General features: G+C 35.6%; 3 protein-coding genes and 1 pseudogene across 4 annotated transcripts; all 4 read left to right on the forward strand.

The window, feature by feature from the left end:
- Window positions 1-2,484: 2,484 nt before the first annotated feature.
- LOC130719061 (putative F-box protein PP2-B12) lies at window positions 2,485-3,722 on the forward strand. Its single transcript, XM_057569709.1, has 3 exons — window positions 2,485-2,762; window positions 2,861-2,979; window positions 3,320-3,722. Exons 1-3 carry the CDS (start codon window positions 2,514-2,516, stop codon window positions 3,720-3,722), a joined length of 771 nt encoding a protein of 256 aa, XP_057425692.1. The 5' UTR covers window positions 2,485-2,513.
- A 9,167-nt stretch (window positions 3,723-12,889) lies between these two features.
- Window positions 12,890-22,088, forward strand: LOC130716891 (pleiotropic drug resistance protein 1-like). 2 transcript variants are annotated; one of them, XM_057566924.1, is made up of 24 exons: window positions 12,891-13,403; window positions 13,981-14,101; window positions 14,198-14,286; window positions 14,382-14,466; window positions 14,561-14,720; window positions 14,794-14,870; window positions 15,005-15,058; window positions 15,156-15,246; window positions 15,354-15,655; window positions 15,745-16,026; window positions 16,132-16,448; window positions 16,543-16,703; window positions 16,783-16,886; window positions 16,969-17,125; window positions 17,208-17,312; window positions 17,399-17,553; window positions 17,821-18,153; window positions 18,333-18,623; window positions 18,999-19,082; window positions 19,165-19,298; window positions 20,025-20,252; window positions 20,355-20,526; window positions 21,379-21,633; window positions 21,713-22,088. In XM_057566924.1, exons 1-24 carry the CDS (start codon window positions 13,078-13,080, stop codon window positions 21,968-21,970), a joined length of 4,341 nt encoding a protein of 1,446 aa, XP_057422907.1. In that variant the 5' UTR covers window positions 12,891-13,077; the 3' UTR covers window positions 21,971-22,088. The 2 variants fall into 2 exon arrangements, with proteins under 2 accessions (XP_057422906.1, XP_057422907.1); XM_057566923.1 differs by having other exon boundaries at window positions 12,890-13,403; window positions 13,981-14,286.
- A 9,266-nt stretch (window positions 22,089-31,354) lies between these two features.
- On the forward strand, window positions 31,355-37,345 carry LOC130721407 (pleiotropic drug resistance protein 1-like). The gene is made up of 21 exons (XM_057572208.1): window positions 31,355-31,474; window positions 31,586-31,674; window positions 31,763-31,847; window positions 31,948-32,107; window positions 32,241-32,317; window positions 32,410-32,463; window positions 32,557-32,647; window positions 32,751-33,052; window positions 33,143-33,424; window positions 33,560-33,876; window positions 33,966-34,126; window positions 34,207-34,310; window positions 34,401-34,557; window positions 34,640-34,744; window positions 34,831-34,988; window positions 35,257-35,589; window positions 35,741-36,031; window positions 36,358-36,441; window positions 36,522-36,655; window positions 36,822-37,049; window positions 37,168-37,345. The coding sequence occupies exons 3-21, from the start codon at window positions 31,764-31,766 to the stop codon at window positions 37,343-37,345; spliced, it is 3,300 nt and encodes a 1,099-aa protein (XP_057428191.1). The 5' UTR covers window positions 31,355-31,474; window positions 31,586-31,674; window position 31,763.
- Window positions 37,346-68,770: 31,425 nt separating this feature from the next.
- On the forward strand, window positions 68,771-71,066 carry LOC130719062 (uncharacterized; annotated as a pseudogene).
- The last annotated feature ends 1,023 nt before the right edge of the window (window positions 71,067-72,089 follow it).

Below are 72,089 nucleotides of genomic sequence, written 5' to 3' on the forward strand. Positions count from 1 at the left end.
GTAAAAATGTTCGCAATCTGATGACGGGTAGGAACATGAAGGACGCGAGCCTAGCCACACACAACCTTTTTCCCGAATATCCATCTTAATATGTTTGGTACGTTGATGGTGCACTGGATTACCAGAGAGGTAGATGGCACTAACATTGTCACAATTGACCAATGTTGCTTGAGATAGAGGAAAGTGAAGCTCCAGAAGTAAATTGCAGATCCAACATGACTCAGGAGAAAATATTAGCAACACCCCAGTATTCAGCTTCAACACTAGAGCAAGAGAGGGTGGGTTGCCACTTGGAGGACCATGAAATGAGATTGTCGCTAAGGAAAACACAGTTGTAAGATCAAGTTTTTATCTAGTAGTACAACTCTATGTTTTGATGATTACAAGTTAACTATTAAGTATGTACAATTATGGTACTCTAACGTTGTTTTTCTGAGTGTTCAAATGACATGCCAAGACTCTGGACCTATCTCACAAGAATCAGAAGCACAATGCTCAAAGAGTAACCTCTGCAACAATTTCACACGTACTATGTTCAATCTGAACAGTAGATCAAGCTTCAGAAGATCTGAAGATTACAAAGCTCTGATATGGATTCCGCTTACTAGAAGCTCTGAAGGATCAGACGTTCTGAAGGATCAGACGCTCTGAAGGATCAGACGCTCTGAAGGATCAGACGCTCTGAAGCATCAGAAGCTGAGTAGTGAAGACTCTGAAGTCCAAGAGTAAGCTGGCTCTGAAGACCAAGTACTTCTCCTCTGAGTCCAGAAGCAGAAGGTACAAAAGACAGAGGATCCAAGCTTCCCTCTGACTCTGATCATCAAGCTTCACAAGTTCCAAGATGAAGCATCCCTCTGATCAGAAGTCAACAAGGTTGAAGGTCATGTCGCTATCCAAAGTACAAAAGCAATTGTACCATTCCTGACGACCTTACCTAACTGATTCAGCCATAGCAGAACTTGGAAATTCCAGATCTGCCCTCCAACGGTAGCATCTCCATGCAACGTTCAAACCCTAATCCTTGGAGTATATAAAGAAGGCTGAAGATTGAAAGATGCCGCCTAAGAAACTTACTCACGCGCAAGAAATATTTCAAAATCTTCTTAGCAATCTTTCTTCAAATAGAACTAAGTGTGTTTACTATCAGCTTTTGTAGAAGCACTTAATTGTAAACCCAATACTTTCAAACAGTTGTTTGTTTTACCTTTAGGAGATCAAGGTTGGTCGGATCCTAGAGAAGACTAAGAGAGTGAATCTTAGTGTTAGCTAAGTCAGTGTATTGTTAGTCACTTTGCAGGTAGCAAGTGCAGTTGTAACAAAACACTGATTAGTGGATTGCCTTCATTCTAAGAAGGAAGAAATCACCTTAACGGGTGGACTGGATTAGCTTGAGGGATTTATCAAGTGAACCAGGATAAAATCATTTGTGTGCTTTCCTTATCTCTTATCTCTGCACTCTTATCTTTGGTGTTCGAAGAGATTTATTTAAATCTCAAGTGGGTTGAGTTTTTAGTTGTAAAACGCTATTCAAACCCCCATTTCTATCATTTTTCATACCTTCAACAGTAACTAGAAGTAGAGCGTCTGGTGTCAAGACATCCCCTAATAATCGGGAAAAAAATAGAAAGCGTGCGTGCAAAAGCATATTGGCAATTTTACCTAATGAGATTCTTAGAAGTGATTCGTGAAGCCTTAATTGCAGCTCCGATCAAGCTACTACCAGTGATGCAAATTCCCCTTCACAAGAAAAGACAAAGGTGAGAAAAACGGGAATAGCGAAATCGGAAATGGAGAGAGCGTGAACCAGAGGAGAGCGTGAGTACCAGACAACGACGAGGATAGAGACGCCGAAAGCGACGGCGATTCTGATGGCAGAGAAGGTGTATGGGGAGATCTTGATGAGTGCGGTGCTCCATGCGTACGAGTGCGACGCCATTGTTACAGCACCAGACATGATGATGATGAGGTGTTCGTGTTGAGAACAAACCATCCGGATCAGATCTCTCTTTCTGAATGTTGTTTTGTTAGAGAGAGAGAGAGAGAGAGAGAGAGTTAGGGGAGAGACAAAAACGACGTGCCATTTAGCATTGAAGGCTCCAGTTTTTTGTTTTTGTCAACTATGCGATATTTCATTCCAAATATGAAAGTGGGCTCAGAGGCCCAAAGTTTGCAATGTGGGTCCAAACAAAAAAGACACAAATCATATGAATTTTAGATTTGGTGGATATGTTTGGCTTTTCATTTTATTTTTCTAATTTTAATTATAAATTATCTTTTTTTTTAATTTCATATAATAAATTGTGAAAATAATTTGTGTTGTGAGTACATCACGTGTCATTAGTGTGAGTTTGTGGTGTTAAGATCACATATTCAGGAGATCAAGTACGTACACGTGTAGTATAAGCTTAAGAGTTAAGCAATTGATTTTATATATAAAAGATTGATTGGGACACACAATCAGGGCGATGCACAACAATTACTTCAAAGAAGGTTAAGAGAGAAAAGAGTAAGATATGGAATTGCCGGAAGGATGCATCGCTGATATTCTGTGCCACACTACTCCGTTGGATGTTGCCAGGATCTCAGTCATTTCTAAGATCTTCTGCTCTGCCGCTGATTCTGATACCATTTGGGATCATTTTCTCCCTTCTGATTATCGTTCCATCATTTCCATGTCTCCTTCCTTGACCAACGCTCCTTCAAAAAAAGCTCTCTATCTCGCTCTCTCTGATCACCCTATCATCATTGACCAGGGTAAAAAGGTAAATAATCTCATCAATCTAGTATGATCATTTCTTAGATTAGGGCTTTTATGAGTATTAATTAAGCTTTGGTTGTTTTCTAATTTTCTGAAATGCAGAGCTTTCAATTGGACAGGAAGAGTGGGAAGAAATGTTACATGCTTGCTGCCAGAGCTCTCTACATTTCTAGCGGTGACGATGAACGTTACTGCCACTGGGTCACCCTCCCTGAGTCTAGGTCAGCTCTTCAGTATTGAATTTTCTTCTAGTTTTTTGTGGAGTTCATTTTATTTTATTTTATTTTATTAATTAATGATAAGACTTATCAAACAAAAGTCACAATGTTAATTAATCTCACCTTTAATGCATCAATAATATATTTATAAGAATTAAGTAAAAGATCGGTGAATTTTATTTCCAATTCATTTATTTTAAACATAAAGCCTACTTATGATAAGATTATTTAAATTTTTGAGTAAGGTATATTGTCATTTAATTACGAGTTATGTTGTGAATGTTTATATTTTTGTACCACATCATTCTTATGTACAAATGTTGTCAACCTATATATTGAACAGATTTGAAGAAGTTGCCAAGCTTAAAGTTGCGTCCAGGTCTGTTATTTGTGGGAAGATAAATACTGTTGATTTGTCCTCAAACACTCAATATGCATCTTTTCTTGTTTTTAAGTTGATCAATGCTCATGGATTTCACTGCAAACCTATGTTTTTATTGATTAACATTTCTGGAGGCCATATATGTTATAAGGCGGTTTGTTTGGACTTGAGGTCAAAAGCTATGGATAGTACATTCATATTTCGAAATGTCAGAAGTGATGGCTTGTTGGAGATTGAGATAGGGGAGTTCTTCAATTCAGGTCAAGAAGATGGTGAAGTAGAGATGTGTGTTATGATGATAGAGGGGAATGGCAGTTTCTATCTTGAAGGAATAGAAGTTAGGCCTAAAATTCTCATCCCATGAAAAATAGTAGATAGCCCTAGAAAATATGTTAAGGGTATTGCAACTTTTTTTGGTAGAAAATATGGTCTCCAAATAAATTTCTTTTTCATTTCTTAGTTTTTGACCAAATAAACTTATTATGTGTCTGTTTGTTCTTTATTCCCTTTGCTTGTGTATTCATTCAATCCTAATTTGAAAACACTTCAAAAATGCATATGCATTCATTCCTATTATACTTTATTGTTCTTTATATCTTGATTTCTTTTATTCTTTTCTCGTAATTTTTTTTTATAAGAAAATGTTAGTTGTTAGAAATGTTAGTAAATTAATCCCTCATCTGAGTTCGAACCCGGGACCCTTCACCCTTCATCCCATCCAACCCTTATGTCTCTAACTCTTACCACTTGAGCTATCTTTTGGGGACTCCTTTCTCTTACTTATCATTTAGAGTGTTTACACCCTCATGGATAGCTAGAACTAATACATGAAAATTGTGAGTGATATAGAAAGAGTGAATAAAAAAATTTGACCAAACAATATGCATAGCATGAGTAATAATAGTACTTGAAATATGTTGCCTTAGAGCACAAATTGATGTCATTTATTTGAGTCCAAATCCTCTGTCTCAATTCTCTATCTCAAACCCTGTCCCACCAGTGAGAAATTGACAACTCAATTAAAAAATCCAACTCATCACTCTTTTCACTTACGACATTAAGGAGACGTTTGGTCAACTTCATCTTTTTTTTTTTTTATCAATTTTCCCTTAATCATCTCCCACGCTTTCTCTATCCATGCATCACCCCCATCCGTTTCGACGACAACATCGCCACCCTCTTCCCTGGCCACTCCCTCACAGTCACCGCCAATCCACCTTGAGTTCGAGAGGGCGCTCTATCATGGCATCTCTCATCGAGATGCAATTCTTGGGGCTCTAGAATCGTCCTCCGCTAACGCTGTTCGCGCCGACGGACGAGGTGGTGGCGAGCCTCGTCCATACTGTTTGGTTCAAAGGAGGGGAGGGGAGGGGAGAGATTTTAATGAAGGGGAGGGGAGGGGAGGGGAAGGGAGGGGAGAGATTTTAATACTTATTACGTTTGGTTCATAGGAGGGGAGGGGAGGGAAAATAACTTATTTTTATTTGGTTAACTAGGGGAGTGGAGTGATTTTATAATTAAAATTACTTTTATACCCTTTTATATATTTACTTGAATTAAACAACACAATATAACATCCTTCTTCATCAACAATTATTCTGCATAATTCTAAACCTTCACCACAACAAAATATTCTGCATAATTTTTCAGGATCTGCACTTCCAACAAAATATTCAAGTCGGAGCAAAAGCAAAATACAAATAAGAAAGAAAACTGGAAAAATCCCTGAAACAGTGCCTCAAAAATTAATACACAAGTTATAAAGACTAGAGAACACTTCCAGGGAAAAGAGCAAAATAGTCAAGACCACTAGTAACATTCAAGACCCTTCTCCAGTAGCACTATAAGCAAAATCCTTCATGCCACCCACCCACAACAGAAGCCTCGAAACAAGCAAGGATTGAATTAGCTGGCAAAAGCAAACCAACTCCAACTTTACTGCAATTCTATTATCCAGCAACAACACCCCATTCAACATTAGAAAAGAAATTACCATCACACAATGACCACGCTTAACCAGCTCTAAAATAGCCTCCAAATTTGCAGAACCATTGATGCTAATTAATACTAAATGGTTTCAATATTAGTCACACATGCTTCCCTAAGTTAGGTAACATGTATACAAAACAGGCAAAACCTGGAAAAGTAAAGCTTTTATAATTTTCTTCAACATTGGGTAATAAAATTAGAACTCTAGCCAACAACATAATTACAAATACTAATCAAGCTCAAGTCTCAAACACCATAAACTATGTCATAAAAAGCTACATATTGTATGCCAAAATACCACAAAGAACTAATTAAACTCAAGTCTCAAAAACTTCATAAACAATGCCATAAAGAGCTAAACATGCTCAAGTGCATAGAATTAAAAGTGCAGAGAATTAAAAATGCTAAACATGCTCAAGGGCATCAAATTGTAGGTGGATTTGAGGAGCCAAACACCGTATACATGATCACATCCTTGCGTGCTTCAACCGTCCTTACTGTGTTAGCTGCATAACATTTTGATGCATTCTGCAATTCCACTAAGACACAGTTTCTTTCTTTCTACTTCCCAAATCTTATGGTGCCTAATTAGTATGTATTATTTGGGGTAAGAACATTTGGGGCAATTGGAAATGGAATTGCAGATGATACAGTGTCGTACAAACAATGACAACATGAATAAACATCACCATGATGAACCAAACAATATATACATGTTGAACCAAACAATATAACATTGATAGCATGAATAAACATAACAGAAAGAGGGCTACTAACTCATACCTGATTGATTCAATTGGTGACAAAGAAAGGGCTGCAGTTGGGGTGCGAATGCAGGGGCCGGCGCAGCCGAGAAGAGGCGGCGGCGGAGTGGGGGGCACCGGCGGAGAGAGACCAGAGAAGGGGCCAGAGGTGGTTGGTATGAAGAAGCTGACCTATACGTGAAATGAAGAAGGGGATATACACATGAAACCCTATAGGATAAATTGGAATTTTTTAATTTGTGCAGGGTTATTTTTGTCTGAAATTTATTTCCCCTCCAAATTCCCCCACTTTTGGGGGGAACAAAAAGTTGAGGTTGGAGGGAATTTGCTCCCCCCCATTTCCCTCCCCTCCCCTCCTAAAATTTGAACCAAACAAAATCAGATTTTTAAAATCCCTCCCCTCCCCTCCCCTCCCCTCCATTATCCTCCAACCAAACATTCTGGTCAAGATCCTCATCAACTGTGATTATTGGCGTAACCAAACGATGCAGAGAACAACAAATAATTGAGATCAGTATTGTCGTTGGTTACCTCCTCGGTGCTCCACCTAGCTTCGTTTTTCATCTACATCAATTTGTACATCTTGTTGCCATCGCACTTAGTTGGGGATTCAAGAAAGGGAGAGTATAAAAACCAAGATTTGGTGGAATTTCGGAAAATTAGGTTTTGAAAAATAACAATAACCGATGATATAAAATCAAATAAATTTCCAAATTCAACAGCAACATGGAACCAAGAAATCAACAATTCTCAAATTCATCGACAATTAACACGATAACTATGTAATGGGCAATGGAGGAAGCACAATGTTCTCGTAGTGGAGCTGTTGCAGTGTTGCTACAATTGGAGTCACCGTCAAAGAAAATACAAAGCTAACCAGTAAAAGCAGGTAAGTGAGTGACGGAATGGGGTAACAGAGTTAAAGTAAAGAAAATGCTTGCGTGTACAATTTAATTGAGGTGTCTAATTATAGTGGGTGGGACGTGAATAGAGACAGAAAGAGGAGACAGAAGATTTTCACTCCATTTATTTATACAAGTTACATGTTGCTAAGAAAATTGAAATTTAGCATGTTCTGAAAAGGAAAAATTAAATTGAGTTAAATTGATGTTTTTTTCTTCTTCTAAAGGGTATATTTGTAACAGACTTAAAACTAAGTTAGTTTACGATTGAAGGGAGTGACAAAATGTGAAAAAGATATCTTACAATATCTTTATCATATCTTAGATTATCTTATTTTAGATAATTTCCTAGATTGCGTTCTTTCCTTATTTAATTAGGATTAGGAATCTACTCATTACTATAAATATAAGTATGTGTTTTATCTTTTAATTAACTAGTCATGATCTTTTATTTTATTTGAATTTTTTATAAGTCCAAAGTTACTTTTTAGATATGGGGTTGTCTAAATGACCCATGGTAATATTTGGGTTAAATAACCCATGATCTAGGTGGACCAATCACATTTAAGATAATTAATTTAAATTTTTATATTTTATTAATTTATTTATTTAGGGTTAAATATGTTTTTGGTCCCTAACTTATACACATAAATATAAAATGGTACCTGAAAAAAATATAAAGATTTTAGTCCTTCAAAATTTTATTTTTGATCCAAAATGGTTCCATGTGAATTTTTTTACATCTATTTCAGTCCCTTAAAAAATTCTTCCATCAAATTAAGTCCTCTTCTCCCCTCTTAGTTATTTCAAAACGCAAAAATTCATATCTTCATCCCAAAACTCAAAAATTCATCTCAGAAACCCCTCTATCTTCTTCATCTTCCAAACCCAATAAATTCCTTCATCCTCTTCCTCCTCCTCCTTCCTCTCCCACCCAAAACCACCATCACAAAATTACAGGGTCGAGCATATGATTGTGATCGGTTGCGGCTTCTAAAAATAAATCAAATGAAAATCAAATCCGTCCAATACATATAAAAAATATAAAAAAAAATCATGTGACTTCCATCAAACCATGTCTCTGCCACTTACTAGAACTCGTAGAACCACTAGCATAGCTATCATATCCCTACCATTACATGATGACACTCCCTCAATAGTCTTTTCGTTTTTATTTTTTTTCAATGCAATAAAAAAATACTAAAATATCACTAAAGGCCACACCAAAGGCAATTGACATGTAAGATTGTTAATCTTTACATGTATACACCAGTTTTTATATGAATCTTAACCCACTGCTCATTGTTTATCTTTACAGAATCAATACCAGCTTGAATCGTTTTGAAATCTCCTTTGCCACGTTGATCAATAGTGAGAGTTTTTGCAACTTGGTTTCCGCCACAATTTATGGCCGTACCAAGACAAAAGTAGCCAATAATAAGCAGGATTACATGGAAAATCATTAGTTGAGGAAGATTTAAAATGGTGGTTTAGGTGGACCCGTAATTTTGTGATGGTGGTTTTGGTGGGAGAGGAAGAAGGAGGAAGATGAAGGAAATTTCTGGGTTTTGAAGATGAAGAAGATGGAGGGGTTTTGGAGATGAAGATATGAATTTCTAGGGTTTTAAATAATTATGGGGAGAGAATGATGTAATTTGATGGAAGAAATTTTTGAGAGACTGAAATAGATGTAAAAAGATCCACATGGAACCGTTTTAGATCAAAAATAAAATTTCAAAGGACTAAAATCTGTATATTTTTTTCAAGTACCTTTTTACATATATGTGTTTAAGTTAGGGACAAAAACATATTTAACCTTATAAAAATAAATTAATAAAATATAAAAATTTCAGCTAATTATCTTGAATGTGATTGGTCCACCTAGATCATGGGTTATTTAATCCAAATATTATCATGGGTCATTTAGACAACTCCTTTAGGATATAGCCTCCTTTAAAAGTTTCTAACTCTTCCACTTTCACATTTACTACATCTGAAACATATAAGAGCACACTCTTTTGCCTTTTGCGTCGTGGTTTACCCACTCTTTCGGGGGCTAATGACACTAATTTTTTACTTGGAGAGATAAGTTGGTATTCTCCTCTGGTCTTTGTTATGTGATGCTACTTTCCTACAATTTTTTGAGACGATGCTATTGTTTTTCTGATTTCTTCTAACATTTTATTGTTGGTCTAATAAGACGTATATATTGATTAATTAGTATCTATTGCACTCATCAATGTACCTAAATATTTGTTCTTCTTATAAAAATGTAAAATATATATATCAAATATGTTACATAAATATGCATGTGGAAGATTAATCACCCCAAAATTAAAGTCTTTCCTGCGCCACTAAACTCGTTTTTTTTTTGAACGTACTAAACTCGTTAGATATAAAATTATTCACAAAGCCTTTATCCTCTTTTAGAAGAATTAAATCTTAAGAGAGGAGGAAGAGTACATCCGGCCTGGCGGGCCTGCTGCTGTTTTGGCAGAGAATGTTGATCAGGTCCCAGTTGCAGTTGCTTAAAAGGTTTTTATTTCTCCGGTGTAGTAATCCACAGTAGCTGAGTGTCTGGTTTTTGTTTATGCTATGTTTCAAAACCTCATCAAAATTTTGTAGTTTCTCAACTGTTGTAAAAGTTGTTATACTTTGGGTTGGTTACAAGGATTGCATCGATTGGTTTTTTTTCAAATAAGAGAGTTCAAGAACAATTATGATAAACACGTACACTGATAACGATCTAATAATTTAAAAGTCCCATTGTTTAATATGTTTTAATTCTTTGAGGCGATGGGTGGCACAAGATGCTTCATGATGTGTTTATTTATTTTTTATTTGGCTTTTACGTCGTAGCTCCGCTGTGCTTGTGGTAGTGGAATAACTTTAGTTTTATGAAATGAAAGCAATAACTTTGGCAACGATGCACTCTTTTTTTTAATCGAAAGTTTACTGTGAAACCAATTATCTGTATACCATTTGGGTAGACTGTTAGACCACCAAAGACATTTTTTAACAACATTGTATATAGAGGAAGGTATGTTAGGACATACTTATTCACTTAATTTACTCAGAGCTTTAATATCATGATTGTCAACTGTGATAAAAAAAAATACATTATGCCCATAACCATTCTCACTCACTTTCTTTTTCATATTTTCACTTTATTCTTTGCACATCACTAATTTTTTTTTCTTTTTTCTTTATTCCTATCTCATGAGATAAATGTGAATTTGAGAGGTGAGTAAATATTTTTTTTGCCATCTAATAGGAATCAATTACGCAAATGTTACGCACGCACACGATGTATGGTCGTCACTGCCCTCGTGTTTCTTGGACTGCTTTTGACATCATTTTCTTCTTGTTTTACCAACCCCTCCATATAGTCATTTTTGGTGCTTTCCCATCCCAAAAGAAAAAAGTCTTGTTTTCTTTCTCCATAAAGATTAAGGATACTCGGTCCTCTTGTCTTCTATTGGTTCATCATTCTCCATCATCTAACAACCCTTCTGTGTTTCCCATGTCATGCCTTTCGTCCTCAAACTTTGACATTGTATGTGTTATTTTGTCTCTACAATCATTATTTGTAAATATTTTTTTCTAAAGCAAAATTATATTATTGAAAAAAAAAGGAACAACAAACCAGAGAATAGTTCATTTTTTCAATGAATAGAAACGAAATTTTAAATTTGGTACAAGCACAGTGAAGTACTTTTGTTTATTTCCAATTGGCAGGGACATCATATGAACGAAATTAAACACTCAGTGCCTCGTGTTTGGATATTAGTCCACCCTAATTTTGTTAATTCATGAAAATGATATCATTCACTTTTTTAATTTTAGAGTACATGCATGTTAATGTTTTTTTTTATATTAATGCTAACAAGTATACCCAAAATATATTGATGTTAACACTAGACCAAACATATTTAATTAAATCCTTTTATTCTATTTTTGAGAATATCCAAATTTACAAGAAAAGGAATTTGTTCTCAACTTAAAATGGATACCAACACATTTTGAATAACTGCGTATTCGATTCCTACACTAATGTGAGGATTATGTTAGTGGATAATCTGTAAGTATCTCTATAAGTGACATGTGATTCTGGAGACATGCCTTGATCAAAGGTGGTGATCAGAGCCGAGCCACCAAAACTTTTATTCATGAAGAACAAATGAAGATCCTCTATAGTTGCTAAGGTGATACATGTATACAAAATTTCAGGTTGAGTAGTTCTATGTATATAGGAAAATAATAATTCATTGAAAAACTATATAGTTTGGCCAAAATGTGAATGCCTACGATAACAAAATCAATGACATGTTAAGTTGATATTTGATGTAGGGTTGCTTAATTTTCTTTTATTTGCCAAAAAAATTGTCTTATAAAGATTTTAGGCTAGCTAGCCTTACGAGGTATAGTCCATCCCTGGCCATCATCTAGAATGATGAGAGAGGTTGACATTTAATATCAGAGTAAGTTCTTGTACTGAAAATAGGATTTTTAGCATATTCCATACATAGAAATATAAAGTATTGTTGATATTTAATAAATAAGAAAGTAAGATTCTAAAACAAGTATGAACACATTATTTATCAGGTATTGACTTATGTTGCTTAGCTATCTCTTGAAAAATATAGGACAGCCATGTCCTCACCAATAACAATCATTAGATCTATTAATAATTAAATTGTGGTATCATTGAGACTAAAATGAGAGCATAAAACCCTTACATAACAAGGTGGACCGTAGTTTTCAGGCAATTGCCCACCTAATAGTTTGATTTAAAAACTTGTGGCTCCACCAAACTATTTTTTTTTGACAAGAAAGAGATAACCGACAGAATATGATCATTTTGCCTACAAATCAGAATTTAAAAACAATAAATACATTATTTTTGTTATGGTAAAAGTAACAACAATTCTGCAATGAAGTCAAGCAAATGTTCAGCCAGCTTCAAGTTGAAGGCTTTTCACATCTTTCATGTTCTCTGTTATTAATAAATTAGAGTGCAAGTCATCAACTGGACCCTTCCAAACTTCACATTGCAAGATCTCATAAATCGTGTGCTAGAACCTCTTTATTTAGACCGGAGTCTCTCAACCTCTACCATTGTTTGATAAGTCTAGGTTATGCCACTTCAGTTTCAGCACTGCCACCCCCACAGTTATTGTAACGCATTACTGAACAACTTTTCCAGGCCTGGCAGCAACACCTTGAATATTTTCAGAGATGCTGTTTCCAATCTTTCTTTATTCCTCTCTGTTTTCTTTTCAATTGGATATTGATTTGTGAGTTTCATATGTTTTGGCTTCTCATTTGCAGTGAAGATTTTAACCATGTGTTTGCTTCATTTTAATTTTAAATTGCTCTCATAATTTTAATTCGAGTGTGGTGAATGTTAAATATTTATTTAAAACAGTGTGAATTTTGGAAATCAAAAAATCGACTTAAATGTTCAAATATTCTATTTTTACCATTGCAATCGGTACGTAAGCATGTGTTATATGTGTTATCGTTTAAAATGTAATTATATATTATTTAATCTGTAAATGATTCTTACGTGTTACAATTAATTTGTAAATAAAAACTATATTTTTATAAAAACCTATTGTATGAGTTTTAGAAATTAACATTTAATATACACACATGCCACATATCAAATTGTTTGTACATGAAACTAATCATTAGATTGAATGTAATAGTCAACTTTTGAAATTTGAGAGACCATAAAGAAAGAACAGCATGTGCCTCAAAGACTCACAGTCTGTTTCAAGAGTGTTGTTGGAAAAGTATAAAAAATATTTAAATGAGTATTGATTCATAAACCATCTAACAATGCAACACTTCAGAGACACTCTTTTTATTTTCCTATCTATTTCTTTCTATCAGCCTCACATATAGTGGTCCAATCTTTATTCTATTTAAACACCAACAACAACAACAACAATACATTTTTCAAATCAAAATGAAGAGCTGTAGTGACTTATGAGGTGACAACTAAGATCATAGAAGAACATGCTACAAAATTTTCAAGTTTTATTCTAGTTGATGATCAATGGAGAGCAGTGACAGCATAACCAGAGTTGAAAGCCAAAGAAATAGTGGTTCTGGAATCTGGAGGAGGAACACAAGCATGGACATTTTCTCAACATCAGAACGTGAAGATGATGAAGAAGCTCTGAAATGGGCTGCAATAGAGAGGCTTCCAACGTATCTACGCATAAGGAGAAGCATACTCAACAATCCAGAAGGGAAAGGGATAGAGGTTGATATTAAGCAACTAGGAATCACGGAGAGGAAGATTCTGCTAGAAAGGCTCGTGAAAATTGCAGAAGATGATAATGAAAAGTTCTTGTTGAAACTCAGGGAACGCATAGACAGGTTTTGATTCTTTTCTCTTCTTTACTCTCACTTTCTATTTCCACCTCTCTTTCAGTTCTTCTCACTCACTCACTGATCATTCAAAATGTGTAAAGTTGAACTGTTGAAGGGGTTTGATGAAGTTGTGATGAATTTCAGACAAATTGTAGTTTTCATATGAAGTTTATGTTAGAAGTCTCACGATCCCATTGACTAGAGATAGGACATGGGTAAAGGGTAGAGCAACCCTCAACTCTTAAACCAACTTTTTAGTTGAGTTAGACCACCAAAATTCTAATACAATACCTATCCTAGATTCGTTTGTTGGTGAAGAGCTCCCATATTTGGGTCACTGCATATATCCAGTCGTCTGTAAATTCCATGCTCCAAATGTCCAGCCCTGGACGTGAGGTGGAGCAACCCTCAACTGTTGAGCTAACTTACATTCAAACGAGTTGAATTGTGATGACTATGTGATTTGAGAGTTGAATGGTTGAAGCTAAATTCCCTTATGAAACATGAGAATTTGGTAGATTTGAAAATTTTCAGGGGATTGGGATGCTTGGAAATATTATTGTTCTTTTGATCTCTTTTGCAGAGTTGGACTTGCTATTCCAACGGTTGAAGTTCGGTTTGAGCATTTCAGTGTGGAGGCACAAGTTTATGTTGGAGGAAGAGCATTACCTTCATTGTTCAATTTCTTTATTAATGTGCTAGAGGTAATTGATTCAACCAGGCACATACTGTGGCTGGTTTCTACTGTATTCTTGGATTTATCTCAGATTATTTACGAAATGATTTCTTTTGTTGTTCAGGGTTTCTTAAATTATCTTCATATAATTCCAAGTCCAAAGAAACAGTTGCGTATCCTTCAGAATGTTAGTGGAATCATAAAGCCTAGAAGGTGAATTCAAGTCAAGACTTTTCTGTTTTTGTTTCGCTAAAAATACACCCTTCAATTTTGAGTTTTCTTGTTCTGATGTTGAACATTTTTTGCAGAATGACATTGCTTTTGGGGCCACCAGGCTCAGGAAAGACCACTTTGCTGTTGGCGTTGGCTGGAAAACTTGAGAAAGATTTGAAAGTAAGGTGTCATCATTGTTGGGAGTGGAATAGTTTTTAACTGAGTAATTGTTTTTTAATCATAATAGCTAATTTCACTAGTGATGAAATCTCAGCATTCTGGGAGAGTAACATACAATGGGCATGAGCTGGATGAGTTTGTGCCACAAAGGACATCAGCTTATATAAGTCAACATGATAATCACATTGGAGAAATGACTGTCAGAGAAACACTAGCTTTCTCAGCTAGATGTCAAGGGGTTGGACAGAACTATGGTTGGTTTCTACTTTCTACATTTTGAGTTTTAAAGTTTTGTTAATCAGAGTTCTGAATTCCGCTACCCTGCAGAGATGTTGACTGAACTACTAAGAAGAGAGAAGCAGGCACAGATTAAACCAGATGCTGATGTTGACGCCTTTATGAAGGTGAGAAATAAGATTGAAAATGAATTCTTGGAAGTGCCAAAAAGAAGGCTTGAAGTGCCAAAAAGAAGTATTGAAATTGCATTATAAGGAAACTGTGTTATTTCTGTACATGTGATTCAATCAAAATTGTGCAGGCAGCAGTACTAGAAGGACAAAAGACAAGCGTGGTCACGGACTATATTCTCAAGGTAAAAGTGCAGATGCATAACAAGGAAAGGGGAATGTATATTATTTGAAAAACAAGATTTCATTTCTTCCTATGCTTACCCTTTTAAAATATTACAGATTTTGGGACTTGAAGTTTGTGCTGACATTATGGTAGGGGATGGAATGATAAGAGGTATCTCAGGAGGGCAGAAAAAACGAGTCACAACAGGTATTATTCTATTAATCAACATGACAAAAAAAGTTTAAACCAGAATAACAGAATTCTGAACTTGTAAAGAGTTTGATTGATGAGATTTTTGTTGTGGAAATATGAAGGGGAGATGCTGGTTGGACCTGTAAGGGTGTTGTTTATGGATGAGATATCAACTGGTTTGGACAGTTCCACAACTTTTCAAATAATCAGCTCAATCCGGCAATCGATTCATATTCTCAATGGAACTGCACTTGTCTCCCTGCTACAGCCAGCACCAGAAACATATGAACTGTTTGATGATATAATACTTCTAACAGATGGACAAATAGTGTACCAAGGACCAAGAGAAAATGTACTTGAGTTTTTTGAATCAATGGGTTTCAAGTGTCCTGAAAGAAAAGGAGTTTCTGACTTCTTACAAGAAGTATGTGTGTGATTTACTTATTCTTCCTTTCAAACCTTTTCTTTCTTTCATTGATGTAAAGTTACTTTTGTTCTCTTGTTATTGAATAGGTGACATCAAGAAAAGATCAATGGCAATACTGGGCGCGTAAAGATGAACCTTATAGCTTTGTTACTGTCAAAGATTTTGCTGAAGCCTTCCAGTTATTTCACGTAGGTCGGAAACTCGGAGACGAGTTAGGCAATCCTTTTGACAAGTCTAAATGTCATACAAATGCCTTAACCAAAAAGAAGTTTGGTGTTAACCGGAAGGAGCTGCTAAGGGCTTGTGCTAGCAGAGAATTTTTGCTTATGAAGAGAAACTCGTTTGTTTACATATTCAAAGTCACCCAAGTGAGAAAAATTCCAGAACTAAATCTGCTCATATTATCATCTGATTAGAAAATATAAAAATCATATCATATAAGAGTTTCAAACTTTTTCTTTCATATTTTTCAGCTTATTTATTTAGCTGTCATTACAACAACATTATTTCTAAGAACTAAGATGCATCGAGATACTGTGGAGGATGGAGGAACTTACATGGGTGCTCTTTTCTTCACAATCGTCGTTGCAATGTTCAATGGAATATCAGAGATAAATATGGCCATTATGAAACTTCCTGTCTTTTACAAGCAAAGGGACCTCCTTTTCTACCCTTCATGGGCTTATTCTCTTCCACCATGGATTCTCAAAATACCAATAACCCTCGTAGAAGCTGCAATCTGGGAATGCATCTCTTACTATGCCATTGGTTACGATCCAAGTTTTGTTAGGCAAGAAGTCACTATATCACAGATCATCAATTGATATTTAAGATATGAGTAACATTTTTTACTTTTGGAATCTGATGAGAAAATATATTGGCAGGCTTTTAAAACAATACTTGATAATCCTGTGCATTAACCAGATGGCATCTTCACTTTTTCGGTTGATGGCAGCATTAGGAAGGGATATTGTAGTTGCAAACACTGTTGGCTCATTTGCACTACTAGTAGTTCTTGTTTTGGGAGGATTTGTGATTTCACGAGGTACAAAAATGGTAATGTAACTTCAAAGTTTGTTGATGTAATGACCCTATCTTATGTTAAATTTGTTTTTTTGCGCTAGAGGATGTGCCCAAATGGTTTATATGGGGTTACTGGTCCTCACCACTGATGTATGGACAGAATGCTATAGCTGTTAATGAATTTCTTGGGCATAGTTGGAGAAAGGTAATCCCATTTGTTTCTAATGGTGAATCAATTCAATAATGACCTTTGGAAAGATGTGTTTATAATTCGTTGAATGTTGTAGGTTACTTCTAATTCCAATGAAACACTGGGAGTTTTGGTACTGAAAACTCGTGGATTGTTCACAGAAGCTTATTGGTATTGGATTGGAGTAGGAGCATTGATTGGTTATATTTTTCTATTTAATTCTCTCATCATATTGGCTTTGCAATATCTGAGTTGTAAGTACCATCTTTATCTCTCATTTTCAGCAGTAACCTTTTCTTGGACCTCTTTTCTGACAACTATAAGTTGCCTCTGCAGCATTCAGAAATAATCAGGCAGGGTTATCCCAGGAGAAATTGCTTGAGAGAAATGCTTCACCAGATGAAGAGTTCATTGAGTTACCAAAAAGAAAGAGCTCTTCTGGTGAGTCGTCAAGCTCTTGTTATAGTCTCTGTGTAGTTTGAAGCATGGTTTTCATGCCATAATATTTAACTATGATGACAACTCAGAAACAAAGATGGAAGACGAAGCAAGTATATCATCCAGGTCGTTTTCTGGAAGAGACAATGTTAAAGCTAAAAGTGGAAGGAGGGGCATGGTTCTTCCTTTTCAACCTCTCTCTCTCACTTTTGATGAGATATCATATTCTGTAGACATGCCGCAGGTACATTACATACATACTATGAAGATGTAATATTTCAACTAGTTGTTTCTTCAATTTTTAGCCCCTAAATGGACAAGCCGGTATAGCCAGCATTACCCCTTGTATATTTAGTCCTTCTCTTCATATAAACACATGAGCAGGATACTTCCATAACTCTATGTATCTCAAAGTCATGCTCATCTGTCTTTAATCCAACCTCCACTAGGAAAAAATGAAACCAAGGATTAAAACTAGGTTTTTTTCCCTACATTGTGATATTGATTGCAGGAAATGAAAAATCAAGGAGTTTTCGAGGACCGTCTTAAACTTTTGAAGGGTGTCAGTGGAGCCTTTAGGCCTGGAGTACTAACAGCTCTAATGGGTGTAAGTGGTGCTGGCAAGACTACTCTGATGGATGTTTTAGCTGGAAGGAAAACTGGTGGATATATTGAAGGAGCCATCACAATATCTGGGTACCCAAAGAATCAACAAACATTTGCTCGCATAGCAAGTTATTGTGAACAATTTGATATCCACTCACCTAATGTTACAGTTTATGAATCTTTGCTATATTCTGCCTGGCTTCGATTACCACGTGAAGTGGATACTGCAACTAGAAAGGTACAATTATCTTCTCTTCAAATTCGAGGCACGAAACTTGTAGTTTTAAAGTAAAATCATGTTTGCGGTTAAACCTCCAAGAATGACTTCTTTCCCCCACAAAAGTTACTCTCAACTTTGTAAAATAACCTATTTTTAAAACACATTGATTAACTTCTATTCAATTTCATGAGATGCAGATGTTCATTGAGGAAGTTATGGAGCTTGTGGAGCTAAATTCATTAAGAGAAGCACTTGTTGGATTGCCCGGTGAGACTGGACTTTCAACTGAGCAGCGCAAGAGACTTACAATTGCAGTTGAACTTGTAGCCAATCCAGCAATAATATTCATGGATGAGCCAACCTCTGGTCTTGATGCTAGAGCAGCTGCAATTGTAATGAGAACTGTGAGGAACACCGTGGACACAGGACGCACTGTGGTTTGCACCATCCACCAGCCAAGTATTGATATATTTGATGCATTCGATGAGGTAAAAAGTCTAACCATTGAGGTAGAACTGTTAGGATTGAGACTTTTCTCTTTCTTAGCTATAATAATCTAGTTGCATATATTATGACATAGTTGCTTTATGTTTTGGTAAAAGACTTAAGACTTACTTCACTGTTGGTCTGTTAAAACATTCTGCTTGTAAGACATTATGTGATAATTCATCATATGTAAACAGACTTGTAAGATATCGATGAAATGTTTGTAACATTCACTACTGCAGTTTGTAATTTTCTCTCTTCTCCTCCCTGTTTTCTTGCCCTCTTTTTCTCTGATTTCTGTTTTCTTTACAAGAACTCTTGTTTTTTGGGGGGGCTACATTGCATAGAACTAAGAACTTCAATTTCTAACGTGACAGCTGCTACTTCTGAAATTGGGAGGAGAGCCAATATATGCTGGTCCATTAGGCCGCCACTGTTACCAAATGATTCAGTACTTTGAGGTGAATCAATTGTAAATGAGATTTAGCATATTAGATACTTCTGTTGAATTTGTATATTCACTAAAGAGCTTGATTGGTATAGGATATTCAAGGAGTTCCTAAGATTAGAGATGGTTATAATCCTGCAACCTGGATGTTGGAAGTTACATCAGCAGCAACTGAAGCAAGTCTGAAGGTCAATTTCACAAATGTGTACAAAAACTCAGAACTACACCGGTTAGACTCATTTCTTTTACCTAGTTATGTTATGTTTAACAACAAAATGACAAGAATAAATCATCATTTTAATTCGAAAGATATGAAGTGGGTCACTTGGTCCTCAAAGATGGAAATTTTCATTTTCATCCCTCAGGTAAAAAAAAGGTTCAATTTAGTCCATGAAAGATAAAAAGAGTCGTCAATTTAATCCTTCTTGAGAAGTCTCACATAAACTAGAGTTGTGAACAGAATAGTCCTTATAAAGGGTAGAGCAACCCTCACTCTTTAGTTAGCTTTTAGGACAGGGTTAGGCCTAAGCTGAATTCTAATTTGGTATCAGAGCCCTCAAAAGCTTTTGGGGGTAGAGTTAGGCATAACCTGAATTCCAGTAATCTCAGAAAGATGAGAAAGTCGTTTGCTTTTAGTCACCTAAAGGATTAAATTGAGCGTCTTTTTATCTGTCAAGAATAAAATAAGTTTTTATCTTTCAGATACTAAGTTACAGACCTCACATGTTTTAGTATCAAAATAACTATCTAATCTGAAGAAAAATATTGGTAATTAGCAGTTAATTTGTATCTTTTCATTTTCATTTTGATATTTTGAATCAGGGCTGGCAGAGCGCAAAGTTTTGGTACCTGAGAAAATAAGATGCATATATTTCTCACCTTTAATTTTAAATTCTTAATGCAGCTGAGTTTAAAGATTTTAATGAATATGTTACTGATACTTCCAATTGTTTAGGAGAAACAAACAACTGATCCAGGAGCTTAATATTCCTCCTGAAGGTTCAAAGGATCTATACTTTGATACTCAGTATTCACAGACATTAGTGGCACAATTTAAAGCTTGCATATGGAAACAACACTTATCTTATTGGCGGAACACATCATATACTGCAGTTAGACTCCTATTTACAACACTAATAGCTTTAATGTTTGGGGTCTTATTTTGGGAGATTGGCTCAAAAAGGTATGTGAAATAGAAATACAACACAATGGCTCAAAGTGATGTGAAAATGAGATTCCTAACAATTCTTACCCCTTCATACCTTTATACTAATGAAAATCACAGGGGAAATGAGCAAGATCTTTTCAATGCAATGGGTTCAATGTATGCTGCAGTTACCTTCATTGGAGTTCAAAATGGTGCCTCAGTGCAGCCAATCATAGCAGTTGAGAGAACAGTCTTCTACAGAGAAAGAGCTGCTGGAATGTATTCAGCTTTGCCATATGCTTTTGCACAGGTATAGTAACAACTTCAATGCATATATTTCTTGAATAAAAGAAGTGATGGGTTATTTTTGCTCAATCAATCACCGGAAAGAACAGTGTTACAAACTTACAATATCACATAAAACCATCAATGTATCTTTACCCAATAGTTTAAGCATTTGGGTAGTTCGACCATGATATGGTAGTAGCCTCTATGGCTAAGTAATTTAAAGTTCAATCCTTATCCCAATGTTTTTCTAATAAAAAAAAGTTGATTTAAGCACAAGGTATATGAGAGTGTGTATTGTCCACTCAAAAGCCAATTGGGACCATGAAGAAATATGCACCATGGCTCTGCCAGCATATTGATAAGAAGCTTAGGAGAACCATACTACAAAAGCTAGCTATTGTAGTTGGAGATGCCAAGACCTCCTTATAAACCCTACATTAGAATCTCATACTTCCAATGTGGGACTCAAGTCACATTCCTTGCAATTGGGTTCACCCACGCGAGTAGGCGGTGCACTAGCTCTTTGACTAGTCTCGGGCGAGCATTGAAATGCCAACATCACCACCCATGGTGGAAGGCTCTGATACCAATGGATAAGAACCTTTGGAGAACCACACTACTAAAGCCAATTGTTGTAGTTGGAAGGCCCAATGCCTTATAAACCCTGAATTAGAATCACATACTTCCAATGTGGGACTAAGTCTCATACCTTACAATCGGGTCCTAACAATGTTTAAGGGCAATGACCTTTTGTGTGAGAGAATGTGTTAATAATATAATATAAAAATTCATTCACGTGTTTCCACTCTATAATTTAAACTCTAGAGATAATTGTCCATGACAGTTGAACTTAACTTTTGTATTACATTGGTAGGTGGCTATCGAGCTTCCCCACATCTTGGCTCAAACACTTGTATATGGAATTGTAGTTTATGCCATGATGGGATTTGATTGGTCAACATCAAAGTTCTTGTGGTATCTTTTCTTCATGTACTTCACTTTCTTGTACTTCACCTTTTATGGTATGATGACCATGGCCATTAGTCCTAACCCACACATTGCCGGCATATTGTCATCGGCATTCTACGCAATATGGAGCCTTTTCTCAGGCTTCATCATTCCCTTATCTGTAAGTTACAACCTTTGCTGAATTTTTTTTTGTTTTAATGCATGACAAGAATTAAATTTGAAAATAAAAACAATGGCAGAGAATACCCATATGGTGGAAGTGGTACTATTGGATTTGCCCTGTTGCATGGACCATAAATGGATTGGTGACTTCCCAATATGGAGATGACATGGGAAAACTTGAAAATGGTCAACGTATTGAAGAATTTGTGGAGAGTTACTTCGGATTTAAACATGATTTTCTGGGAGTGGTTGCAGTTGTGGTGGCTGGTTTTTCAGTGTTGTTTGCACTCATCTTCACATTTGGGATCAAAGCATTCAACTTCCAAAAAAGATAACATCACTCCCATGTTACTCTAGGAAGCATAATGCTTAGTTTTCCAAACAATTTACTGAATTCTGAAAATTTCATTGTAAGATTCTTTGATTAATAAATGGCTCCAAATTTAAATGCTAGTTGAGTTTGTAAATCTAAATCATACTATAAGAGGAAGTATGGGGACTGTAACCACAAGTACACTTCAATGTGACAATCATGTTCGAATGAGGTAAGACTGCTATAGATCGCAAAGCTTTTCCTAAACTAGTTGATCTGTGGGGACTGTATCCTATGTAATGAGATGATCACTCGAGATAAATCTCACTATCCCAATTTTTTTTTCTTTCAACATTAGATGGTTAATATTTCCAATGATTATGTCACTCCGAAATATCGAAGCGTCACAATGATGTTAGAAAAATTGTAGATAATATGTTTTTATTAGCGTTTTTTGTTGCTCTTGGGAGGGCAGATTGATTTCGTCATGGACCGCACGATAATTGTAAACACTCATTTTTATCCTCTCTTCATTATTATTATTATTATTATTATTATTATTATTATTATTATTATTATTATTATTATTATTATTATTATTGTTTGTTTTAACTTATTTATTTGTTACAAAACTAAAAAAACATAAAAAGATAAATACAATAAGTTGTTAAATTAAAATTAAAAAAGAAGAAGAAAAGGAAGTTACGAAAGTAGCAAAAAAAAAGAAAAGGAAAGAAAAGAAAAGAATGAAAAGGGGAAGCAGGGAAATCGTAATAGGCAAGAGTGGCGGTGGCATGTTGTACTTGTAGGAAATAGGGAGATGATGTGAAAATCGGACAGCAGAGGATGCAGAAGATAATATTGCAGGTTGGAAAACTAACTTCGCAAGGACACTCAGAGATCATTGCAGAGCTTGCTTATGGAGCTTTCCAACCAGGAATTACAGAGAAGAAGGCTTCACTAACCAACCAGCACCAGAACCTAAAGAAGCAAGGGGTAACACTCTATACCAGGTTCCACTTATCATACACATTTTCCTATCTGTAGTCTGTTGTTTATTCTGTGATTGAAACCTGTCTACTCTGTTTTGCTTTCTTCCTCTATGCTGGCTTGCATGTTCCTTAGTTTTCAAAATGGCTAAGTAAAACTAATTTGAAACCGGGTATTAGCATTCCAGTGCACATTAACATCAGCCCCTTTCTTCCCTCTTGTCCTCTCGCCGGCTCGCCGGAGAGTCTTCCACCGCACCGATTCCATCAAGCACCAAGGGACAAAAGATACCGAGAAGGTTAATGAAGGGGAGGGACTAATATTGACTAATGGATTAATTAAATGATTGCTAATTCACTGATGTCAGTTTGTTAAAATATGCCCAAGCATGATAAGGTTACATGTATTTGAAATGCAAGATAACTAGTTGATTGGTTGATTAATAGATTAGTTAGTTAATTTAATCATATTGGAACATGTATAGGAAATTTGAATAATGTAAGTGCTTCACCCCTTTTGTGGTTTCAAATCTCAGTATACTCTCTTCAATATAAATTTGTGGTGTCTTTTTGTACTTATGTACCTCAAAAATTTAAAGATAACAACCCTTTTTTAAAAAATAATTTAGTAACGGTAATGTAATATCATTTCTATCCTTTACTTTGACTATTCGTTTGGTAGTAAAAATTCTAAAGATATACTTCATAAACAATAATAGATTAAGACGTCCTTTGCCTATAAAAAAAAACATAAATCATTGACTACCCATTTGGTAGGATGAATTATAAAATGGACAACTGCGTAGAGTGTTAGTCAAAAACCGATAGGTGAAGTGCTTCGCCTTATTTAGGATAGTGGCTTTCCACAACTTCCGACACGGTCTCCTTTTTGTTCCTGAATACAGTGATACACCGACCTCACCGAAAAAGTACCATGCGTACTCCATTTCCAATATATTTAATCCTCCCTACTGCGCCATGACAATGGGATTGCCATGATAGTTGTTGCTTCCAAGGGGTCAAACAGTTGGGCATTCATGTTATGATTCCACTATCTTGTGTTTTGATTGATGAGATTCGCCACAAGAATATCTTCCAGTTGTGGTTGCATTTCTGTACGCACCTTCTCATCCCCCTGCCCAGGTAGCCAAGGATTGTGCTAGAATATAATTTGTCTCTCATTTCCATCCTGCCACTGAAACCCATCTCTAACTACATTAATAGAACTCTATGCTTCGCGATACATAGCTTAGCTGGAAGCCCAGATCAGCATGCAAAATATATTCCTGGGAAAGTATTTGGCTTTCCATGTTTCATATAGTAAAGACCCAGGCATACACATTAACCTCCACACTTGTTTTGGAAGGAAAGCTTGATTAATAGCCTCGAGATTTCAGAATCCCAAGTCCCCTTTCGCTTTTGGCCTACACAGTTATCACCAGCTTATCCAATGTAGCTTCTTCTCATTCTCCTTCTTTCCCCACCAGAAAACCGCCATGGAGCTCTCAATTTCCGAGCATGTTCTTGTCGGTAGACGAAAACAACTTATGACATAATTTGGTATCGCCTGGGCTACCGATTTCAATAGAATCTCCTTGCCCACCTTTGATAAAGACTTGTCTTTCCAATCTTTCAGTTCCCTTTACACTCGCTCATGGATTTCATTGAAAATAGCCTTCTTCGATTTTGCAATGATGGTGGGAAATCCCAAGAACTTGTAATTGACATCTACAATTAAGGCTCTCCTTTCGATGTAAAATGGTTAGCTTTTTGTTGCTACGTACTGATCACTCATGCTTTTCTTTATCTCCTCTTAAGCTTTGTTCTCAAAGCTGTGATAAATTCATCCCAAAGCTTTCAAAAAAAATGACAAACGTCAAAACACCCACCAGACAACCCCCAAAGCATAACAATCTCATTAAACTCCTTAAACCCCTAAGTAGGGGTGAACATGGTCGGGTAAATCCAATGAACCCGCCCAACCCAATCCAATCCAATAGAAAAAATGCGGGTTAGATCGGGCAATCGGGTTAGTCAGATGGATTTCGGATTCAGTTCAAATCCATCCAACCCAACCCAGAATCCATACATATAATAATAATTTTTATAACTTTACTCATACTTGGAGTGCTAGTGTCGGAGTGATGACTTTTTGAAACTTTGAGACTTAAGTATTTGTAGTTATTTGTCATATTTGAACTTAGAGTATTTGTTCGTAGTTATTTGTTACATGTTTATATATAGTTATTTGGCATATTGGAGAAATCTAAGTTCTAAGTGTCATGGCATGACATTTAGTGTTGTTTTTCACTCTTTAGATACTATTTATATTAGATTGTTTCATGTCATTTGATAATGAAGTTTTATGTTTTCATGATATTTGGCTATATGTCATTTATGTGGTATTATTTCTATAACTTTTTGTGTCTTTTTCATGCTATTTAGTATTATAACATATTTAGTATTTTTTATAACTTTTTCTGAATTTATAATAATTTTTGCAAGATTTTTTAATATTTCATATATATTATTATTTTAATATAGTGACCCAATAAATCCATCCATCCCAATCCAAACTTCGTCGGGTTGGTTTGGATCGGGTCCGAAGAAGAAATTCGTGAAATCCAACCCAACCCAACCCAGACAATTTTGATCGGTTCGGATTTTATTTTGACCAAAATCCATCCAACCCAACCCATGTGCACCCCTACCCCTAAGCATCAATGCCTATGAGCCTCTAGCAAGGACGAAATCTTAATTCCTTGCCTACAAACCAAACTCTCTTCACTCTAGTCGTAACCCTATCATCGCCTGGAAGTGACTTGTCTTTTCAATCTTTCAATCTTTCAGTTCCCTTTACACTCGCTCATGGATTTCATTGAAAATAGCAGCTTCTTCGATTTTGCAATGATGGTGGGAAATCCCAAGAACTTGTAATTGACACCTACAATTAAGGCTCTCCTTTTCGATGTAAAATGGTTAGCTTTTTGCTGCTACTAATCACTCATGCTTTTCTTTATCTCCTCTTAAGCTTTGTTCTCAAAGCTGTGAAAAATTCATCCCAAAGCTTTCAAAAAAAATGACAAACGACAAAACACCCACCAGACAACCCCCAAAGCATCAATGCCTATGAGCCTCTAGCAAGGACAAAATCTTAATTCCTTGCCTACAAACCAAACTCTCTTCACTCTAGTCGTAACCCTATCATCGCCTGGAACTGGCCCAAGAAAATCCCATGGCTGCTTGTCCTTCTTGTTAAACTCCCATTTGGCCGACCATGCTTCGATTAGCCTGTCCCTATGCCTGTTTCTCCTTGGTTCGACGATGTCATCCCCTTTGCAGCACCATCATCAAAATGATCGTTCCATACCTACTACTTATGTATTTGGGGCGGATTCCTCCATAATCAACACCTCTACATTTCCATGTTGAATATCTTAGTCTCCGACACCTCTAGCTCAAGAGACTCCTTCTCTTTCGAAGTCGGCCCATCCCCTATGTCTTTGATATGAACAACCTCGCCTTGAAACTCGTTCGCTGTCATTTTTTGGACGTAACCAAAGTGGATGTGGACGATCAAACGAAAGCATAAGCTTGACCCAAGATGAGAATCTGTTTTATAGACAAATGTTAGTTGTATGTAAATTAGTACAAATTATCTCTCATTGAGGTTCAAACCCTGATCATTCACCTGCAATAACCCTTCGCTTAACCATGTGAGCTAACAACCCTACCCTTTGACCCACTAGTTAGAACTCGAATACTAGTCTCAAGAATAAAGAGTCCTTCCATACCAAGCATGATGTTGCCAATAAGGACGTCCATAAATACTGGGCCCATAATAACTCTACTAATAAAGAGCATATTCCAAAACTGATCATTAATAGGGGAATGGTAAGTTATTCCTTCCTTTAAAACCAGATTCTTACCGTAACAGTGAGGGAGCAAATCTCGCACCTCTCCACTCAAAAAATCTCTTAATGCAATTTAGATTTTTTTTCATAAATGTTAATATTTTTTGAAAATAATAAATGTTAATTTAAATAAAATAAATTGTGTAGTTCTACATTTAATAAGACCAGTGATTTTTTTTTAAAGAAATATCAATGATCACTAATAACTAAATATTACAAATAAGTTGTCGGTTCAAGCGGTACATGTTTGATTATCCTTAACTTAAGCAAAGTCTCGACTTCGATCAAGTTTTGTCGATGGAAAAAACTCTCGTGGGGAGAGTTAGGCCCACCATGATGTGAATGTTCCTGACTCGAATAGGATTGCCTCCGGTGGAGGACACCTGTGTTACACAAAAAAGTTTAATAACTAAATATAATTGTCATAATTATTTTCAGTAACTAATATAATTAGTTTTTTTTAAGTAAAGTCAAAATATTTTGTTTTATTTTATTTTATATTTTTCTTTTTCTTTTCTTTTCAAAAAATAAAATATTATCAAATATATTTAAAGTTTTTTAACTAAAGTTTTAGTGGATTCATAATGTAATTATAACTTTCGGGTTAAATAAGGTTTTGGTCCTTGTATAATACACTTAGTTTGAAAATAGTAATTTCACGCAGCAAAGACTAAAGATAGTCGTGTTCTTACTTGGTTTTGGTCTCTGTTGGAGGTGGTGGTGGCGGTTCGGTGACCTTACCACATGACTTCACTGGTCCTACATAGCTCGTATTTAATAAAGTTTAGTTGGGTTTTTTTTTCTTTCAAATAATATTTTCCACCCCAAATTAACCTTAACCTAACACTAATTAACCTAACCCAAACTAATCTCAAATTAAATCTCTAAAGTAAAGCCCTCAAATGAAATTGAAGAAGAACGCCGAGTTTGAAGAGAAACCCATGCTCTTGAGCTTTTTGCAAGAACCATCGACATTAAAATTTGTCCACCCTTCCTCAACGTGTGCCATTATTGTATCTCTAAGCCTTGCTGTCGTAGAAGTATTGAGAAATCTCGCAGCAAATATAACGTGGACTCAGACCCATTATATATCGTGGGAAATCTCCAAGCCACAACGTGTACCTTCATCTAGAATATCATGACAAAATAGCATGCAAAATCACAGTTAGCAAGAAAACAGAAGCTAAGGGCTTCGTGGGTATTCATGTTGGGGCCATCTCTGACATGTTGCTGTGACTTACTTAGTGGGCACTTCTCTGAGGAACTTTTGGTCTTGATGGATAGGTACTGGAAGTTGGTTTGTGTTTGTAACATGGTTCATGGTTTTTGTTTTGTGGGTTGCTCGTTGATGGGGGCTGTATGGGGGGTCTTTGATTATTTGATGGGCTATTTGGCATGTTTTCCTTACTGTATGGTGCCTCTGTGGGTAGCAGATTGGGTTTTGCCTTGCTGATTTTTGTTTTTTCTTTCTTGGTCCCTCCTTCGTTGTATTATGAGATTGAGTACCCCTTGTACTCATATTAATACAATTCTTTGCTCATAAAAAAAAAAAAAACAGAAGCTACAATTTGGTCAAACTTAATTAATATGCATTAAAATATGCGTATCAAAAATTATGATACTTCAATCAAGTATCATAGAAGAACTTGCTGATTGGTTCATCATAGTGGTTAAATTTGTGTTTCAGGAGGTGTTTGGGGGTTTTACTTTGGGGTTTTAATTTGAGTTAGGTTAATTTGAGAATTAGTGTTATGTTAGGGTTAATTTACGATAATTTGGGTGGAAAATATAATTTTAAAGAAAAAAATCAAACTAAGCTTCATTAAATACGTGGCATAGTCATATAAGATCGGTGAAGCCATGTGACAAGATCATCGGACCACCACCTCCGATAAGAATCAAAACCAGGTAGTTTCTTAAAAAGTAGGGACCATATTCAAACTTTGCTTTGAGGAGGGACCATTTTCAAACTAAGCGTGTTATACAGGGACCAAAACCTTATTTTAACCCTAATACTTTCTATAGAATATATCACTATTTCTATTTGATTCCAAATTATTAAAATGATAATATAATATTTCTAATGTATATCATAATATATATTTTTTTATAACCAAATGTCAATTGTTATTGTTAGTAATGTAAGTAAATTAGTCTCTTCTCAGCGTTTAAAACCTAGACCCTTCACATTTCATCATACCAACCCTTATGTCTCATAAGTCTTACCACTTGGGTTAATCCTCGGGGACTATCATAATATATATTAATTTTCCTAATCCTTATTTTTGTGCTAATCTTATTACTATTTATTAAAAAAGATTAATTATATTTTAATTTTTAAATCAAATAGTAATTGTTTAATATTTTCATTCATTCATTGTCAAATAATAATCATGGATGGTCAAGATTAAAAGGTAAAAGTCATGTGACATTTTAAAAACGTCACATGACATTTTTAAGTGGTCATGTGACCATTAATTAGTTTTAATCTTGATCATCCATAATTAGATCTAACGGTCGTGATTTATTCTCATTTTCTCACATAAGATCACCTTTCTCATATGATACATCATCATATTATATATATATTATATAAATATATTATAATAGATAATAATATATTATATATATTATATTATATATTTATTATCTAATATATATAATATATAATAATATATTATATATTATATTCTATATGTATTATATAAATATATTATATATATTTATTTTAAATATTTAAATATTCTTAATTTTTAGCTGAATTATAGTTAATATAATTAAAATTTAAATATTTTCAATATTTGGTCAAGGAACTTTAACTATTTAATATTTTATCTATTAATATGTAATATAATTAATACTATATTACTTAATATTTTTATATACAAAAATGGAAATATTACTTTATTACATTTTATTGTTTTTAAACTTCTTTCTCAATTTATGAATAATAATTAACATTTAAATAATATCAATGTTTTACTTTTTTATATGAGGAATTGAGATATCTTATAATTATCATTTAATATATTTAATAATATAATATTATTGTTTTTTTAAACAATAAATATTATTGTTGACTAGTCTTTATTTTTTTGAAACATATTGTTGACTAGTCAAATTTCATGAAATTTATCATTATTTTATTATTTAAATAAACGCTTCCCTCCATAATTTCCTCATACGCCCAACCTTTCCTTTACCATTACCTTTATATAGTCCTCTTCTCTCTTAATTTCCGCGACTTCCAATACTAGCCATTTCTCACGTTTTATGTAAGATTTTCGCTTCTTGTTTTCATTTCTGGCCTCTGATCACACATGCAAGGTAGAGCTAGAGCTCTAAGCTCTTTTTGAAACTCTAGGATTCATGCTCACTTATCACCGTTTGGATGTTGTTAGATTGATCACTTGATGCCCCTGAATGTGAAGATGGTGAATAGGCTCTGAATTGGTCTGGAGTAAACGTATCTACGCATTAGGAGAAGCATACTCAACAATCCATAAGGGAAAGGGAGACTCGTGAAAATGGCACAAGAAGATAATGAGAAGTTCTTGTTGAAAATCAGGGAACGCTTGGACAGGTGGTGGCTTCTTTTCTCTCACTCACGTATCATTCAGAAAGTGTAAACTGAAGGGGGGATTCTCTATTTTTTTTTTAAAATCCATGTTTAAATATGAGTACATGAATGGCATTCTCAAGTCATGTGTCATACATAGAACCAAGGTTTTAATGTCTATTTGGTTTTCAGTTTGAAAGTGTTTTCACCCAATGAAGATCCAAAGTCTCTTTCATGTTGGGGGCATTGTAATATATGATCTCGAATTCCAATGTCTCAAACAGACTTCCAAATTATAAACCAAACACAGCCTTAAATTGTGGGTCATGGGTGCAATTCTCAATAATTTCATGTTTGGATCAACTTCTCGTTCATCATACAAACTTTGAAAAGTTACTCACATGAGCTTCTCTCCTAAAATTGATTCTAGCTTCAAAAATAATTGTAGAAGAGTTTGTAAACATGTCTGATAGTAGTTTCTGTATTTTAGAATTGAATTTTGAGAAAGAGAAGATGTTGAGTAAAACATTTCAATATTTCATGTTTTGATCAATTTCTCTTTCAATTATGAAACTCATAAGTTACTCACATAAGCTTTTCTCCGATATGATTTTGGCTTCGAAATCGATTATGGGAGGGTTTCTAAACATGCCAGATAGTAGCTTCTGTGGTTAAAATTTAAATTTTGAGGAAAGAGAAGCCGATGAAAACATGTTGTAAAACTTTTCACATAGCAACAGACATGAAGTTCACATTCATGATTCAACAAGTTAAACAGTGTTGACTCAGTGATTCGAGAGTTGAATTGTTGAAGTACAGTTTTTTGCAAACATGTTCAAGTTCCAAGGCATTCTTGACATGAAAATTTGGTAGTTTTGAATTTTTTCAGGGGAATGGGATGCTTGGAATTATGATTGTTCTATTGAACATTTTTTTTTTGCAGAGTGGGACTTGATATACCAACAGTTGAAGTTCGGTTTGAAAATTTAAACGTGGAGGCACAAGTTTATGTTGGAGCCAGAGCATTGCCTTCATTATTCAAATTTTTTGCTAACGTGCTAGAGGTAATTCAGCATGTCACTGGCTGTTTCTAGTTTCTACTGTATTCTTTGATTTATCTCCGACTATTTAAGTATTTATGAAACGGATTCATGTTTTCTTCTTTTCTTGCTAAGGGGTTCTTATATTATCTTCATATAATTCGGAGTCCCAAGAATCAGTTACATGTCCTTCAGAATATTAGTGGAATCATAAAGCCTCAAAGGTTAGTGCAAGTCCTTTCTTTTTTGTTCGACTAGAGTACATTCTTCAATTAGGCTTTTTCTTGTTCTGATGTTAAACATTTTTTGCAGGATGACATTGCTTTTGGGGCCACCAGGCTCAGGAAAGACTACTTTGCTGTTGGCGTTAGCTGGAAAACTTGGGAAAGATTTGAAAGTAAGGCGTCAGCATCATCATTGTTGCGAGTGGAATAGTTTTTTGTTGAGTAATTATTTGTTAATCATAGTAACTAATTTAGCTAGTGATGAAATCTCAGCATTCTGGGAGAGTAACATACAATGGTCATGAGCTGGACGAGTTTGTGCCACAAAGGACATCAGCTTATATAAGTCAACATGATAATCACATTGGAGAAATGACTGTCCGAGAAACGCTAGCTTTCTCAGCAAGATGTCAAGGAGTTGGACAGAACTATGGTTGGTTCTTACTTGTTACATTTAGAGTATTAAAAGGAGAAAGATAGGAAATAAATAAAGAAGCAAAACCATTTTAGATAAATCCCAAATTCTTAAATTTTCTTAATGAGTTTTGAATTCCACTACTCTGCAGAGTTGTTGACTGAACTACTAAGAAGAGAGAAGGAAGCAAAGATTAAACCAGATGCTGATGTTGATGCCTCTATGAAGGTGAGAAATAAGATTGGAAAAGAACTCTTGGAATTTATGCTTGAAATGCCAAAATTATTGCATTATAAGGAAACTGTGCTTAAATTGTGCAGGCAGCTGTACTAGAAGGACAACAGACAAGTGTGGTCACTGACTATATTCTTAAGGTCAAAGTGCAAATTCATAAAATAGAAAAAGGAATACATATGATTTGTGAAACAATATTGGGTTTTTCTTATGTTTTCCCTAAAATATTACAGATTTTGGGGCTTGAAGTGTGTGCTGACATTATGGTAGGTGATGGAATGATAAGAGGCATCTCAGGAGGGCAGAAAAAACGAGTCACAACAGGTACTATTCTATTAATCAACATGACAAAAGAAAGTTTAAACCAGAATTTTGAACTTGTAAGGAGTTTGATTAATATATATTATTTTTTTGTGGAATAATGAAGGGGAGATGCTAGTTGGACCTGTAAGGGTGTTTTTCATGGATGAGATATCAACTGGTTTGGACAGCTCCACTACTTTTCAAATAATCAACTCAATCCGGCAATCCATCCATATTCTAAATGGAACCGCACTTGTGTCCTTACTACAGCCAGCACCAGAAACTTATGAACTGTTTGATGATATAATAGTTCTAACAGATGGGCATATTGTGTACCAAGGACCAAGAGAAAATGTGCTTGAGTTTTTTGAATCAATGGGTTTCAAGTGTCCTGAGAGAAAAGGAGTTGCTGACTTCTTACAAGAAGTATGAGTATGATTTACTTATTCTTCCTTTCAAAACTTTTCTCTTTATCTTATTTATGTATTTTTTTTTTGTTCTCTTGGTATTAAGTAGGTGACATCAAGAAAAGATCAATGGCAATATTGGGCATATAAGGATGAACCTTATAGATTTGTTACAGTCAAGGATTTTTCTGAAGCATTCCAGTCATTTGACGTTGGTCAGAAACTTCGAGAAGAGTTGGCCAATCCTTTTGACAAGTCTAAATGCCATCCAAATGCCTTGACGAAAAAGAAGTATGGTGTTAACTCAAAGGAACTGCTGAGTGTTTGTGCTAGCAGAGAATTTTTGCTTATGAAGCGAAATTCCATTGTTTACATATTCAAAGTCACCCAAGTGAGAAACATTCAAGCACTCATGCTTCTCATATTATCTGATTTAAAAAATCATGTCATATATGAATTGAAGTGTTTAAATGCAGTGTTTCATACTTTTCTATGTACTAATGCATGTCGTATTCCTCGTTTTCAGCTTATTTTTTTAGCTGTCATGGCATCAACATTATTTATACGAACTAAGATGCATCGAGATACCGTGGAGGATGGAGGAGCTTACATGGGTGCTCTGTTCTTCACAGTTAGTGTAGCAATGTTCAATGGAATATTAGAGCTACATATGACCATCTTGAAACTTCCTGTCTTTTACAAGCAAAGGGACCTTCTTTTCTATCCTTCATGGGCTTATTCTCTTCCACCATGGATCCTCAAAATACCAATAACCCTCTTAGAAGTTGCCATCTGGGAAGGCATCTCTTACTATGCCATTGGCTATGATCCAATTTTTGCTAGGCAAGAAGCCACTACAACACAAATCATCAACTATTAATTAAGCAAAGAGCTAATTCTTTTGGATTCTGATGGAAATTTTTTATTGGCAGGCTTTTAAAACAATACTTGATAATTCTATGCATTAATGTGATGGCTTCTGCATTATTTCGATTGATAGCAGCATTAGGAAGGGATGTTGTAGTCGCAAACACTATTGGGTCCTTTACGTTACTAGTAGTTCTGGTTTTGGGAGGATTTGTGATTTCACGAGGTACAAAAATAGTAATGTAACTTCAAAGTTAGCTGATGCAATGATCCTTTTTAATGTTTTATTTTTCCTATTTGTGCTAGACGATGTGCACAAATGGCTTATATGGGGTTACTGGTCCTCACCATTGATGTATGGACAGAATGCTATAGTTGTCAATGAATTTCTCGGGCATAGTTGGACAAAGGTAAATGTCATTTGTTTCTAATGTTAAATAAATTCAAACAGAAATAATAAGTTTTGGATATAGATATTTATGTGTTGTTGAATGCTGTAGGTTATTCCTAATTCCAATGAGACATTGGGAGTTTTGATATTGAAAACGCGTGGGTTTTTCACAGAAGCTTATTGGTATTGGATTGGTGTAGGAGGATTGATTGGTTATATTTTTCTATTTAATTTCCTCTTCATCTTGGCTTTGCGATATCTCAGTCGTAAGTACCATATTCATCTCTTCTTTTCAGCTGTGAACTTTGCTTAGGCCTCTTTTCTGACCACTAATTGTTATGTCTGCAGCACTCCGAACGGATCAAGCAGGGCTATCCAAAGAGAAATTGCTCGAGAGAAATGCTTCAACAGCTGAGGAGTTCATTGAGTTACCAACACGAAAGAGTTCTTCTGGTGAGTCAACAAGCTCAAGTTATAGTCTTCGCGTAGTTTGAAGCATGGTTTTCATGCCATAACATTTAACTGTCATGACAACTCAGAAACAAAGATGGTAGAAGAAGCAAGTATATCATCCAGGTCGTTTTCTGGAAGAGTCAATGATGTTAATGCGAGAAGTGGAAGGAGGGGCATGGTTCTTCCTTTTAAACCCCTCTCTCTCACTTTTGATGAGATATCATATTCCGTAGACATGCCGCAGGTACATTACATACATACTTTCAAGATGTAATATTTCAACTAGTTGTTTCTTCAATTTTTAGCCCCTAAATGGACAAGCCAATTGGTATAGCCAGCATTACCCTTTGTATGTTTAGTCCTTCTCTTCATATAAACACATCAGCAGGATACTTCCATAACTTTATGCTCAAAGTCATGCTCATCTGTCTTTAATTCAACCTCCAGTAGGCAAAAATGAAACCAAGGATTAAAACTAGGTTTTTTTCCCTACATTGTGATATTGATTGCAGGAAATGAAAAATCAAGGAGTTTTCGAGGACCGTCTTAAACTTTTGAAGGGTGTCAGTGGAGCCTTTAGGCCTGGAGTACTAACAGCTCTAATGGGTGTAAGTGGTGCTGGCAAGACTACTCTGATGGATGTTTTAGCTGGAAGGAAAACTGGTGGATATATTGAAGGAGCCATCAAGATATCTGGGTACCCAAAGAATCAACAAACATTTGCTCGCATAGCAGGTTATTGTGAACAATTTGATATCCACTCACCTAATGTTACAGTTTATGAATCTTTGCTATATTCTGCCTGGCTTCGATTACCACGTGAAGTGGATACTGCAACTAGAAAGGTACAATTATCTTCTCTTCAAATTCGAGGCACGAAACTTGTAGTTTTAAAAGTAACATCATGTTTGCGGTTAAACCTCCAAGAATCACTTCATTCCCCCACAAAAGTTACTGTCAACTTGATTAACTTCTATTCAATTTCATGAGATGCAGATGTTCATTGAGGAAGTTATGGAGCTTGTGGAGCTTAATTCATTAAGGGAAGCACTTGTTGGATTGCCGGGTGAGACTGGACTTTCAACTGAGCAGCGCAAGAGACTTACAATTGCAGTTGAACTTGTAGCCAATCCATCAATAATATTCATGGATGAGCCAACCTCTGGTCTTGATGCTAGAGCAGCTGCAATTGTAATGAGAACTGTGAGGAACACCGTGGACACAGGACGGACTGTGGTTTGCACCATCCACCAGCCAAGTATTGATATATTTGATGCATTTGATGAGGTAGAACTGTTAGGATTGAGACTTTTCTCTTTCTTAGCTATGATAACGTAGTTGCATCTGATGACCTAGTAGCTTATGAATATGATGACTTAGTTTCTTTATGTTTTGGTAAGTGTTACTTTAGTATCACAAGCTTTGGCTAGTAAGACCTTGTCATCTGTCAGTATATGTAGACAGACTTGTAAGATATTATTGATGTTATGTTTGCAACATTCACTACTGCAACTTGTAATTTTCCCTATTTCTCTGATTCTGTTTTCTTTTGATTTTATCGGGGTTACTTGGTATAGGAGTAGGACTAAGTACTTCAATTTCAAACTTTACAGCTGCTACTTCTAAAATTGGGAGGGGAGCAAATATATGCTGGTCCATTAGGCCGCCAGTGTTCCCAACTGATTCAGTTCTTTGAGGTGAATCTTGTCTAATGAATTTAGCATATTAGTTTCTGCTGCTACATTAGCATATTCACTTTAAAGCATGATTACTATAGGCTATTCATGGAGTTCCCAAGATTAGAGACGGTTATAATCCTGCAACCTGGATGTTGGAAGTTACATCAGCAGGGACTGAAGCTAGTCTTAAGGTCAATTTCACCGATGTTTACAAAAACTCAGAACTACACCGGTTAGACTCCTGTCTGATACCTTATTTTGTTTTTCTTAGCAACATGACAGTTTTGGTATGCTGAGAAAATAAGAGGCACATGATTCTCAGATTTGATTTTAGATCTCTAATGCAGTATTGTTAAAAGATTTTAATCAATAAGTTACTGATACTTTCAATTGTTTAGGAGAAATAAACAACTGATCCAGGAGCTCAGTACACCTCCTCAAGGTTCAAAGGATCTACACTTTGATACTCAGTATTCACAGACTTGGGTGGCACAATTTAAAGCTTGCATATGGAAACAACATTTATCTTATTGGCGGAACACATCATATACTGCAGTTAGACTCCTATTTACAACACTGATAGCTTTATTGTTTGGGCTCCTATTTTGGCAGATTGGTTCCAAAAGGTATGTAAAATAGAATAAAACACATTGACCCGAATATCACACAGAAACTGAAGTGATGCGTAGATGAAAGTCGAAACAATTCTTACATATTCATACCTGTATATTTATGAAATCACAGGGGAAAGGAGCAAGATCTTTTCAATGCACTGGGTTCAATGTATGCTGCAGTTAACTTCATTGGAGTTCAAAATAGTGCCTCAGTGCAGCCAATCATATCAGTTGAGAGAACAGTATTCTACAGAGAAAGAGCTGCTGGAATGTATTCAGCTTTGCCATATGCTTTTGCACAGGTATAGTAACAACTTCAGTGTACATATTCCTTGAACAGAATTAGTGATGAGTTATTTTTGCTCTCCCAATCACAGCCCAAAGGAAAGATTAGTGGTATGATAGTAACATCTATAACTAAGTAGTTTAGACTTTAGAGTTCAATTTTTATTGCTCTGTGTATGTAATAGAAAAGTTGAATTTAAGTACAAGGTGAATGAAAACAATTGGGACTTCGGCAAAAGTTGCACCATGCCTTCCCACCAGATTGAATTTTAAGGGCAATGGGCTCTTGCATTGGAGAACATGTTAGGAATATAATATAAATCATTCATGCGTTTCCATCCAATAGCTTAAACGTTTGTGATAATTTGTTCATGACAAATAATCATTCATGTGATATTAGAGTTGGAACTTAAGCATTGTCTTATATTTGCAGGTTTGTATCGAGCTTCCTCACATCTTGGCTCAATCCTTTATATATGGGATTGTAGTATATGCCATGATGGGGTTCAATTGGTCATCATCAAAGTTCTTATGGTATCTTTTCTTCACGTACTTCACATTCTTGTACTTCACCTTCTATGGTATGATGACCATGGCCATCAGTCCCAACCCACAAATTGCCAGCATAATATCCTCGGCATTTTACTCAATTTGGAGCCTTTTCTCAGGCTTCATCATTCCCTTATCAGTAAGTAACAAGTTACAACCTTTGCTGATATTTTTTAGTTTAAGGCATGACAAGTACTAACTTTGAAAATAAAAAACAATGGCAGAGAATGCCCATATGGTGGAAGTGGTACTATTGGATTTGCCCTGTTGCATGGACCATAAATGGACTAGTGACTTCCCAATATGGAGATGACACGAGCAAACTGGAAAATGGTCAACGTATTGAAGAATTTGTGGAGAGTTACTTCGGATTTCATTATGACTCTCTGGGAATGGTCGCAGTTGTGGTGGCTGGTTTTTCAGTGTTATTTGCACTCATCTTCACGTTTGGCATCAGAGCATTTAACTTCCAAAAAAGATGATGATACACTGCCATGTTAATCTATGAAGCATTGATGTTTTTTAAAACAATTTACTGAGTTTCTAAATGAAAAAAAAAGTATACTGGAATTGTTAATGAAATAAATTAGAAATTATTAAATTAAAGTGGACTTTTCTCCAAAATAGTTCATGCTTATATGAAAATGTTTATAGCTTTGTGTCTTTTCATATAAAATCTTATTCCCAGTGTAGTATATTTTTCGTGTAGCATATTTTTCTTCCTATGTTATAAAAGCACTTCATGATACACACACATAGAGGGGCATATTAAGTGAGAATAGTGTTATTGTGAGAGGTGAGAGCACTTCATGATAACCATTAGATAATATTGAATGTCTAGCATCTATCCTCATATAAAATATTTCACATGACACTTTAATTCTCATTTTCACACCCCTACTTGCAGATCATTAGATTTGACACCCCAATCATTAGAAATGTCACCCCACTTACGGAAACTCAGTTTCCGAAATATTTCGGAAATAAGGTTTCCGAAGCACTTTTTTACTCAAAAGTGTGGTGTTAGATGTATTTTGCACTAAAAATCGCGAATTAATTTCGGAATCTAAGATTCCGAAATAATTCGGAACTTGAAAATCCGAAAATTGGGGGTGTGAAATCTAATGGTTGGGGTGGCAAATCCAGCTCTCCTACTTGCATCTTCTTTCTTTGGTTATATATATATATTGGTGGGGATTACTTCCGGACTATGTTTAAATACTTACTCTCAATCTCCACCCTCCAAATTCTTTTATTCTAACGGCTGGAATTAGCTCAAGATTATATCTCATGGCTTTCAATTTTGTTTTCTCTCCCACTTGGAACTCATAGCCTTAGGAGCATACCTAGACCCTAGCTTAGTGAGGAAAGTTTTAGTTGAGAAGAAAACTAAGTTGAGGTGTGTGTTTGTGAAGGTATGAGGAACGGGTTCATGCTTGATTCAAGTGTCGGTAATCGGAAGAAAAACGTCCAAGGTGAGGGACAGGGTAGTTCATGATGCTTTTGTGTGGTCTGCCTAGCGTGGAGATCAAGGGAGTTTATCGGACCTATGAGACTTTGGTTTAGGGTTCATGGCTTTGATATATTCCCCTTTTGTCTTTGGTTTGTACTATGTTTACTCTTGGCAGATGTTTCTGAATGGTTGTACTTAACTTCTATTATATATGTATGTGTTTATGTTATGTATATGTTGGAGCATGTTTTGGAAAAGATATTTTAAAAAGAAAAGTACACTTGTTTTCTATGGCTTTCGAAAGATCACTAGCATATTTAATCCATGTAAAGTTTTATATTGTGACACTCGGAAATCGAGGAGTTAAGTATTTATCCTCGCCTCATTATTACGACCCAAATACCTATTTCACATTAATGTAATCAATTGTGTTCTTCCTGGAATCTGATTGCTTATCTTGTCGTGCTCGGTGATGGAGTTCAGTCGTGGCATGGCCTAAGAGAGTGGTAGTACTGGCCTCGAGCATAGGGGAGTCTCTGTAGTAGACACTCTAACACTCAAGTTTTTAAATGCATGAAAATTGGAAGAACTCGTAACTGCTAAGTGTAACACCCCAATTTCTGGGGGTCACGGTAGTAACCTTTCTCGAATAAATATGCAAAAAATTTCATAAGTAGTTCGCAAATGCGGATATTTTTTTTATCAAAAGAATTTCCAAAACATATCATGCATACTCCCAACCATAAATAAATATACCTCTAGCCTTGACCAAGGCAAGTACCATGGGGTAACGGTGGATGACCATAACATATAAAACATAACGGAATATAATTAGATTCGACAAAAGAATCCAGTAAGTAATGAATCCATAGATCTGATATACTCTCTATGATTCTCACACAAGATAACCACAGAAAAGAAATGCACCATAACCTACCTAGATCCTCAAATATAAACTCATAAAATCATCCTGCATACTTTAACCAATAACGGTAAGCTCTCTACCCAAAGGTTCTAGCCTTACACTTGACTCAACTTTTACGAGTCTTCTATTGATCCTCCATCGAACCCTTAGGATTGTTCTAACCATCTCGTGAGGAACTCTCCTCGTCGATCAACACAACAACATTCTCCAAGTAGTGTAACATCTGCTCACATCGTTACTGGTCATCGTCTGGCAGTTTGCTGACCACCCAAATACAAACACCCAAACAAGGAATGCAAAGGTCAACTTCCCAGAATAATGTATAATACACATCATCATGTCATAATACAAAAATCAATAGTGTTGTTAATCATAATCAACAACAGCATATACCATAGCATGTTATTCATTCAAATCATGTTATCATACCACAATTCACAATCAACACAACAATACATTAAGTTAGTTGCATGGTATGCTAGTGCAATGAATGCTTAAAAGATAATCCGGATAAAAGCCACCTCATCTGGTGATGGAACAAACCAGCGAAATTGCCACTTAAAAGGCTAGGCACCTCAGAGTCGAACCAACACATGCCTAGTGTTGGCCATTTCTGCTTGCATATGCCGGAAGATAGTACTCTTTGATACTCTTACATGAAGGCCCAACCTGAGGTCGTCTCAGCCTTCGTGAAGCCCGATCTTTTGACGGTCTCAACCTCAAGAAATGTATGCATGAGTGCAACATGTTAGCCAAACAACAGGACGTGCTCACAAGGATGTGCGTCTTGAGCTAATAGGCATTGCCCATACAAGTATTCTTGTACAACAACAAGGAGTGCCTCGTGCACCCTAGTGACTCTCTCGTCGTAACAGTCAATCCTCTTGATGTCCGCAACTCGGGTCCTCTTTCTCTTCTCAATTCTTGGATCTTCGACCTTTCCCGTTTTCAAAACTCATTCCAATGTTCTAAGTTTCCTCTCAAAAGATTCTCTTTAGATTATAAAAGCGTTATCACTTGGATTAGTTCCATTATGAAGTTTTATCCTCAAAACTCAAGGTCTTATCTTCTTTTTCCAAAAATTTATCCTTTTTAAAATATCTCCTTCCCTCTAAGGTAATCTTCCCAAGAAAGCCTCGATCCACAATAGCAGCAGTAGCTCAGACCTCCCGTTAGATCCTACTAGGACTGCACATGGGTTGGGTTGGATGGATTTTTCGATTAATCAAGATCCGAACCGATCAAAATTGCTTGGGTTGGATTTCATAAATTTCACCTACGGACCCGAACCAAACCAATCCGACAATCTTCGGGTTGGTTTGGATGGATTAATTGGATCGCTATATTAAAATAAAAATAAAAATAAAATATTGAAAAATATTAAAAAAAGTACTCCAAGTCTCCAACATGCAATTACATCATAAATTCATAACTACCGTCTACACACATCTGTTCAACAAAACATAACTAAACAAGTACTCTAAGTCTTTAAATATGACAAATAATTACAAACAAATCAGTCCCCAAAGTCTCCTAAAAATCGCTCTAGTAGTAGGACTCAAAGTCTCCATAAATCACATACCCTACTAGTAGGTTAGGTAAAAATTAAAATTATTGAATATATATATATATATATATATACCAGGAGGGGTTCGGAAGCAGATTTAAGGGGTTAGAATTAAAGCTGGTAAGAGAAGTAGGATGCAGCCAGACTGCAGAATATATAGATTGACTGGAATAATAAAAGCGCAGTAAGTAAATAAATTAAAAGGAGGCTCAGTCTTCCATTGACAGAATAAAATAAAGCAGGAGGCTTAGCCGTCCATTAAACAAGATTGCAGAAGATTGATATTATTGAAAACTGAAAAGGATTGAAATTACAGAAACAAATTGAAAAACTGAAACGGATTGAAAAGAGAAAGCAAGAAGAGATAAGACTTACAGTTTATCTCTCTAGGATCTGACTATCTCTCTCTGTCTAAAGTGTGCCCTCTAACATAAGAGGGGCTCTCTATTTATAGGAAAAACACGAACACTGTTTGAATAGTTCCGGTTATCAACAGGAACTGTTCGGTACTAACTATAGTAAAAAGTCAATTATTGAGATGAAAATCAAAGGAGATCTTCTTCACTGTCTTCCAGGCTGTCTGGGACAAAACTGGCGTAAGATTCTGATTGAGAGGGTATCCGATGCTTTTCTTTTTTCTGCAAAGGGTCCTTTGAAGAAGATGCTTGATTGTCTTTTGAATTATTTTGTAGTATTTGAAGGGCAACTTGGAGGCTTTTCAATAAACCTTCCTCTGAAGAGGCACCTGCGAGTGCTGCAGTGATGTGAGCCTTCTGGTTGAGCAGGAGGCAAGATTGAGGACTTGCATGATTCAGATATTTCTGATTTGTTCTGAACCAAAGATCAATATTTTCTTTTGAAACCATCGAAGAATCAAAAGTTTTCCACCATTTGATTGAGGTTTGCTTGTGGAGCTCAGGAAGATTTTTGGTTTTAATGAAGTACTGCAGTGCAAAAATCCAAGACAGCGAAAATATTGTATAAAAATTTAAACTAACCGGATAGTTGTTTAAATCTTTATTCCAATTTTTTGAAAAAAGTTTGAATCCCTCTATCCCTCTAGTACTTCGGCGGGAAAAATATCTTTTGTAGGTCCAAAGAAATCCCACCAAGAGTGGAACCAATTTGGAAAAGAGTAATTGGTGGTTTTCTTGAAATAGATAAGCCAAGAATGTTTGAGATTCTTATTTTGGAAGCCGAGGATGGTATTTTCCCAGGCTCTGACATAGTCCCAATAATTAAAACCTATTGGGTCAAAGTTCTTGGAGAATTTCTTGGTTTTGTTGGGATTGTTACCAAAGTATGAAGGTTTAAAAACTCTCATGATTTGGAAAGTTGAATGGGTTATTAGGGATTCATCATTTTTGTCCCTAAAGTGTTTGATTGCCACACTATCTGTATCTACAAGAATAAACTCATAGAAGTTTTGGGTTTTGTTGTGGCTGATTGGTTCAAGGTGGCTAGATGTCGGAAACTTTTTTGAAGCTGTTTTATCGGCTACGAGCTCACCACTAGTTTGGTCCCAATACTCTGGTTCGATCAACATGACAAATTTGGAAATTGGTTTTTTGAGATATTCTTGTTTGGGAAGGTTGATTGGATTGGTTTGGGATTGGCTTGAATGACTTGGGATTTCTGGGTTTGGATTATTGTTTGGAGTGATGGTAGGTCTTGGTAACTATCATCATCTGCAATGCTAGCCCAAGTCTTTTTTGGAAGTGTGGTTAGACCTTGTTCTTGGAAGGCCTGAAGGGTTTGGATTGGGAAGGCATAGTCTTCCTTAGTTTGTTTGGATTGGACAAAGTTTTGGGTGGATAACCCAGATTGGTTTAGGGTGGATGACCCATTTTGATGTAAAGAAATATTCTTACCTCTGGATTTGCTGCTTCCCCTTCCTCTGGAGGAAGAGGTTCTAGAGGCCATATTAGCCTCTTCCTTGTAGATATTCACGGGTGAGATCTTCAGGGAGAGAGTTTGCTGAGCCTTTGATATATTCTATGTCAAAATCAAAAACACTTAAAATAGCTTGCCATCTAGCAAAAATTTGTTTTGAAGCTAAATTTTTAACATCTTTTTGTAATATATCCTTGGCAGATTTACAATCTACGCGGACTAGAAACTTTTGATTTATCAAATCCGATTGAAATTTTGAGATGGATAAAACAATTGCTAAAACTTATTTTTTGACGGTAGAATAATTCTGCTGAGCAGGGTTCCAGTGTTTTGAATTAAAAGTAATAATTTGTTCTTTGTCTAAAATTCTTTGTTTCAAGATGCCTCCAAGCTAATATCAGAAGCATCAGTTTCAACAATTTTAAAGCTTGGGGATTGGGTAAATAAAGACAAGGAAGACTTTTGACTTGAGCCTTTATTTGTTTGACAACATTGGTATGGATATCCGACCATGGAGGAGGATCCTTCTTGAGTCTATCATGAAGGGGCTTTATGATGTTGCTGATCTGTGGACAGAAATCAGCAACGTAATTGAGGCAACACAAAAACCTTTGTAATTGAGTTTTATCAATAATTTGATCAGGGAATTTGTCTGTAAATTCAATGGCACGATTGATAAGATAGTTCCTTGGTGGATATTGTGTCCAAGGAATCTGATTCTGGTTTGGAAGAGACTAATCTTTGATCTGGAAACAGCAAGACCATTTTTCTTGATAATGGAAATGAAAATGCTGATATGCTTGAAATGTTGATCAATGGATTGGGAGAAGACCAGAACATCATCAATGTAGACAATTGTAAATTTTTAATAAGGATTAAAAATAACATTCATGATCTTCTGAAATTCGGAAGGGGCGTTTTTTAATCCGAATAACATAACATTCCACTCATATTGTCCGAAAGGGACAGTAAAAGCAGTTTTATACCTATCTTCTTCTTTGATTTGAATTTGCCAAAATCCGGATTTCATGTCAAACTTAGAAAAGATTTTAGCATCATGTAGTCTTGCAAGAAGATCCTTTTTGTTAGGGATAGGGTACCTATTCCAACCGAGGGCTTGATTAAGAGGTTTGTAATTAATGACAAGTCTGGGAGTTCCTCTTTCTATTTCAGCTTGCTTGTTAACATAAAAAGCTGAACAAGACCATGGACTCTTACTTTTGCGGATTAATTTTTTGCTTAACAAATCATTGATTTCCTTTTGACAAAATGGAAGAAGTTCTTCATTCATTTGGATTGGTCTAGCCTTGGTGGGAATTTTTCTATCATTGAAATCTTTTTCATAAGGGAGATCAACCATATGGCGTTTTCTCTCCCAAAAAGCGCTTGGTAGATCCGAACAAATGGAAGATTGGATTTCTTTAAGAAGGTTTTCAATCCTAGCTTGGATCGATGAATGTTGTAATTGGGTTTCAACGTTTTTGAACGAAATCTCATCTTTGAGAAAATTAATCTGTCTTTCTTCATATGAGATGACATTTAAATTCTTGATAATCGGAGGTTTGGAGAATTTGAAAGTAATAGGTTGTCCTAGATGTTGGACAGTAATGCCATCTTTGGTTGTCATATAAGGGAAGAGTTTTTTTATGAAGGGTGTTCCAATAATTACCCTGCTACTCATATTTTTGACAAGCAAGAAAGATGTCTCTATTTCAAGGTTTTCATTTTGAATGATAGCCGAAGAGATTTTATATCTGATAATAAGCTTAGAACCTTCAGCAGCACTGAGTTTTTCAGTAGTTTTTTCAAAATATTTAGTGGGGACAAGTCCTTCTAAAATGCATCTGGAATCAGCCCCAGTGTCAAAAAGAGCTGCAGTTTTAAAGCTAAAATCTCCTATGATGATTTTGACATCAATATAGAACTTTTGGATTGTAACAGTATTAATTATTTGCAAGAAATCTTCAATATCATTTTCAGGAGAATTGTTATCATCATCGGTAGGTAATTTAGATGTTGAAGGTTTGTGGGTTAATGAATCATCTTCATACGATTTTTCTTCAATCCAGCTATCTAAGATGAGTTGCTGACTAGCATGTTGTTGCTTCAGACTTTTGACTTCAATTTTTAAGTTGTTGACCTCCGATTGGAGATCTTGGATGGTAACAGGCTTAATACTAGATCTCTCAAGCCTCTTAAAAGTTTCTCTAAGATTAAATTTATTGGTGGTGAGAGGACCCTTAGGAGGTTTGCTTTCCAAGGTAGATTTGAGTTTCTCAAGATATTTCCTTTTCTCTTATGGGTCAGGAATGTCATTAATTGCTGTAAAGAGCAAATCTTGCTCATTGGTTAGGACATTAATAGAAGAGGAAGATTGGGACCAATCATCATCCTGGATGTGATTAAGGTCTTCAGATTTGTCTGAATTAGGAGAATGTGATTCTTCCTCATCAGAAAATTGAAAAAGGAGATTGTTGAGTTTGTCTTCTAATTCAGGGTCAAGTTTAAGTTCAGAAATCTTTCCTTTGAGCCTACAATACTTGCTATAATGACCAGGCTTGCCACAGTTATAGCAGGTAATGGTTTTATTGCGAGAATTGTTATTATTCGCATAAGGCTTTTCACTAGGTTGAGTAGTTTTAGAATTAGGTTTAGGCTTCCTACTGTTGTAGGTTTGTCTAGGTCTTCTTCTATGTTGAGGTTTGGGAAGATCATGCCTAGGTTTAGGTTTGTCTTTATTTTCACAACGAACTCCAAATCCAAATTGTTCACAGAAGGTTCCTAAATCCCTTCTATTTTGGGCCTTTTCTTTTGAGAGTTGCTGCTGGATTTTGTCATCTTGGCAAATTTTAAGAGCAACCTTTTGGATTATAGCTATAAGCTGACCATAACTTAAGGTTTGGTAAGGGATTTCTTCGCTTGGATTTTGACTCCTAAGTTTTTCCCTAACCTTGTCGCCTAAGGATTTGGGAAGACCTGCAAGGAACTTTTCTTTCCAGAAGGCTTGCTGACTGTCTTCTCTAGTGTAAACCCTAGTCAGGAAGGTGTCTTTATACCATCTAAAGCCTCCTAGAGATTTACACTTAAGGTTGGATAATAAGTCGTCATACCTATCTTTGATCAAGGAGGGGTCTCCTATGAAGTGTTGGGCTATAGTGAAGATGAGAGTATTGACAGCATCAGATGTATATTCTCCACCTTCTCCCCTGATGGGGTTATCCTCATCATCATGTTTGATGGCTGTCAGAATTTGGAGTCTTTCATCGTCAGTGAGATAGTTATCCCACCATCCTTTGAGTTGACCGCAGAATCCTGCTACGAGGATTTCTACAATTAAGGTTTCTGGACAGTTGTTTGAAGTGGAGTATGTTGTAGCAACCATTGTCATATTTTGGAGGATTTTGGTGATCCCATATTCATTTTCACCGTTTATGTTCCATTCATAGATATTGTTGGCACTGAAGCTCTTGAAATTAGAAGAATCCTTTTCTTCTAATAATAAGTCAGGAGCAGTAGCCATATTGTAATAGAGTTTGGTTCCTTTTCTCCAATTGTTTCCTGGATTGTGCATGACAGGACTGATTTTAGGTGAATCTTCAATAGATCCTGTTGAATTTACTTCTTCAATGTTATTTACAGATGCTTCTGGTGTTAATGGTGTATCTTGGACAACAGTATTGAGAAGTTTGAGTTGTTCAACTACCTTGCGAAGAAGCTTGCTATCTGCATCTTTTCCGGCTTGGGTATTTTGGAGATTTAGTTTAGAACCTTTCGTTAATTGGTAAGGTTTAAACAAGGGTTTTTCTTTGTGATTTTATTTTTGAATCCCTGAGGTAGAAGGAGTTTCCATCTTAACCTTTCCTTTGTTCAAAAGTTGGAAATAGGCCTCATCACCTAATTGTTGAAGGCATTTGTTTGTGTAGTTGGCATGTTCCATGATATCTTTGATATCCTTCCATGTAACTGCTTCCTCACTTTTCGTTTTGAACGGGGATGCTAGGACACGAAGGTTTTGGGCATTTTTAACCACAAAAGGTGCATTGGGAGGTACATCTGATTGTATTGTTTTTCCATCGCTTAGTTGCCAGGTTATGACATCGACTTGATAAGGGTAATTAATCCCTTTTTTTATGGTATAAGCATGGAACCAGTTGAAAAAAAAGGATATTTTGTTGGACGAGTTCAAGAAACCTATAGAATCGCTCCTGGATATTTCTTCTATTTTGGCCTTGGTAGTTTTTTAAGAACCATTCTCTTTGAGGAGTCCATTCCTCGGAATAGAAATATTTTCTAAGAGATTCTTTATCAATAGTGAACTATATATTGATTGCTCCAATGAAATTTGGGGTTTCAATGGAGGAGTAAGTTGGGGATAAAGTAGATCTCTGGTCATCATTATTCATTTGGTAGGTTGTTTTTACCGGTGTTGTAGTCTCAAAACCAGTAAGGTGGATTGTAGATCCATCATGGGAGGGTTCAGGTTGAGCTCTACTGATGGAATTGGTCCGAGACATGGAAAACGATCTTCTAGACAAAGTAGATCTAAGTCTTCTTTAGTTCTGATCGATCTAGGTAGGGAAAAGGAGTTTCTCCTATCAAAGACTAAATCAACCTGCCCAGTTTGGTGTTGGACAACATCACGGAAATCAGGGGTGACAATAGGTTGAGCCGGTGTAGCTCTTTCTATTGACCATTTCTCTGGTAGAGTGATATCATTCCATTGAATAGTTTTTGGGACGATAATATTAGCTTTTTTATTATCAGTGAGAAACAAAGTGGTTTCTCCAGACTTTTCACAACCTGTTTTAAGGAAATGAGATTTGATTGAGTTCATAACCTTATACTGAACTCTGTAGATTAAGGTGATTGGGATATATCCTCCTTTCATATCATATCCATGAAGCTTGATGTTAAGGAATAGAACATCAAGAATGTTCTTGTCATCCAGACTTACTGTTAAGTCCGGATAACAGTTGAAGAAGATTGGTCCATGACTTAAGCTAGATTCAATAGTTCCTAAGAGAGAGTCGTGAAAATTGTTATGTCTAGTATCTCTTAGACATAGGAGAACGACGACGTCTAGTGAACCTCTAGTATGAGGTTTCATGCCAATTTGAACACTACCTATGTGCAGGTAGTTAAAACTTTTGAGGATATGTTCTCTGATGCTTTTCTCAGAGAGCAGATGAATTTCTTCATCCTCTTTTTGAATTTTGTATTTTTGTTCTACAGTTCTAATGACATATATATATATATATATATATATATATATATATTATATGGTTGGATTTCGGGTTGGGTTGGATGGATTATAATGGAATCCGAAATCCGATCCAAAGATGATTGGGTCATAATAAAATCCATCCGATTGACCTGTTTGCCCAATCCAACCCGCATTTTTACCATTGGATTGGATTGGGTTGAATGGTTTCATTGGGTTGACCCGGTCCATGTGCACCCCTAGATCCTGCTTTCTAACACTTATATCATCGCTTCATGTTCACAGTCGATAAACAATCGATTTTCAAGCATAGTTAAACAATTATGACAATCGGTATACATGCATATTATTCAATCACTCATGCATCAATATCGATAAACATTCCAATAGGATACTTCAATTGAAAGCAAGAATCCAATCAAACACACTTCACTATCATTTCATATCATAACAAACAATCACTAGCGAGTCGATGTTTAGCATATAGCTAGTAATGGTAAATTTTTCCTCACCTTAGGCGTTTTCCTTTGTATACTACAAACCTGATCCTATCACCTCTTTATTTTTTGTGTCGGCTCACTTCCTTCCATTGTGTAGCTCTGATGCAATGTGCTCCCATTCTTCGTGCCATGATATGTGCCTTCCCTCGTCGCTGACAGGATCCTCATGGCAGCTCTTAGCAATGATTCGGCTTTAGATTCGAAGAGATGAGATCAAGAGCTTTGAGAAACTGCCTTCCTCTTCAGAACAATCTTGCCAGAGAAGACGATGGTGGGGGTCGACGATGACCAAAACAAAATTTGATTGATGGCTTTTGCTCCCCTCGTGGCAAGGATCGTCATGGTATGGTCTGTTTCTCCATTGGTGGCCGAAGCTGGAAAACACCTCTGAATGCGGCGGTCTTAGCAGCAGAACGGAGACCCGACTCTTGGGTTTTGTTGCGGACGTTGCAAGGACTCCAATGGTGGTGTCCTCGCTATGAACGAAGGCCCGAGGACGCTGGAAATGAAGAGAGGAGGTGGAGACGTCGGTGATGTTTTTGACTCTATTTTACATCGCTCTTACTCTGTTTTCTCTTCATTTATTCTATGCTCCTTCGTCCATGGTGGCTGGTGGTCGGAGCTCGTCATAATAGAGGTGGTGGTGGCTCACGTGCTTGCTGAACGGAGGACAAAGAAAGCATGGTGATGGTCGTCTATGGTGGTGGCGACATGTTTGGAAGGAAGAAGATGGAATGTGGTGGTGTGGTGCTGCTTCACAAGGGATGAGGAGCTCGTGATTTTTGGACTCATAGTCGTGGTGCTCTCGGCTAGAAGGAAAGGCTCATGGTGGTGGTCTGGCTCGCGGCCAGAGAGAGGAATAGGGACGGTGGTTCCTGGCCTTCACGCAAGGTGGGCATCCATGGTGGTTTCATGTTGGAAGAAAAGAAGAAAGTATGGTGATGAGGAATGAGTTGTGTGTGAGGCTGCTGCAAGAGATTAATAAACGAGCATGAGAGAAAAATGGAGTGATGAGAGGAAATGCATGATTGAGTGATGGTGGGGAGTGAGAGAATGTGAATTGGAGAGATAAGGAGATAAGGATGGGGATTTTGTGGTTGAGGTGAGGATAAGGGGATAAGAATGAAATAATATGCGTAGGTGGCGTCGTCTCATTGATTGAGAGAGATTTCTTTCATTCCTATTGGTTGAAGGCAATGGAGTGATAAGGAGAAAGACTACCACATGTTACCATAGTGAGGGAATCTGTTAGTGCAGGTCATCTCCTCTTAAAAGATATAACATGTGTGTGTGAGGCTGTGAGCTAACTTAGGAATATACAACACATGAAATTAATTATAATTTTATTTCTATTTTCAAAGAAAACTCTATAAAATAAAATAAATTGAAATTAATTATCACTTGATTAATTTCCATGAATTGCAATTAAATTCGAGTCACGAAAATAATATAAAATAATATTTCAATCACAAATAAATAATAAAATGGCACGCACTGCTATTAATAATGGGAAATAAATAAATACATCATTTATTTATTTTAGTGTCTTACACTAAGAATGCATGTTATGTAAATGAGCGATAGAACCAATATTTATAGGCTATGTGTGTATGTTCGAACTCTCTGGAAGTGTTCGGGAAGTCCTTTAAGTGGAGCTTTCGAGCGCACAGATAGTTTGGTGCCGTTGTGCTTATGTAGATATCTCAACTTAGGGGTGGGCATAATATCCGGTCCGGCCGCAACCCGAGAAAACCGGAGTCAAACATGTGCATGCGGGCGCGTTTAGGTGGGTCAACGAGTTAAAGAAAACAGTTAAGAGAGAGTTAGTTCGGTCGGACTCGGTTTTCGAAAAACTGATCCATCAGTGACCGAGTCTGACAAAAATTATACATGCATTCAAAGTTTTATTATACAGCCTGTCGACAGACCCTTTCAGACTTCAGTCTTGCACATCTCTGAACATCTCTCTCTCTCTCTCTCTCTCTCTCTCTCTCTCTCTCTCTCTCTCTCTCTCTCTCTCTATGTCTTGTCACTTTCATAGGCTCAGAGTTTCTACACCCTTCCAAACGTGATAACACTGAGCACACATGGGAATTTGTATTGCCTTTTCCTTTTTAAATTGAATCAAAAGATTCAGCACTTTCCAATTTGCCTCGTGAGTCTCCACGCTTTCCCATGCTCCCCCTTCTCTCTTCTACTTCATGTTGTATCTATTATTTCCATTGTACTCAACCATCAGTTCAACCATTTCAAGCTTCTTCACCAGATATGTCAAGCTCAAGCTTCTTCACTAGATCTGTCAAGCTTCTTCACCTCCCGCGCGCGAATCCATCCTCAACAACCTCGCCTGCCCCGCCCCCTCCTCTCTTCTCTGATGCCTTCATGAAGTAGAGAAAAATCACTGCTTTAACTTCAAGGGTCAAGAAAAATTCAAACTTTATATGCTTTATGGAAGAGGAGATTCAACAAAATAATTTCCCAGTCAAGTTCTTCACGGAAGGTGTCAATCTTTCATGATGAAACTAAAATTTTCTTCCATCTTCCTCTGTTTTTTTTCTTTTTATCCTGAACCCGTTTTAACCCATTTGTGTTACCCGTGTACCCGCTGAACCCGCACCCGGCGAACCCGAATGCTATAACGGATGGAAATGGTTTCAATATTTGTGAATACGGTTTATTTTGGTTCTATGGTTTTGGGCCCGAACCCGCTCAAAACCAACCGGTGCTCACCCCTATCTCGACCCTTTGTCAGGACGACCGTACACTTGGCTTGGGAAGTCCTAAACCAGGTCACGCTGGCTGACCATATGGTGTGTGCTTAAGAGCATTATCGTGTGAGCTGGTTGCAGTTCTGTGTAACATATTTTTCGTGTACTGCATATTTTTCATCCTATGTCTTAATCTGAACAATTCATAATCAGATATAACGATAATGATTTATTCTCATGTTCTCACATAAAGATACCATTCTCATAAGATACATATATATATACATATATATATATATATATATGTGTGTGTGTGTGTGTGTGTGTTTTAATTAATCTTGCCATGTTTTAATGGGTTTTGTACCAAGGTTTGTGCTTCTTCCCAATCTAGCTAAACCAACGGGCTCACTACCTATCCAAGGCTTTACTGCCGGGACCACTAGATTGCAGGGATACCTCACACTATTCTTAGATTAAACCTTAGAAAACTGGCTGTGATTAAGAAAAACTCTTAATACCAGAGACCCTAATCCCTCACGGGACTGGGCTCTGTTACCAGAGAAGGAAGCAGTGCATAATAAAAATTAAGCATAATGATATTCAGAGTTAAAACATGAAGATAGTTAAAACATGAGTATTGAAAAACAGAACTTTGAAATTTGCAAAGATCAAAATACTTACAATAACAGAGCACTTTGGTGGAAACTTCATAATAAAGATTACAAGGAGATATATTACAAAAGAGAAAGAAGGGGAGGAAGTTTTCGGATACCCTTCCCTCATAGGGAAGCCTCCTTTTATATTCCTTGAACACTACTGTATCTTGAGTTACATTAACTCGGGTTACCTTTTTCGGGTAACTTGAGTTCTACTTTCTGAACATTATTGATGAATATCATTGATGACTCATTTGTCGTTTTCTCTTTTAGTGGATGGCTTGATAGACCTTGTCGGCCACGCCTGATGATTTGCTTTTGATCTTGAACAGTGTCTTGTCTTTTTTGCAATAATTTTCCTCTTTAGTAAAAAGAGGTGAATCCCATGTTGAAGCAATCGTCTTCATTATCTTGAAGATAATCATTATTTTGTAAATTGGAAGAAGCTTCGTCCTCTAGTGAATCAGATTTCTGACTTCCAGAGACTAACTCCAATCTTGATCTGAACTCTTCTTGAGAGGTGGCTGACGCTAGTTCAGCCATAATTTTGGATTTTTCTTGTAGAAATAGGGCCTCTTGATTGATCTGAGGTGTAGGAGGAGTGCCAGTTAATTGGGCTTGACTTTTCTGGGTAAGGAAGTAATTCTTGACCCATTCATCAATTTTTGCCTTTTGAATTAACCTGACGTCAAACTTTGCCCACCATTTGATTCTGATAGACTTTTGAAGCTGATAGAGATTAGTGTCATTATAGAGCTGAACTGAACACCAGTCCCAAGTCATGATCCAAGAAATGGCTTGTGAGGCAGTAAAGAATAAAAGCCTCTCTTCAGGTTGGAAATGAGTCTTTTGAACAAAGTAATTGAACAGAGGTTGAACATCTTCAGGAAAAATGCTAAAATCTAATCCTATCTGATGAAACCAAAGTTTGAACCATTGCGGGAATCTTAGAGGGATGCCCTTTTTGAACCAAAAGAACCATGAATGCTGGAATGGCCGGAGAAATAGGAAATAATACCATGCATCCATGTAATCAAAGTAATTATGACCTGTTGGGGTAAATTCTCTTGAGAATTGCTTTGATTGGAACAGAGGTTGCTTCCAGTCTTGCATATTGAGAACTTTGAGAATCTTTACTTTGGAGTAGATGATTTCTCCATTTTTGTCTTTATTGTGAGTGACCTCTATTGAATCGGTGTCTACTAGGATGAACTCATAAAAGAGTCTACCTTTTGAAGGGTGTCCTGGCATGTAATGAAAGTTTGGGGGAAATACTTGTTTAGCGATTTCCCTGGGATTGCAGTTGAACCAAGCTTTTTCTATCATTACTGATGGAAGGCATTCTGGTTTCTCTTGATACTCATATGGTTCTGTTTTGCCTGGGGTTTTTGAAGAAATGGTGTTTTGATAATCTAGTATGGAATATTTGTTGGATAAGGGGACTAAGGGGCTTTTTGATTTTGCTGGAGATTGCACTACCTGAGAGGCAATGGGCTTTTGAGATGATTTTGTTGGTGTTGATGGGCCAGGAGGCTTAATTGATTTGAGAAGGGTTACTGCCACTGGGGCTGATGAGCCAGTTATTGAGCTTGGTAATTTTCGGGACGATCCCAGTGGGGGACCATATTGATCTCTCGAAGTGGGTTTCTCACTCATGGTTCCCCTGTAAGAATTATCTTGTTAGGAAATCTGGAAGAGAATTTTGATCTCCTTTAATATGAATAATATCAAATTCAAAGCAGGAAAGTAATGATTGCCATCTGGCGAAAATATGTTTTGAAACCAGATTTTTAACATCTTTTTGTAAAACAGAAGGAGCCACTTTACAATCGGTTTTGATTAAAAACTTTTTATTGAAAAGGTCATCTTGAAATTTTGTAACGCATAAAACTATTGCCAGAATCTCTTTTTTGACAGTTGAATACTTTTGTTGGGCAGGATGCCAAATTCCTGAATAAAATCTTACAATATGCTCTTTTGAAGAATCAACACATTTTTGTTTAAGGATTCCTCCATAACCTAGATCTGAGGCATCTGTCTCTACTATTAGAGAGGCTTCAGGGTCTGGTATTCCTAGGCAAGGAAGATATTTTACTAACTCCTTTATTTTTTGAATGGCTATGGTCATTTCTTCATTCCATTGTGGAGGGTCCTTTCTAAGCCTTTTGAACAAGGGTGCACATACGACCCTAATGTTTGGAATAAAATCGGCTATGTAATTTACACACCCTAAAAATCTTTGTAACTGGTTTTTATCTTTGATTTCATCCGGAAAATTTTCAGCAAATTCTAAGGATCTTTGAATAGGGGTTATTGTGCTTTGATAAATTTCATAACCAAGAAATCTTGTTTTAGTTTGAAAGATTTTCATTTTCTTAGCTGAAACTACTAAACCATTTTCTTTGATAACTTCAATGAATTTATTTAAGTGTTGAATGTGTTGGCTAATATTTTTTGAAAATATTAAGACATCATCTAGATAAACTATTGCAAACTCCATACAGGGGTTAAAGATTTCATTCATGATATTTTGGAATTCACTAGGAGCATTTTTTAGACCTTGAGGCATTACGTTCCACTCATAATGACCAAAAGGAACTACGAATGCAGTTTTGTACCTATCTTCTTCCGCCACTGGAATTTGATAATATCCCGATTTCATATCAAATTTTGAGAATATAGTAGAGTTATGTAATCTCTTGATTAAATCACTCTTATTAGGTATTGGGTACCTGATCCATGTTAATACCTTGTTAAGAGGTTTATAATTGATGACTAGTCTTGGAGCACCACGTTCTTGTTCAGAAGCGTTGAGCACATAAAACCCTGAACAACTCCATGGTGATTTCGAGGGTCTAACAAGACCTTTGTCTAAATATTCTTGAATCTCTTTTTTACAATATTCTAGATATTGTTGATTCATTTGAATTGGCCGTGCTTTTGTAGGTATGTCCTTCTCGTTAAATCCTTCTTCATATGGTAAAGTAATGGTGTGAGTCTTGCGATGATGGAAAGTCATAGGATTTATTTCACAAATTTCCCTTTCTATTTTATCTTGAAATTCTGTGATTACTTTTTGAAGATTTGGAGTCTGGATCTGTTCTTCAATTCTTTTATATTGAATTTCCTTATTTAACATCTTGATATGTTTTTTCTTTTGTTGAATTAGGGTATCCCTTTTTTGCTGAATTAGATTAACTCTTGAAATTGACGCATCTTGTAGAAGATTTAGTTCTTTTAACCTTGGGGGTTGTAAGAATTCAAAGAAAACTTCTTGTCCTAAAGCTTCTGTAATTAATCCTTTTCTTGAAGCGCCAAATGGATATAATAAGCTTATGAACGGTGTTCCTAATATTACCTTGTTTGATATATTTTTTGCTAGAACAAATGAGGTAGTGTAGCAGATTTTGTTTTTACAAATTTTTGCTTGTGATAATTTATATCGTATATTAAGTATTGATCCTGTGGCACTACTAACTCCTTCGTTAGTTTTTTCGTAGTATTGGGTAGGAATCAATCCTTCTTGAATGCAATTTACATCAGCTCCGCTATCTATTAAAGCCACAACGTCAAATCTTTCTTCATGAATTACTAAAGTTATTTCACAATGCCACTTGTGTATGGTAATTATATTGAGCATGTTAATATATGTTTGTTGATTACTATCTGAGTTGTCTAGGTCTTCACCTCTAGAAGAACTAGCTTTGTAATTCTGGGCCTTTAGAATCTCCTTACCTTCTAATTCCATTAACCTATATTCTAAATTAATGTCATTTTGTTTTAGAGTGGTTATCTCTTCTTTAATCAATTTGATCTCACCTTGAAGATCTTTTATTGAGACAGTCTTACTTGGGGTTTTAAACCTTTTAAGGATCTCATTCATACTTATTGGGTCTACCTCTTCAATTTTAAATTTTTCAGTCTTTTCGACCAAAACATTTAATTGGCTTATAAATTCATCCTTAAGAGGCGAATCTTCCATTTTGTCAAGGCTTAATTGCAACTTTGGTCCTCGACGTTTACCAATGCCACGATTTTGGTCCCCCACCTAATTTAATTACATGGATGGTCCCCGACGTTGTAGGTCGTGTGCAACGTTAGTCCTACCGTTTATTTCTTAATGGAGGAGACTTACGTGAACGTTTAGTTGGAGAGAAAAAGGAGGTATGAGGAGAGAGGGAAGCACGTGAGTATCATGTGAACCTTATATGAACCCATTATACCCAAATCTGAAACCCTAGGGATCTAAATCGTGTTACCTTCTTCGTTCTAGGGAGGTCAGGGGTTTGAGTATAATGGGTTCAGATAAGGGTCACGTGATACTCACGTGCTTCCCTCTCTCCTCATACCTCCTTTCTCTCTCCAATTGGACGTCCACGTAAGCCTCCTCCATTAAGAAATAAACGGTAGGACTAACGTTGCACACGACCTACAACGTCGGGGACCATCCATGTAATTAAATTAGGTGGGGGACCAAAATCGTGGTATTGGTAAACGTCGGGGACCAAAGTTGCAATTAAGCCTTTTGTCAATTATGGAAATTAGACTGAGAGTTTGATCTTTAGAGAGCATGTTGACTTCCCTGAGACAACTTGAACAGCCACAAGGACTTGTTCCATCTTGACCTATACACTCTTCTTCTTCATTTTCAGAAAAATTAGAGTCTGTCTCATTAGAGTATTCAATTTGATTGATCTCGTCGTCTTCTTCATATTCTGAAGTAGACAAGTCTTCAGATTCCTCGGTATTTATTAAAACACTTAATAAACTTTGCTTGATATTTTCTTCAAGTTTAAGATTATTAATCTTTTGTTGAGTTGTGCATTTATTAGCATAATGACCTGGTCTTCCACACTTCCAACAAACATTTTTCTTATTATTATTAGAATTTTTGGTCGGTTTTTTAAAGCCTTTGTTTGTTTGTTCTGGTTTTTGAAAATTAGATCTTTTCCTAAAAGGTCTCTTGTTGGTTGAGGAGTCTCTTTGAGCTGCTTTTCTTTTGATAGTTCTTTTGTGTTGTGTGGAAGGAGCTCTAATGGGTTCTACTCCATATTGTTGGCAGAAGTTTCCTACTTCTCGCCTGCTTATAGAAACTTATTTTTGCATTTTATTTTGGAGTTTGAAGTCGGTGCAAACTTGCAAACCCGTATGAATTATTGCATTATGAATTTGTCCAAAAGTTAATAAGTTAAAATCAGGAGTACTTTCACTGAAGGTTTGGATGGTTTGGTAGACTTTTTCCTGCATTAATCTGGGAAGCCCAGCTATGAAGCGTTCTTTCCAGAATGCACTGGACCCATCTTCGCTTAGAACAACCTTTGAAAGGAACATGTCTTTATACCAACGGTAATCAGACATGGTTGGACAGTAGAGATTAGCGAGCTGGTTTTTAGCTCTTTCTCTGAACATATTGGGATCTCCTACAAAGTGTAATATTATTGTGTAAACTAGTGTAGAAACGGCATCTTCCTCACCATTTTCTTTTGTCCTGGTTAGGATTATCATCCTATCTTGTTCATTTATTAAGTTATCCCACCAACCTTTTAACTGACCAGTGAAGCCTTGAGTAATGACCAAGGCAGCTGCTCGATCATAATTGTTTTTTGACTTATAAGCCATAGCAGCCATAACCATTTGATTTGTTAAATCAAGAATAGCTTGTTCACTCATGCCATCTAGATTCTATTCATTAATTCCAGATCCTGAAAAATGATTTTGAACAAGTTCTCCTCGTTCCTCAAATTGGACATCTGGGTAGGTTGGCCTATTGTAATAATTTCTAAGCTTGAGATAATGTGGTTGGTTTCCTTTAATCTTATTAATGGATAAATCTTCTTTTTCAAGATGATTTACTATTGGATCTCTTATAGTAAGTTTTTGCAGTTTGATTTTGATATCATCTAAGTCTTGTGTTTTAGAAATCTTGATAGAACTTAGATCTTCTTTTGTATAGCTAGGGACCTTCAGAATTGGGCTTTGTAAACCTTTTCCTGTCATGGAGAAAATGGGATTTTTAGGAATACTTTTTTCTTCCTTTGATTCTATCCTTGTTAACTGTTTTGTCATGGTAGTTAACATTAGGTTTGAATAATTCATTTGCTGATGAATTTTACCAATATCTTCTTTATCAACTATTCCTTCTTTGCTTATCTTTTTGTACGGAGAGGCTTTGACTTCTTGATCTTCTACTTGAATTTTTACTCCTTCTTGGGGTGGATATTCTGAGGTTACTACCTTATCTTGAACTGTTTTCTAGTTTGAACTTATTTTTCCTAGAGGATTAACTTCTTTTGAGAAAGGATAATCTATATTAGTTCTGATACAGAATGATTCAAACCAGTCAAAGAAATAATAGTTAAGTTCTTGATCTTCCATGGACTGGTAATATAGAGTCCTATAATTTTCGGTTTCTTCTTTAGGAAAGGTTGCAAAATACCAATCCCTTTTTGGCTTATTGTATTCCGCTAAAAAATCTTCTTTAATCCACTTCTTGTCAATTTGGAAAGGGTACTCTCTTGTTAATGTGTTTAAAACTTGAGAGGCGGTTGGAGAATATTCAGGAGAACCTGTATTTGTTTGGTAAACAGGTTGAGAGAGATTTGGATGACTATTATCTAACCCTTTGAGTCTTATTGTTGATTCTGTTGAAGATACAGAAGTTCTGGGGATGTCTACTTTATATAATTGTTCAGGAGTTCTAACCGCAAATGAATTCGATCTATTCATCCTTAGAGTTAGGTTTGTCCCTTCTTGAATTAGTTCTCGTACTTGTGTATTATGAACTTTTTGTTGAGGTAAAGAGTTCTTGAATACCCATTCTTCAGGAACTTTACTCATAATTTCATCATGAGTAAGCTTCTTTGGAACTTGTACTGAAGATCTCTTTAGATTTGCTTCTAACATAATAGTTTCTTGTTTTGGTGATGATCTTAAGGCTTTAAAGTTATAATTAATTTTTGAAACTTTATAATAAACTCTATATATTATTGAAAAATGATCACTTTCTTCTTCAAATATGTCAGTATTTGCCAATAAATCTAGTTGCAAAGCATTTTTAGTCCAACCGTTTTGTAGATTCATGGCATAGTTTGGATAACAATTAAAGAAAACAGGACCATCATGAAGGTTTGATTCTAAAACGGCAATTAAAGAATCTTTTGGTTTATATATATATATATATATATATATATATATATATATATATATATATATAGGTGTGTGTATAAAGGAGATTTGAGTTTTTACATTAAATGCATTAAGTCATAAAGCTCTTATATCTTTGTGTTAAAGTACATTAAGAAATAGCAAGTTACTAGTTAAAAAATAAAATTTCTTTCTAATAGATATATTAAACAATAAAATTACAAACTAAAAAAAATTGTATTGTCAAAAACTATTCAATTATTTACATTAAATAACAACATTCATAAACTTACAATAAACTTGAGTTTTTCATTTGAAAAATATTAAAAATTATTAAAGTTAGTAATAAAATAGTATTTTTTTGATAAATAATTTTGATAAAATAGTTTTAAAATTAAAAAAATTCTATTTATATGTAAAGAAGACTTGAATTTTTACATTAAATGCATTAAAACCAAAAAGTTCTCTTACCTTTGTATTAAAATATATTAAGAAATAATAAAATTATTTATAATAAACATACTAAATAATAATTAAAAAGGACAAAAATTATTTTGAAAAACTATTCAACTACTTACATTAAAAAACAACATTCATGACTTAAAAATGCCTTTTATTTTTAAACTGAAATTGACTGGATTTTTGCATTTGAAAAATATTAAATATTAAAATTGTTTAATGATAAAATAATATTTATTAATAAATGATATTGATAAAATAGTTTTGAAAAATTAAAACTTTTCACTAAAAGGTATTTAATATTAACTAACATATATGTGCATTAATGAAACAAAATTTAAATATATTTTTGATATATGATATATTAGTAAGCATGAGTCGAGGAAGCATTACATGGAAAAATAAATAGGATCAGATTTGAATAAATTTTTGTTGTGATCGGCCTATCCACTTAACATGATTATAGAGCCACGGGATATTAGTCTGATGACAATCGGCTGTGAGAAAATATTCTGAAACCAAAAAAGTTGAATAAATTTAAATTCATTAGATAAAATTCTATGTTATTTAACTTATAACTTATTCTAATTCCAAAATGTAAAATTATTTTATGTTACTTGGTCTTGACAGGTCCCAACAAATGACTTTCTTAGTAAAAAAGTATAAAAAATGATATTAAAACCTATTTGATGATATTAAACAATAACTTAATTTAAACATTTCAAATTAACTTAATAATTTTTCATATTATTAAATAAATACATTGTTAAAACTATTTCAATGTTAATTATTAAATATCAATGATTAAATTTGAGTAATATTAATTATTTACATAAAAAGAACTCCAATACTATTTATTGAAATATCTTAACACAATTATTTTTTTATTTATCATATTTATAATTAAAAAGTAGTTTACTTGTTATTATTTAAACTATTATAATTTGTATATAATAATAAAAAATATTATTATAAGTAAACCTAACCAACGCAAGAGTATTATATTTAGTTGTAACTAAAACATAACACAACTATATATAATAAAAAATACAAATTTCTTGTACTATGAGTTATTTTTTCATTGATTTTACTTATTATATCTTTTATTTACTCTTTCTAAGTCATTTTCTTTAAGTTTTACTTTCATTTACTTATTACAATGTTTTTCTTCATGGCTTAGCTAATTTCCAATCACCTTTATCCTTATCTCTTAGTAGCAATAATTAAGAGTTTTTAGGAGTGCTTAGGAACCTTCCTTGAGAAGCAGGGTCATTTCATCAATAAGTCGCTTGTTTAGGGAATCATTACGTTAGTTTCTTATCTAAAACGCACGGTTGTCCCTAGCCTAAAACTATTGGAACTAGCAATATCTTAATGCAACCTTAACATATCAGTTTCAGCAGCTCCCAAATCAAATTATTCTTTAATTGTAGAATGACAAAATAATGATAGAAAAAATAAGTCTGTAAAGGTATTCAAAACTAGTTAAACTCTTGTTATTTCATTCAATCATTGGGATTATAAATTTTACACGATATCAAATATTATAAAAATAAGTTTGTATTTTTAAGGGATGCTTGAATAATTATAGTCGGGTAACAAATTTATTTCTATGAAGTAGTGCAAGTTATACTTGGTATCTCTTCTCTCTATTAAGGATACTTACAAACTGACATTTTTAATTTATTTTTTAATTGTATCCAAAGAATTAGTCCAGGGCTCTAAACATAAAATAATTGCAGCACAAAGATAGAGTGCATAAATCTAAACACTAAACAAAATAATATTGAAAGATGGAGGTCTTCACTTTAATCACAAGATAAAATTACACCACAAGTAGCTTCAAGGATCAAAACAAATCTGTAAAATACCTTGGTAAAGTAGACATAACATTTTTTGAAACTCCATCGATTTATTCTCAATAATAGTTTTTTATTTTATTTCTGACAGATCTTTATAACTATATTGTCCGCTAACGCTTAATAATCTTCTCCTTAGCCCCTTCTGGATCTGCCCAGATGTAGAATGCAGACCCAGAATCAAATGGATTGGGAATTATGACATAGGCATGAACCCCGCAAAGAATTGCGAGTTCATTCAATTCCTCTATGATTTCCTTCTTCAATTTCATGAAGTTTTCTTTCTCGGATAACTCAGATGAGTTAGGGGAAGACTTCAACTTTCTCTGAGCCATTTTGTGTGGTCTTCCCAATGTGGAGATCATAGGGATTTCATTGTACATATGAGACTTGGTTTAAGGTTCATAGTTTTGATATATTCCACTTTTATCTTTGGTTTGTACTATGTTTAATCTTGTAGGTGTTTCTGAATGGTTGTACTTAACTTCTATTATATATGTATGTGTTTATGTTGTGTATATGTTGAAGGGTAAAAAGACCATGGTGACACAACAAGGGGGTTTGGATTGTATCCATGTAATTCGATCGTGATTGACTATATTCAACTGGACTATGTGGGTAGAGAGGGCTTCGGTTAAGCTCTTAGTCCAGAGACGAGTTGTGCAGATAAATAAATAATGAGTTAAGCACCGGACAATGCACACAAGTATTTTATCCCGGTTCACCCTATATTAGTGGGATATATCCAGTCCTAGGCAACTGCCAAGATTTCCACTATTGAGTATCAAGGACTTCTCCTTACAAGTATTATTATATGAGTCTCTTCAGGCACATGGAGTATTCTTTATCTTGACTCTCCATACATTTTAGAGTATTCTTTGAACCATTTCTTCTACATGCAACAAGTATTATTTCTCCTTACTCTTCATGCATGTGGAGTATTTTTTTACCTCAGCCTCTCCAGGCATAACAAGTATTATTTCTCTTGCCTCTCCAGACATGTGGAGTATTATTTCTCCTACCTCTCCCGACATTGTTGAGTATTCTTTACCAAGCCTCTTCAGGCTCAACAAGTATTCGTGTCCATGCACCTTCTGGCATATAGATATGAATTGATTACATAGGAGAGTTCTGTCATACAGACTTTTGATTAGGATAGAGAGAATAAAAATTTGATTTCTCTTGATCTTTTTCTAGAGTCGACTTGATCATCATGATGAATGGCGTTGGGTGCTCTTGATCATGTCTGATCTTCAAAAATTGTCTTTTTAATAGGTACCCTCTCTTCCATATAGCATAGGTTGGAATGTCTTCGTTGAACGAGATCTACCTTTCTATCTTCATCTCATTGTTACTTCAGTAGTTGAGGTCGTTGTGTAGATTGGAGAGTAGAGCTGGACCATCATCATCAGTGAGTTTTGATTGGATCAAATTTGCTTGTGAGGGCTCATGTTGAAATTGAATTTCTCAATGAATTAGGAATGCTCCCCCAAATTTATGCATCTCCTCCTCCTCCTCCTCCTCCTCCTCCTCCTCCTCCTCCTCCTCCTCCTCCTTCTTCTTCTTCTTCTTCTTAGCGTTCTGATCACAGGTACATGTTGTCAACTTCTAAGCTCTGTGTTAGATAGATGAAGACTTCATTGTTACTGAAGAGTGCTAAAGCTTGGGTCTTCATCGTCTAAGACGAGTGTAGGATAGGCTCAGTTGACTCAGTGTATCATTTTTAGACTTGGTTTGAATCTTGTAGTTGTTGGGTCATAGGAACATGTGCTTGACAAGACATGCATCTTCTGCTTTCAACAGGTAGGCGCTCCTCATAGCTTCTGCGGAAGTGACGGTTCTGTGCCATGATTGGTACTTTTGCACTAGCCCCAACTAGTCACATGTGAGCAAGCCTTGCGCTTCTTGTAGCTTGTTTCTAGTTACTTCCTTGAGAGCTAATCCTGTTTTTGGTTGCCTCCTTAGTCGACTAGTTCCTCTTCTGAATACTTGAGTCATCATTGCTTCGAGTAGCTTTTTGTTGTACGGAGGTGAAAGTCAGATTGCGTCTTGAGGTTCTGTGAGACCTTGAGCTTTGGACGATCTGAACTTAGTCTTTTTGGACCTTGAGTCATCAGTCTGTTGGCGGAGACTTCCTTTGCACATAGTCTTGGCTTCTAGAGCTTCAACTGATTTAGAATATGAGTGTGAGAACTTTTCCAGATTGTGCTTTCAAGTTGAAATGACATTCTCTCATAGTATTTCCATTTGAATTGTTCATCACTCGATAGTGCATTTAGCTGCAGAACAGGAACGAATCTAAAAACGGTAACGAATTACCTTCGAGTGCAACAACGATGACGATGAGCAACAATGAAGAGGGTGGCATCAACGTGACGGACGACACAGAGGAACCACAAAGGAGAATAAGGAGGATGAGTATGAAAATGGGTATGAAGATGGGCATGGAGATGGGTATAGGTTGTGTGGGTGAGGGAAGAAGGAGGAGATAGTATGTAAGGATGGCGTGGTGTGGAATTGTTAGACTGTCAGTGCATCGATCTCCATTAAACTCATAATAGTAATCAATATCTTTAATTATATTTTTTAAGTAATGTTTTTTAATATAAATATAATTTTTATATCTTATTTTTTCTTGAGGGTATATATATCATTCAACAAACATATACTTTTCTTTTCACTTACTCTATAATCGAACAATTTAAATATCATCTCATTTTCTACTCTCTTTTTTTCTATCTTTCATTTCATTTTATTTTCTCTCACTCTTCTTCTCTATACCAAACTTACCATTAAGTTCATATATACATATAAAACAACCCAAAAAAAGTCATTCTACTTTTCTTTTTCGTTGTTTCCAATTCCATCCTATTTCTCTCCTTGGATTTTTCTTTTCTTCCCCTGTTTCCAGCCTGAAAAAAATTCTAGTGACATCATGCGTGGGAATAAACAAAGGGAACTGAAAGGGTTTAGTCAGGGTCAATAGCACGCTAAGATCCAACTCTCACCCTTTGATTCACCTCGTATTCCGTGAGATCACATCCATCCCATCTCCATCAGACGGACCCTATTCATGCATGCTTTTTGTGACGTCAAGATCTCTCTGATCCTCATTGCAGTCAAATCATTCCATAACATCCAATAACATTTCAACACGTAAGCACGTAGCCTTTGAATTACCTAAAAACCCTCCACCGTCAAATCATGGTACAACGATCCTAATATGGACCGGTTGGGGTCGTTTCACGGCTAACGTGTTTTCTGAGAGATTGCCATCAAGGTTAAACTGCCGAGGTCGTTTTGGTCATTGTCAGTGCCAGTGGGACCACCGTTACTTGCACAGCGTAGTAGCAGGTTTCTAATTCTTGTGGCCGATTGATGACACGTGATCCCCAGGGTGTGAGTGTGTGACGGTGAACTTAGGTCACGTGACATCACCCTCCGTGCCCATGATGCTGACGCTTATTACTTAGATTCTTCCTTTCTTATTGCATTTCTCCTCAACTTGAGGGATACTAGATTTTATACTTGTGGATATTGTTGTGTATGCATTTTTGTTTTATTAAAGAAATAAATGAAAAGAAAGAAAATTAAAATTTATAATAGATAATGTGACAAAATCATAATTTTAAAACTCGGCTCAAATCGCTCAATCCGACCAGTTGAATCAAGACTCGGTTATCTAATCAGTCCAAGCCTCTCATAATGATTCAATCAAGACTCAGTTATCTAATCGGTTATGCAGTCAAATTGGTTAATGATTAAACCGGTGACTCAGCCGGTTTTTGGTTGAATTGACAAGTCACTAGATTCTTTTTCAAACATCTTTTTATTCCGTACAAAAATTTAAAAGGTTTTTGGTCAGGATTCGAACTCCTTCCCCCAAGCATAATATTAGGAAGCTTACCACTAGACAACTGTTTTGGTATTAATATTACAATTTATTATACACTAGTATTAATCTCGTGTCATGCACAGATCGAATAAGAGTACTTAGTCGGCATATATAATTCATTTTCATATTTCCTCTCTCGTTTATCTATTTTAAATATGTATTTTTTTAATCTAAATTAGTATATCACTATTTACGGTTTTTTTCTAATCTTAGTTACATTCTAATTCCTTTTTTTCTAATTTATTATGCTTTGAATCAATATATCAAAACCATTTTAATTTTTCAGATGTATATACGAAAACATAAAATATAAAAAAATTTGAGTTAATTTTCAAATCAATCCTTTAAAACTATTTGATATCAATTTTTTTATGTCACATTTGATATCACTTTGAACATAAGATAGTACATTCATTTTTATTTTATTTTTTGTAATATAAAAACATAACCATAATCATAAATAAATAAAACTTTATCAGCATACATATTAATGGTAGAAAAGTCACTTTTATTAATTATTCTAATGTCATTAAAAACCATTAAATGTCGAATTAATATAGTGGTTTTTTTTTCAAAAAATCACAATTGACTTTTATTAATTATTCTAATGTCATTAATAACTATTAAATGCAATATTACTACATTAATTATTATTGAAAATATGGAATTATTTAATATTTATTTTACTAATAAACCAGAAAATATAAATATGACATCATCTACCTACTAATTATAGTATGAGAGAAAAAGCTTATGAAGAAAGACATATAATAAGGGAGTGACACTTGTCGAAGTTGCTACTTTTTTATTTCGAAAATAATATATAGTATAAGATAGTATATAAAAAAACAAAAAAATGAAATAATTGGTAATAATAACATTATCTTGTGGTTATTTTATTGGTAAATTCTGTGGTACCCATAGTATTATTTATCACATAAAATTACTAAAACCACAGTTCAAAATTGACAATATTTACTTGTGACATTTATTTTAATGTATATCATATTTAATAACAATATTTTAAAAAAAGTTATTTGTGTGCTTTTTAATATTATTAAAGGGAATACCTATTTTTATTTGATATTTTAAACTTATTTATAATATTTTGTTGTAGTAATATATTTTTATTTGATATATTTCTTGTTACCTCCAAAACAAATATTGTTGGTAGTTTAATTATGTATTCATGCGATGGTAATGATTTTAAATTTAGAGTATAGAGTTATTAATTAGTCTTAGAAGGGTATTTAGGATTTTTTAGGTTTTAATTTTGTTTTAATTAATTTTTTTAAAAAACAATTCATCTTAGGACTGATTTAACACGTCAGCGTGCCAAGTGGCTCCGCCCTCCTATGAGGATTATAACCAAATTGGTTGCAATTACATGGTGATATCGACGAGTTTTTTTCAAAGAGGAACTTAAACCAAAAGTCACTGCAAACACAAGGATCAATTTGACCATTAAGCCTTTTTTTATAATTTTGAATTAACATTTGCATGTCCGTTATGCCAGTCGACGAAGAAGTGTGGATGAGAATAAGAGGAAAGGAAGGTTATTAAACTCGCGATTTAAATCGTAAAATCGTACGATTTTACGTTTTTAGGTAGTGGAATCGAGTTAAATCGAGTGTAAAATCGTTTTCGGGTAAACTCAGGTAAAATCGAGATAAACTCGTTAAACTCGTGTAAAAACGCGAGTTTATAACGAGTATAGCGAGTTCAGAAGAATTTTTTTTTTTCTGTTTTTAATCAAAACGACGTCGTTTTTTTGGGGGCGGGGGGTTTATTTTATAACTTTGACTAGGGTTCAGAAATAGAAACGCGACTACATGACTGCTCCTCCGTTCAACGACTCCATGACTGTTCCTCCGTTCAATTCTGCCCGCGTTCCGTCCTAGTTCCTCATGCTCGGTCACGTTCTGCTTCCAGTTCCTTCCTCTGCTCTCTGCGTTCCAGTTCCTTCCTCTGCTCGAGTGCTCGGTCACGTTCTGCTTCTGCTTGAGGTGAGTGAGTCCACGTTCTGTTCTGCTCCTCTGCTCTCTGTTGCTTTTGTAATCGCGAGTTTAGAAATTAGAACCATGGCTGTTGGCACTTGCCTGTTGCTATGTTGATTTTGTAATCGCTAGTTTAGAAATTAGAACCATGGAGTTTAGAAATTAGACATTGGCTGTTGTTCTGTTGTTATCTCCTCTGCTCTCCATGTCGTTTGTGTTGGTTGTTTTTGTTCTTTATTATATGTTGTTATTTGCAGCAATGTCTCAAGTTGATCCCTCAAGTGCCTCAAACGAAACAAGCGCTGCTCCTAGACCTAGAAATAGGAGGAAAAATGCTCCTGGAAATCGGTCTGATATTGGGTGGAAACATGGGGCTAATATTGAGGGCAATGCTCGAAAAGTTAAATGCAATTATTGCCCAAAAATTGTCAGTGGAGGAATATTCAGATTTAAGCATCATCTTGCTGGATCAAGCGAAGATTCAGAACCTTGTGTCGGTGTGCCTGAAGATGTTAGGCTAGTTATGCAGGATTTTGTGGACAATGCTAAAGCTGCAAAAGATAAAAAAAAGGAAATTGACTCAGTATGGAGGTGATGTTGAGGGGGAGAGTGAGGATGTACAAATGGAAAGCTCTCAAAGAAAAGGGAAGGGCATTTTAAAGTTTACTACAAATGTAAAAAATGGTGGTGGGGTTCAAGCAACAATGAATCAAATAGTAAAGAAGGACTACAAGGAGCAAGTTGATCTACAAGTTGCAAAGTTTTTCTACACAAGTGCTATTCCCTTCAATGCTATAAGAAATCCAGAATTTACGAAGATGTTGGACATGGTTGCTAGATATGGGTTTGGTTATAAGCATCCTTCCTTTCATGACATTAGAGTGCCTCTCTTGAAGCGAGCAGTCAAGGAAACACATAACATGCTTGATGACTTTAAGCAGGATTGGAAGAAAAATGGTTGTACAATCATGTCGGATGGATGGACTGATATGAAAAGGCGTTCCATTTGTAATTTTCTGGTGAACAGCCCTATGGGGACTGTTTTTCTATATTCATTTGACACTTCTGATATTTCTAAAACAACAGACAAGGTTTTCAAGATGCTAGATGATGTTGTGGAGCATGTTGGAGAGGAGAATGTAGTGCCAGTAGTCACAGATAATGCTGCAAATTACAAAGCTGCTGGGCAAAAGCTTATGGAGAAAAGAAAGAACTTGTATTGGACTCCGTGTGCTGCTCATTGCATTGATTTGATCTTGGAGGATTTTGAGAAGAAGCTAAAGGTGCATGAATCTACTATAAAAAAAGGAAGGAAGATCACCACATTCATATACTCTAGAACAATGCTCATTCCCATGTTGAAACATTTTACTAAAGACAGAGAGTTAATTAGGCCGGGTGCCACTCGATTCGCCACATCATATTTGACTTTGGGATGCCTAAATGAGCTTAAAGTTGCATTGATGACTATGTTTGACTCAGAAGAATGGAAATCAACCAAGGTTTCTACCACATCAGATGGGAAAAAAGTGCAAAGCATGGTTTTGGATAGTCGTCTATGGAATAATATAACCATATGTCTCAAGGCTGCCATTCCTCTTATGTCCGTCCTTCGCTTGGTGGATTCGGATGAGAAGCCTGCCATGGGTTTTTTATATGCTGAGATGGATGCGGCCAAGGAGAAAATAAAAAGCAATTTCAATTCTGTCCAAAGAAGGTAAACTTTGTTAATTTATCTTTTTATGTGTTGTTTTTTTGGAACATGCCTAAAACCTAATTATATTTACTCTTTGGTATTTGTATTTCAATTGGTGTGTAGTTATGAGCCTGTGTGGAAGATTATTGATGATAGGTGGGAAAACCAACTCCATAAGCCATTACATGCAGCTGCTTATTACCTCAATCCCCGATTTCACTATGATGATGCTTATGTAAAGGACCTTTAGACCAAGCAAGGGTTATTTTCTTGTGTGGATAGGATGACAAGTGACCCCTTAGTGAGGCATTAGATTCATAATCAGATTCCTTTGTTTCAGAAATCTGATTCTTTGTTTGGTGATGCTAATGCCAAGAGTAGTAGGAAGACTATGGCTCCTGCAGATTGGTGGAACATGTATGGTGATGGATGCCCAGAACTGAAAAACTTTGCTATCCGTATTCTTAGCTTGACTTGTAGCTCTTCTGGATGTGAGCGTAATTGGAGTTCATTTGAAATGGTAAATAAAATTATTATGTTTTTACTTTTTAGTTATCAACTTTGTTTGTTAGAATTGAAATTATGAGCCTTAATTTTGGATATTAATTTTTATTGCTAGGTTCACACAAAGAGAAGGAATCGTTTGCATCAGGAAAGGATGAATGACTTGGTCTATGTGATGTACAACAAGAAGTTAAGATCTAGACAAGTTAGAAGAAAAGTTGTCCTTCCTTTTGATGATATAGAATCTGATGACGAATGGATAACTGAAGATGTGGAAGAGATTGATGAACAATCTCTTGTTGGGGATAATGACATTGTTGGTGAGAATCAAGTCACAAAAGAGCCTACTCTTGAAGAGGACCCCGAGCATTTGATCTTTGATCCTATACTTGATGAGCCTCTCTCATCGGGAGCAGAATTTGATGATGATGATCATGATAGTGGTGGTGATGAATGATGGCCATGATGATGGATTTTAAGATGTTGAAGTATTTGAAATTTGATATCATGACTTGTTGGCTTTTGTTTAATGTTTTATTATGAGTTTATGACTTGTGAAACCTTTAATTTGGATTATTTAGTGCTTTTATGTATGAACTTAAACTTGTTAGTAATTTAATTTATGGTTTGAACTTGTTCTTATCACTATTGTTGGTGATTTGGTTCATTTTTAATGTTGTTAGTGTGCGTTCATCACCATAATAGTGTTTTTTATATGTATTTTTTGCATGCGGTACGAGTTTACGAGTCAAGTTTACGAGTCGAGTTTACCCCCCCTCCACGAGTTTACCTAAACTCTCGAGTTTGATTACCTTAGGAAAGGTAAGAGTCATGTGTGATTGTTGTCACAGACGAAGGGAGAAGGACCATAAGAAAATGAAGAGGAAGCTCGTGACCCCAAATTATGTATGTGTTACTGCATTCCATGCATGTTTTATACCCGAAAGATGGTCTCAACTAAGTTGCATACGTCCGGTGCCAACGAGTTTGGTCGAAACAAAAAACAAGTCATTCTACTCAACATGGTTTTCATATCTCTCGCTCAAAATCATTTGCGAGCTAGCTAGGAGAAGTAAGAGGTTAATTATTTTCTGGCAGGGGACCTTTTAGCGTCAATGTTGCAACAGTGGCGCGCAGACTAAACTATGGCAGTTGCTTATTGTTTTTTCTTCTGCCTTTACAGGTATATTCTAAGCATAGTTCAGAAAACCCCGACCGGACCGGTTGGTTCAATTGGTTTGACCGGGAACCGGTGAGGTGACCGGTCAGATATGGTAGTAGAACCGGACTGATCACGAACCAGTCAAAACGTGTTTGAACCGGGTGAAAACCGCAAAAACCGGGGAAAACCGACGGGTTAAAGGTTGAGCCGGTTCACCCTTAGATCAAGAAAAAGTTGGGTTTCATCATCATTATACAGATCTGTTTGCTTTGAGCTTCTAGAGGCCTTTCACGTTTCATCCGTTTCTTTTCCAAGGGGAGATGAAGAGTAGCATGGGAAAAAAGGAAAACATGGGTGGGGAGGGGAGGAAAAGAATTTGAAATGAATAAGAGGAGAGAAGAGTTTGAAATGAATTTGCCTTGCACAGTAGCTGAGAAGGAAACACGATGGAAAGAGTCTTTTCTGGTTTTGAATGTGATTGCTAAAATTTAAGTATTAAATTCAAAATTAAATGCTCCCTTATTTCTAGGCAACCAACACTCTAACTAATTTCTTAAGTTTTTTTTTTCAAATTTTTGCT

This window comes from Lotus japonicus, chromosome 5 (genome assembly GCF_012489685.1).
Source record: "Lotus japonicus ecotype B-129 chromosome 5, LjGifu_v1.2".
In the NCBI taxonomy this organism is placed as follows: Eukaryota; Viridiplantae; Streptophyta; class Magnoliopsida; order Fabales; family Fabaceae; genus Lotus; species Lotus japonicus.

What these genes read in the sequence shown, in the direction of transcription:
- LOC130716891 (XM_057566923.1), top strand. Translation starts at nt 13,078, where the DNA reads ATGGAGAGCAGTGACAGCATAACCAGAGTTGAAAGCCAAAGAAATAGT. An exon ending in ACATATTCAAAGTCACCCAA is followed by an intron (nt 16,027 to 16,131) that starts GTGAGAAAAATT and finishes CATATTTTTCAG; the next exon opens with CTTATTTATTTAGCTGTCAT. An exon ending in GCTTCATCATTCCCTTATCT is followed by an intron (nt 21,634 to 21,712) that starts GTAAGTTACAAC and finishes AAACAATGGCAG; the next exon opens with AGAATACCCATATGGTGGAA.
- LOC130719061 (XM_057569709.1), top strand. Translation starts at nt 2,514, where the DNA reads ATGGAATTGCCGGAAGGATGCATCGCTGATATTCTGTGCCACACTACT. An exon ending in TCATTGACCAGGGTAAAAAG is followed by an intron (nt 2,763 to 2,860) that starts GTAAATAATCTC and finishes TCTGAAATGCAG; the next exon opens with AGCTTTCAATTGGACAGGAA. An exon ending in GTCACCCTCCCTGAGTCTAG is followed by an intron (nt 2,980 to 3,319) that starts GTCAGCTCTTCA and finishes TATATTGAACAG; the next exon opens with ATTTGAAGAAGTTGCCAAGC.
- LOC130721407 (XM_057572208.1), top strand. Translation starts at nt 31,764, where the DNA reads ATGACATTGCTTTTGGGGCCACCAGGCTCAGGAAAGACTACTTTGCTG. An exon ending in AGGATTTGTGATTTCACGAG is followed by an intron (nt 34,127 to 34,206) that starts GTACAAAAATAG and finishes TATTTGTGCTAG; the next exon opens with ACGATGTGCACAAATGGCTT. An exon ending in TATTTGATGCATTTGATGAG is followed by an intron (nt 36,032 to 36,357) that starts GTAGAACTGTTA and finishes CAAACTTTACAG; the next exon opens with CTGCTACTTCTAAAATTGGG.